We start from the raw sequence: 69,356 nt of genomic DNA, 5'->3' as shown, positions 1-69,356 counted from the left end.
TTACCAGCATGACGCCGCATTTTACTTTCTGAGCAAAGTTCTTCGTTTGCGCTCACCACGTGAAACACGCACATCCTCATCACCGTCTCTGCGTGCTCGCGACTCTCTGCAGCCTGGCTGGTTCACTTTGCCTTGGGTGGCCGGCCGGGTACCCGGCGGGCGCTCCTTGGTTGGCATGGCGACCACGGGAGGAGGCAGAGGCTTTCACGGGTTGACTTCGCCTGCAGTCCGTGAAAGGAGCCTGGTCATCGCCGTTTCTGCCCTGATCCGAGCTGAAGCTCCCAGCTCGGCTATCTGCCATGTCTGTTGAGGTAGGGGGGGGAGGCGGGAAACATTTGGAAGCCTAATGTATCAAACCGAACGTTTCACGTCACGTGAAGTTATGCTATCTCACTTCATGGTTTTTCCCTAACCCTAACTTTAATGTTAGCAAGATATGCAGCAGCCGCATGAGTCATGAACAACAACTTAATGACAGCTACTTAAGAAGTTTATAGTAGGCCTAATCCAGTTGTTACCATGTCGTCGGTGTTGGTGTGAAGGGTTGTAGCTTTGCTCTGCAACGCGGGGAGAAGGGGCCTTCCTGGCCTCCTCGAGCTCCATGGCAGCCTTCAGGGCCGCGCGCTTGTTCTTCTTTTTATTCTCCTCATTTTGCTGGTTAATTGAACGACATACAATTAGACACTTATAAGAAAGCCTAACATGGAACGTTTATTTTTCTAAACATTTTTCATCACCACGTGAGAGAGTGGAACATTACGATGTACTCTGCTACCATCTGGTGGAGGTTAGTTTAGCTGAAGCCATGAAAAGCCATGGTAAATATGCTGATATATTTTATTCATTTACCATTTGAAGCTTCTTCTTTAGCTCCACGTTAGCTTCTTTGTAGCTTTTGGATGTGGATTGTAAATAATAGATGGCCAATCTGGCAACAAACAAAAAAAAGAGATTGGATATGTCAGGACCATGTGAAAGTAAAAACACAAATTGTTAACCTTCTTGGAGTTTTACTCACACCATGAGGAGCATGAAGGGGAGCACAAGGCCAGGGTTGGCGGCGTAGCTGAACACTTTACTGATCCAGGCTGGAAAGTCCGACTCGAGAGTCTCCTGGATCACGTCAAACATGCGAGCCTTCCCACTACGGGAGAAGAGACCGGACCACTGAACGACGGCCGCTGCAGTCTGTCAGGGGATCAGTGCACTGCACACCTGCTGATCCCCTGACAGACTGGGACCAGTGCAAACCATCAACTCCACAACCATCTCGATAAAAAACATAAGTAGTCCAACCTGAAGGGGCCGCAGTCGAAGGACGGCGGTATGGTGACGATGGTGTAGATGGCGGGGAGCGTGGACAGGAAGAGGATGACCAGCAGCATGGCCATGTAGAAGTTGTTGGAGCCTGAGGCCTTGAAGACCCGTTCCTGGGGTACGTTGCAGCACATGACGGCCCAGCACTGGAGGTACATGGACACATGGAGCCGCAGCACGTTGAGGGCCGGGAGGCATGGCGCGTAGAACGCCCCCATCCTGGAGGGCAGGACGGAGAAGGGGGGAGGGGGGGATGTTAGGAGGTATAACGCTAATGTAAGTTAGGAGAGGCACAGGCGGCACTCAATGTGTATTTTCCAAGCTACTAAGGCCTTTTTATGGTCCCACATTCCCGCTACACAATGACCACGCAGACGCTTCGACAAGGCCGTGAACGTTTATGGTTCTGCGTCGGGTTTTAGTCAGAGGACCAATCACAGCCCTTGCTGCTGCGTCGCCTCGACGGAAGGTTATGACTTTTGGGAGGCGCACGTCCGGCCCTTGCGGTGGACGCAAGGAGGGTCCGCAAGGACGTAAGGGGTCCATAACCCCCTTGCGCTGCGTGAACGTGTCACCATAAAGAGCCCTTTTGAGTGCTGGCCTGAATAGTGTTGTCAATGGGTGTGTTAATGGGTGTGGGTATTTAAGACTGGTTACACTAACATTGTACACTGAAGAAGGCACACGCCGAAACGCATCTGTGCAAAAGTAAAAAAATATTTATGCAGTGCGGCCTCCTTCCTATTTATTTAGGAGGTATAACGCACAATGAATTAAAAGGACAATCACATTTTGATACAAATTGTACATTTTGCTGTATGAAACACCAGACCACCACCGACTAAAACGATGTGTAACAGTGTTTCTATCAAAATGTACGATTTGTTTGAAATATGATTTATGATTATCCTACCAAATCATTCCTTGATTGAAGATCAATCCCAGAACGTTTCCGCTGACGTCAAACTCGGAGTAAGATGGCTTTTGAAAAGGATGGAAAAAATAGGATGATGAATTGTTTGAGCTTTCTACATGTAATGTTGGATTTCGGACCTCAATCTTTTGGACGAATCAAAACCGGTGTCTCACAAATCCCGCCTCCAGGTCCCAGCACCAGCAGTAGTTGAGGAAACGAACAAGAACGGCTCTCAGGAAGTCACCGATCAGCAGTGTGATGTACGTGGTCATCGTATCGGATATGATGAGTCTCACAAACTCCTAAAGAGAAGGATCCATAATATGTACGCTTAGACTTGAATCTCTCACCAGAGTATTGCATCCCTTACCACTTGAAATATTTCCATCAATCAGACAAATACTAAATTCTAATTCTAAATTGACGATCGACCAACTAATGCTCTTCCACATGTGAACATCTCACCCAGACTGACAGACACTGACCTGCCCCACCATGGTCTCCCAGCAGGGGCCTCTGGGGACATCGGCAGGGTGGGTGAACAGGGGGGGGGCGGTGCTGTTGTCCGACGCGGTGTTGTTATGAAGACTAGCCTCCCACATGGTCATGTTGAACTGAACCACATCCTCCTCTTTTCTCTGCGAGTCAAACAAAAGGGGCCTCGTGTGAATCGCCGTCTAAAGCCACATTAATGTTGCTTTAAGTGCAGCCAATCCTTTTGCTCACTTTGAGGTTGATCTCGTCCATGAGTGCGATGATGAAGGTGTACAGATTGCCCAGGAATAAAGCAAAGATACGGCCCAGCTGCCACTGCAGGGCGACGCGGGGATGGTAGTTCTCCAGCGCGCTGATGACATCAAACAGCATGGGACAGAACATCCCCAGCAGGGACATGACCATGTTCACCTGAAGAAACACAAGCACCTCAGACTTATAGGAGTGTCCAGCACCTCCCATGTAGGAACTCGCCCTTTGGACTCCAGCCTCCTCTCTCTCTCTATCATGTGTACCTCATTCCTCTCCCACCAGGTGTGGTTTTCAAATCCTTCAAGGGCAAATTTCTGCGAGCGCCGCACTACGAAGTAGATGAGGTAGCCACTGCCGGCCAGGCAGCACAGGACCAGGAAGTTGGCCAGCACCCGCAGGAAACGAGTCAGGTGGATGTTGTCGTCCTTCCTACTCTCTTGCTCCTCCAAGATGGCCTCCTGGAATCAAACAAAATGGACAGTTACAGAATAGGTTGTATATCCAGCTCACGTGCTGCATACCACAGCCAAAAGCATCTTTCACTAGGTTTACATTTACATTTACATTGTGGGCATTCAGCAGACACTTTTGTCCAAAGCGACTTACAATAATTACATTTGAAGGAAGAAGGAGAAACAACAATATATTGCTGTCGGTACAGTAAGGATGTTCATAGAATCAAGTGCCAAGCACTAACTATCGCTAGGTTAACCCATTCCCCGTACACAACAAAGACTGCTAGGATAAGATAATGTTATGTCACAAGTACACAAGTACACAAGTACAAAGACATTTTGTGGGGTTTGGACCTTGAAGCTGGTGGTGATGGAGGCAAACTTGTTGTCGGCCGTCTCAGGATTTCCTATCAGATAGTCCCAGCTGGTGAATGTCTTCCAGCTGAAGTTGAAACTGTTTTCATCCCCTCCCCCAGTTTCATTGGCATTGCGTGCCATTCTGTAAACCAAATGCATTCATCATTGATGCTTGAGCTAGACATATAGAATATATGATTCATTTGTGCTTGTACAGGTGACATATTTACTTTCTGATGACCACCATGTAACTGTAGGCCACCGTACCCACACCGACCAGGAAGTAAGAGAGAGGCATGCGGAACTTGAGCCAGCCAATAGCGCGCTGACTATTGTAGTAGCCATAGAAGAGCACTGAGTATTGGGCATAACCCTGTAACATGGCATTCATTTAAGACTTTGTAGTTATTAAATGGTGATGATTATAGAATGATGTATTCATCAAAATAGACACAAACATTTTTAATAACTAAGATATGTGCTGGAGGAACACGTGCCCTTTATTAAAGCTGTACATAAACACTACTGACCCCAAAGTCCCAGAGGACCGCAAAGTCCATGGCATTGGTCTCCTCAGCCCTGGGCACAGTCTTTCTAGGCATGCTACCGTACGGCCTGCCCATTAATGCCTGTGGAAGAGGGAGGGACAAAAGCAAGAAGCCTGAGTTATGTACCCTGTGGATGAGACAGATAGAAGCTGAGCTGAGTGGAACTAGAGCTCCAATATTGTCTAAATATATCAAACCAAAAGCACTGACCTCAGGTACCATTACTAGACCAAAGGTCAGACCGAACAGGATCATGTTGATGCCATACATCCACCTCAGGAATATGAAATAGGAGGCCACAGATGAGCCAAAGTGGCCTGGAAAACAAAAAAGTTTTGTTAGCTTTTTATTGTACATTTAACTTTCCATTGCATCAATTAAAATACCTTTACAAAGTTGGATTTAGATGTGAAGCAAGAGGCTTCGAGAATATTTCTGTCATTTGCATAGTTACTATAAATGAAAAAGCTTTGACAAAGTTAGAGTAGAATGAGAAGCAAGAGGCTTGAAGAATATATATTTAATTTGCATAATTACTGTAAATTAAAATACCTTTACAAAGTTAGAGTTAGAAGGGAAGCAAGAGGTTGGAATAATATTGATGTTGTTTGCATAATTACTTTCGATCTCCTTGATTTTCATCTCCCATGGAATACAAGCAGTTGTGAAGTTCTCGAAGTCTCTCTTAAACTTCATCCATTTCTGAAAGATATAAGACATCCACATACATGATATTAAAACAGCATGTGGGATTTCATAGTCTACTAATTGGCCTCCAGTCCAGCCGATGTGTCCTGACCTTGTTCATCATGACTTTGTATGCATAGAGCTTCCGGCCTTTTCCTTTCCCCAGAGCTCCCTCATATTTCTCTAAGAACTCCTGGGACTCTCTGCAAGAGGTTATCACTGTATTATATATACTGTGTAGTTCTAACTGAAGAACATAGCACTGCTATAAAAAATACAAAATATTGGACTTTTGAATATCCAGACTAAAAGTAATTTTTTTGAAGGCAACAATTTTTCCAACTGCAGTAAAATGTCTTGCTGAAATCAGCCATGGGCAAAATGTTCGTAGCACTTACTGAGGAATCGATTGCAGCTCAAAAGGAAACTCAATTACAATTAGGGCATTTAGCAGACGCGTTTATCCAAAGCGACTTACATCAGTTATTATACACATTGACACACTGACAGCAGAGTCAACAATGCAAGGCGACAGCCCAGGGACTTGCTCAGGGACACATCAAGACTCAGCTAGGAGGAGCTGGGGATTGACAACTGCTCTACCTCCTGAGCTAAGCTGACACTAACTCAACACACCAAACACTAGCCACTATGATATTGTAACTTGTGGATGAGCTGACCTCAGTGTGGAGTGTTTCTTCTTCATAGGCCAGGGCTTCCCCCTTAACGCTTGGATCAGCTTCTTCTTGTCGTCCACCGCTTCCTTCAGCTTCTCCAGCTCCTCTGGGGTTAGGGTCTCTGGCCTCACCTCCTTCTCCACCTCCTCCTCCTCCTCCTCCTCCACCTCCTCATCTTCCCCCTCTCCTTCCTTGTCTCCATCTTCACTTGATTCTTGCTCTGAGCTGAGACAGGGACACAGGGGTTGTTTGAAATAGTGGCACATATCTAGTAATAGGCATGGATGAATTTGAGGCTGTGAACTATTTGTTGTCCCAAAAACATTACCGGTTGCGTTACCTGGTTTCAACTTTTTTGCGGTGCTTCTTCTTTCCTTTCTTCTTCCCTGCTCTTTCACAGGTGTCCTGTTCATTCTCTTCTGCTTTGGCACATCCCTTCCTCTGTGGCTGCTTGGCTTCTCCCTCTAATTCTCTCTTTGATCTCCCTTTGCTCCTTGTTTTTTCATTCTTTAGATTCTTCTTGTTCTTGGCAGCAAAGTCCCTACTGTTTACTTTGGACTTGTCCAGGCTCTGCACATGTTCAGCTTTCTCCTCCCTGTCTTTCCTTCTCTTCCTCTGTCTCTCTTTCTCTGTTCTCTCCCCAGAGTCAACAGCATGTTGTGTATTTCTAGATCCTCTCCCCTCGTCTTTCTTTCTCTCCTTTTTACTTTCTCTCCGTCTCCTCCTTTTTCTCCCTGAGGTGGGTTTTCCGTTGCGCGTATCACACCCTTCCCCTGTTTTTAAGACAGACGTGTTATACTATTAACATAAGGATCTTCTCTCTATATGCTATGAATTTCAATCTCTCTCTCTCTCTCTCTCTCCCTCTCTCTCTCTCTCTGTGCGTCTCTCAGTCTCTCCCTCTCTCCTGATGTGTTTTCGTGTTCCTAATCCAGCAATAATTGGGGACACAGGTCGTGATGGGTGGACAAAGGGAAGTGCATGGACATGGGATGCGCGTGAGATGAAAAGAGAAGGGATGTGTGGACAGAGCGGGGGGGATCCACAGAGCACCGGCTGAGCTATGGTGCATGGAGGTAGACGAGGGAACAAGAGGACAATGGCAGCCACCTGCCATCACCTCTGTGACTGTCAGGTCCCTTCCGCCCAGCCCCCCCACAAGCCCTCCTCCCCGCCCAGTTATCCCTTTACAATCATGGAGGACAGATTAAGGGTCTCCCAATAAAGAAACACAACACCACCATGTATTTATAGATCTACTCATTCAGGTAGAAAAAATAAATGGGAAGGGTTGATAATATATACAATGACATTCCGAGGACACTTACCCGAATCTTCCAGTTCAATACCAACTGTAAGAGAAACCCAACAAATATTATTGATTTATGAATTATGTTAAAACATATTTTTGTGTTATATATCATTCTTATTATAATGTATATCCAAGATGTAGTTGTGATTCTATTTCCTAGGAAAACCTCACCAATGTATTTGTAATAACTACCGCTATCCCTTCCTGCGTCACCCTGATCCAGCTTTCACTAAGGGTCTACCTGCAGACACCCCACCCCACTACTGGGGTGAGAAGGTTACCAGGAGGAGGGCATAGCAGACCATTAGAGCAGGTAGAATTGAAGAGAAGGTCTGTTTGTTTTTTGAAGTGTCATTTGGATGTAACCGGAGTGGCCGGGGCTCGTGGCTCATTACTGCCATGTGCATTGGGGGGACACAAAGGAAGCCGACAATGGGCTGATACGAGGTGAGACAAGGCCTGGGGGGGAGGGGGAGGCAGCCAAGGGCCAGAGGGCAGCACCCACAGGGCTGCACCCTTCAACCTGAGCGTGTGGCTGGCCCAGGGAACGGAATGCGTGGGAGAGGCCGGGTCGCCCTGTTTGTTGTTCGGCCGCCTAGCTGGTTGAATCAGTCGATTTTTTGGGGGCATTTACAATTGGCTTTTAATTTTTGTCCTTTCAGATTTAGATTTTAGGTAACTGTACAGCTTTGGCACATGTAAAACATTGTGTCTTCTAGATGCAAAACCCATACTTTTAAACTGGAATGATTATTGACGTTTTCTCCATATGCAGTGGGTCTTTGTACTGATGATTAAAACGTGAACCACAAAATGGAATTCCTAAAGGATGAATGTTGATGCATGAAAGAATGTCACTGACATGAAAGAATTCCTATATAAAAAATAACCTCAGTATGAATTGAAAGCTTGGGTGAACTTACTGTCATTCTCTGAAGTGATGAGATGGTCCTTGGGCATCTTCTTTGTATTGTGTGATGGTCCTGTCGCCTCCAACTCCTGCAGAGCCAGGATCCAGCAGGTTGTGTGCAGTTGGCACTGATGAAACTATAGCAGTGCTCTCCCTCCTGCTTGACCTGCTACCTTAAAGCTAGACGGATCAGCCCATCTGAGACCATCTCAGCAAGACGGTCAGGTACCAGTCTCCATTTATATACTGTGTGTGTGTGTGTGTGTGTGAGTGTGTGTGTTTCTTTGATAAGGGCTGTTATAAAGGGGGGGGGGGGGGGGGTTGTTCATGGTGTGTTACTCGCATCTGTGGCATAATACGCTTTTTGTTTTTTTTTAAGCCGACCGTCGACCCGAAACATGCACAATGACGCCATGGAAACCCTAGAGCCATGCGATTTCACTCGCTATGAATATTTCATAGGAGTTATGAGTGCTTTTATGCAGCTATGTGCGTGTGTCTTATTGGTGTGTGTGTGTGTGTGTGTGTGTGTGTGTGTGTGTGTGTGTGTGTGTGTGTGTGTGTGTGTGTGTGTGTGGTGTCTCATGAGCAGATCATTGCTTTCTTTTTCTTCTTGCCTAATGATTTTGGTCTACTCTTAAGTTTGCTTAATAATAACGTATCTATCGATGTACGTGATTATGTATGATTATAGCTATAGACAGCTATAATCATGTTAAAAACAATCTCACAGAAAACAAGGCAACAATTTCAGCATGTCTTTTCGAGCTGAGATATACGTGTTAAGTCTGTATGTGTGAGTGTTTCATCTACCTACAGAAGTATCCATAATATCTCCACCTCTCACTTGACAATGATTGAAAGGTTGGAAAAATCCCCAAAAACGTGGGATGTGACTCAGAAACTATGGGCTTATTTTGTCTGTGGTGCCAGCACAGATGGGCAGACATATGTCTGTCCGGGCCACACGGACTCCACAACCTACCCTTATGGGGCGCCACTAGTCAAGAGATGAAACTTGGAAACTAGTTTCAACCATTTCAATGACGCAGCCATTTAGACAGTGTAGTAAACCAGTGTGCCTCTAGAGAGTGCTATTGAGCTAGCACTCCTGATCTGAAAACATACAGTACAGTACACTACTGTGTGTGTGGTTGTGCCTCTCTGTCTGTCTGTCTGTCTGTCTGTCTGTCTGTCTGTCTGTCTGTCTGTCTGTCTGTCTGTCTGTCTGTCTGTCTGTCTGTCTGTCTGTCTGTTGTGTGTGTGTGTGTGTGTGTGTGTGTGTGTGTGTGTGTGTGTGTGTGTGTGTGTGTGTGTGTGTGTGTGTGTGTGTGTTTGTGTGTGTGTGTTTTTTATTTGTGAATAATTATTGTATGGCATGTTTTGTTTGCATGCACTTCAAACCATTGTTAAAATGGTACAGGCTTGTTTTGGATGCACGCAGTCTGTTGTCTCAGTGGAGAGTGCAAGAGAAAGAGATCAGTTTCCCACGCTAATGTTAGCCCAGATAGCTCGGAATCCATGACTGTTAAGGTGAAGGAGGTCACGCAACCTGAACCAAGTGTTGTATAGGCCTACCCGGAGTAATTACCTCTGTAACTTATCCCCACACTTGGGATAGTATATATGTTTTCGAATGTATGACTTATATAACTGTGTAATGTTATTTTCTGTAGAACTGACTTCTAATAGCAATTTGTATTACCAGTCAACACTAGAAAGGTTATTTCTTGGTTTGTTTATTTGTGTGTGTGTGTGTGTGTGTGTGTGTGTGTGTGTGTGTGTGTGTGTGTGTGTGTGTGTGTGTGTGTGTGTGTGTGTGTGTGTGTGTCTGTGTGTGTGTGTGTGTGTGTGTGTGTGTGTGTGTGTGTGTGTGACGTTTGTGTGTGTGTGTGTTTGTGTGTGTGATAACTGAGCATGATTTGGAGTGATTGTTGACCTGTAAATAAGGGTGCACGGTTGTTGACGTGTAAGTGCACGTTCTTGTGTCTGTCTTTGTAATCGTGCCACTCCAATGTAAACAGACTCTGAGATTGATTCGTTCCTTTGTAAGCTTGGTAAGAGGATGGCCTTAAAGACCCACAGCTTTTACACCCTCAGCCGATGGTTCTCAAATGGTCTAGTCTCAGGACCCTCATGTTTCATAAGCCATGAAGTCACCAACAAAAATTACTAAATATATTTACCAACATTTAGAAACAAAAGGCTGCTACATTTGGGATAAACTAGAAAGCCTTGGAAACATCAATTTACAATGAAGCTATAGTTAATTCATGGGCTTCTTTTTAAAGATCAAGGTTTGGCAGGACGGTGTCCTACTCAAATTGTTAACCTAACCCTAACCCACCATTTGAGAAAAACTGGCCTAAACAACAGATCTGACACTGATTATCTTTCTGGTAAAAGACTCTTTGCATCAGATAACTATAAGATAAATGAGGGTCCTCACAACAGGAAAAACGAGTGAGCGTTTGAGTCCTTGCCTGGGTAATTACCGCACGTGATCCTGAGATGGTTGAGAGTAAATTGATACTTTTGGCATTGACTTTGAAGCTGACTCTCAGCGTGACTCTGAAGAGTGATTTGTGCGCGGATGATTAGAGACCAACAGCACCTGGGGTTCTCGTCGCTGACGAATAGCGCTCAACCTTTCCACTCAATCGAACTGGTTCTATTATTTTCATCAGGATCCCTTGCTAGCGTAATATTCCTGACCTCCTAAAGATTGTCCACAGAGGGGTTAAAGGAAAGTCGTTTTTCTGAAGCATAAAACCCTGTCTTCTTCTCAACTGCACACTCATTTAGGTCTGACAGGGGCTCTCCAGTCTTTGATGATAGCTCGTGCTTGTTGAGCAATATTGTTCCTTTGGGTTGTTGACACTAAACTCAACCCACAGCAGGAAGCCCTCGGGCCAAACCGCTCCAGTGTTTTTGAGTGAGGGAAGAGAGCGGTATGGGGGAGGGAGAGAGAGCCAAAGATGGGGAGAGAGATAAGCACAGGTTTGTTAGCCGAAACTCAGACTCTGAACCCATTTTACTGACAGAGCTTGAATAAACGTTGTCTCATCCAAACCTTCTTTTACCGTTTACCCAGTATAAATGACCATTATTTGGGACGTGGCCTCTGTTGTTTCTTCGGCGTAACCAGTAAGAGAAAACAGACCAACAAAAGAACTGGATATTGTAAAACAACAAACATACATTCTATCACACCCCGTACTATACATTTGGAAGGTTGTTAAAAACAGCCTTTTAATCATTTTAAAGCGAAGATGTAAAAAAGCAAAGTAGGAGAGAGAGAGAGAGAGAGAGAGAGAGAGAGAGAGAGAGAGAGGATGGCTCGAAGTGAAATCAGTTTTCCTGTTTGGTCTGAAGCGCACACACAAACACACACACACACACACACACACACACACACACACACACACACACACACACACACACACACACACACACACACACACACACACACACACACACACACACACACACACACACACACACACACACACACACACACACACACACTCAAGTTCATGTTGCCCCAGTATGGAAGCAGCGCAGGACCCTCAACACAAAACTAAACACATGAGCAGGAAACCCAACACCCCAGCCGGCCACAGCCAGTCCAGTGAGAGACGGAGAGGGAGAGAGAAATACAAACATGAGAAGAGTAAATACGAGGACAAGAAGAAGAAGAAGAGAGGTGAAGAAGTGTGAAGGAGAGCCACGTTGCTGTGGAGCGTTGCAGTTGTGGCCTGGGTGTGGAGAGGAATGAGCTAATTAAGGGGATGTCATGATTGTTTGTGTGTGTGTGTGAGGCAGTTTGTGTGTTTTTGTGTGTAAACCTGCGGTAAGGAATGCACCTCATGCCCCAAATATAGCCCCCTCGTCGTCATGGAGGGGGCGGGGTCCACGTGGCCGAGGGGAGGGGTTTTCTGCGGCGATTGACAGAAACACAGAGACGGAGGCGTGTCTTCCTGTGCAGACAGAGCAGCACGTGGCCATCCCATCTGCACGAGGGAGCAGCAACAAAGACCAGCCAGTCTGGGGGACAGAACCCAGGACATCTGCTCTGCACACGCGTACGCACATAACGGTAAGTGCTCTTCACATGAGCCACACATACACACAACCAGTCATACACACAAACAGACAAGGTAAATCACACTGACATACACTTACCTCACAGTCCATAGTGTATTCATACCAATATACATATAAGCAATTCACACACATACTCGCTCTTGATGAAACGTAAATCATAAACTAAAGGCACGGACTGCCTCAGACTCATGTAAGAGTCATTAATGCATACAAACACACAAACAAATACACTTTAATACTCACATGCAGACCAACACAGTTGTCATGAACCTATCATCTTTCAAAAAGCTTGCCCTACAGTAAGGCGTGTACACAGGTTCAAAAGACCCACGCCATGGTCAAAACAACAGAGCAAAAGCCATCATGAGACAATCCCATTGGTTCACAGGTCATATCAAGAAGGGTTCACCGGGACGCACGCACAGAGACACATTAGAACTCCTCTTATGTTCTTTGTCAATCACTCTTTGTCAAACACAGAGAAAACTACAAACACACAGCCAGCTATCAAGAGTGGCGTGTGTGTGTGTGTGTGTGTGTGTCTGTGTGTGTAAGGAAGGGAGGGGGGATGAATCATAAAGAGAGAGAAGTGTGTCAGGCAGAGACTCCTCCCCTTGCTAGAGATGACGGTCATGAGACAGCAAAACAGCACCAGTCCTTGCATCCTAACGAATGGAAGAAAATATGAATCGGACCAGTGAAAGTAAATTTTACCCATTCCATGTATTTGTATCGGGCTGGCTCTCTGTCGATTTCTTCACTTTTGACTTTTAGTTAAGCAGATACAAGAAGTGAGAGTAAAACTGATACTATGCATGTGATTAAAAGCATACCTCTCTTGCAAATGTATAACTTTCTGGCACACACACACGCGCGCACGCGCACACACACACACACACACACACACACACACACACACACACACACACACACACTACTGCTCTGTGGCTGCACATGCAACTGAGTTTGGAATGAAAGTGGTAAGGATCAAGTTTAAAAGTGGTGTTGCTGGACAGGCTCAGTGCAGAGCTTATCAAGCCTGCACACAGCTTATGTAAATGGCTAAGCTGCAGTTCCAACCAGCCCCTTTATCAACAGTGCCTCCCCACACTGTCACCACACACAGGCCAACTGTGTGTGTGGGCGTGTTTGTGTGTGTGTGTGTGTGTGTGTGTGTGTGCTTGCTGTCTGGACAATATCTGCCTGGTAACTAGGGATAGGCTGTCCCAGATTCAGATGAACTGCACAGAACACAATGTTCACACACACACATGAACACACACAGGTTCATGAATAAGGATTTTAAAATTCCCTCGTTCCCCAGACACATTAACCCCAATACATAGACACGTTTTTAACATGTATTATTACATTTTATCTTCACAAGATATCTTAGTGGTTAATAACAGTTTTGTCTTAACAAAAGTGACTTAACTCATGTTAATCAGTCAACAAGACATCTATCTCCCCTGCCCCTAAACTAGACTACACAACACCACCTAACACAGTCTGAACCCCCATGAGCACATACACACAAGCCAAACCATAACACAAGAAGAGAGTATGGGGGTGGGCAGCGATACGCGACACCTCCCACTCCCACTCTGCCGCCTCCCTCTGCTCAGAGCCATGAACCTTCACATACTAAGAGGAATAACACTTCACGTGCACATGTCCCTGTGTGATCCTCTTTCTTTTGCTCCTTTTTGATTATGGGAAATTACCTTCTTGGAAAAGCTCTAGTTCTCAGTTTCAAAGCACACGACTAGATTATTGTGGGTGTGACATGATGATGAAAGTAGGAATGAAGTCATGGTAGCACTGTCAACATCTATTGAGCATAGTATTGTTTATTCATCTTCGTGTTCAAGGTCCAATGTGTTTCTCGACACACTGTATGCAAATGACATGTAAATTAGACAGGGGACGATGCTCTGCCAAAAAGCAATCAGAGAGAGTAAGCAGGGAACGTCACAACTGCGGATGTAACCCATTTCTATAATATCAATGTTTCCACCGCATATTGTATCAGATGAGTTGTTCCGAGGAAGAAATCTTGTATATGCTGTTCTTTGGTAGATCAATGTACTATTGCTGTTTATTATGAAAACAGATAATCGCAGTGTGTCAATGTTCAGGATAAGAACAACAAACAGAACAACAGATCAGTCAATCATTATCATGTATCTGAGAGCAAGACGCTGGACAGTCTGGGTGACCGATCAAGAACATCTTCACGAACCGGCTGATGTATCAAGGTCATTCACTGTTCATTTCGTTGTCTTGATTGACATTGTGAAAGCCGTCACTCAGTTCGACTGTTGATTGGCATTATCCCCAGTAGTGGGTGCGGGGAATCCAGCAGATGTATTCTAACATCACAGTATGCCAGTTACAGTTTCAAGGGGGCGTTACAAGCCCACATAAGAAATAATGGTTTCACACAGCACATCCTCGACTAAAGCTGCCAGAGACAAATAAACGCCAACCACCACAGCTGAACCCAGAGAATAAAGGAAACCATTTTGAGAATTAAGGGGAACACTCACATTGGAAGACCCATGCAGAGAAACAAAGGCAAACCAACAGGTGAAACAAGCCTGCAATTATGGATTTCCTTGTGTTATGCATCGTGTACACTATAACCTTGTAATGCTAATATACTCTATATAAAAACATTGATAGTTTTATTCTAACCTTGCCCATTGAAAAATGTAAGAAAAATGGTCATGCTGGTTTATTCAAGAATCCAAACATTTTGTGTTGTTTTCGTTCAGAGAAGGAAGGGAGTCGGAAATATCCGTTACCTGGCTGCTGGCATACTAGTACAGTACTTTGCGTGTCTGTACCTCAATGTGTGTTGGAAAGCCAATCCATTGTTCACTCTCAAATCACTCGGCTTCAGCCTTCTCTTGTCTTGACCTCCTTTTGACTCTGTACGCTCTCTCCTAAATACACGAACACCAATTACATTCAGCTTGCTGTTTAGAATATTGGTTCAATTATAATAAATAGTGGAGCCTGCTGAGATTATGTTTGTGCGTGTGTGTACATGTGTTATGGAAGTGTGAGTAGTCAGAATCATATACACATATTGTCCTCTCCCGGATAAGCGTGTGATTGTGATGTAAGGGACCCACTCTCTCTACAATTGGCCATGTATTACACTGGCTTTCCACAATCGTATGATGTCATAGTAACAAGAATATCAAAAAAAAGAAAAAAACACACACACACACACACACTTCAGACTTAGTTCTTACCCATCCCACATACAACCATGTTATGCTCACCTAACGGTAGTGTTTGTTTTGTTTCATGTGCAGTGCCGCATGCCCTAGGGGATGTGTATGGTGTTCCAAGCAAAAGGAATACGTTTGAGCTTGTTAGCCCCACGGTGTCATCAAACAGGGCCAGTACAGGAACATCACTACTGATATCAGTCTATATATCCTAACTATATATGGAAATATCTAATGACTAAAGGTAATGCAATGCAGTTATAAAAAAGAGGGGTGTGATAGTGCTTTCCGGAAATGTTTACAACTTCCATTTCAAGGATTGTGTACCACGAGACAGGTCGTCAATTATCAAATAATTTGTTGTGGATGATGTTTGTGATGGTTTGCTGGCATCCAGAGGCAATCGCCCCCCTTGGCAACACTTCCTTGTCAACACAGACGGAAGGCTTCGGAACCGGATTACTTCTAGGAATGAAATACAAACTTGTTTTGTCTGTTGGACTGGAAACAATGTTGACGTCCAGCTCATCTCAGCCCGCAAGAAGCCTATTGTTACAATAGGCGGCTTCTTATTCTTACTAATACTAATACTATTCTAATTAATCATGAACAACATCAGCCAGGTCGGCGGCAGCCACGACGCGTTTCGGAGGATTACACAATAAAATAGTGTGTCCTTGTGGGAGGATGACGAATAGATAACGCAAACCTGCCCTCTGCGCAAGCCCAACCCACCTCTGCAAATTGTAGGACTGTCGCTCCGGGGCACCGCGGGTAGCCAATGACGACGCGCCGTTTCACCCATGACGTCATCCACCACGCCTCTTACTAAAGAAGGAAACAAACATCGTCGAGGGCTCAGCGGATACAGAACCGGAGAGAGAGAGGGGACACACACAAGATAGGGCAACGTAATTATAGCAAATCTATCTTAGACCCGGAGGATTTACCAAGAAAAAAGACCTGGATTGGCCAAAAATACGCGGAACCCGACTGCGCTACTCCACATCTTCTCATCGCAATCTTTCATCATCATCTTTTTGCAGGTAAACTCCCCGAGACGACCCGTTATTTGTCCGAATAATGGGTATTGGTTCAGACACGGGATTAACAAAAGGTCGTTTGCCCGACAAACCACTGTACTGTTGACAATAACCGTACCCCAGCATCGGACGATTTTTTGGATGAACAAGTCGTTGTTAGTTAAAGTTGTCTCTGGCTTCTCTGGGTGAAATCCCCTCGAAGGAGACTCGTCTGGCTGAAAAACAAGGGAGTGAGCAGCGAGGGGTATCTGTGACTTCCCCAGGCTGGGGGATGGGGACCAGGGTACAGCTGATTTATTCCCCTTCGAGAACATCGAAACCATCACAGCCACACGACAGTAGTACGAAATTACGAACGGGTCGATGTTTAATTTAGTTAAAAGTAACCCTGTTGTGTTGACATTACAATCGTGTTTGTATGGTCTGTTCAGCATCATTAGTCTGGGAGGGACCTTTTGGGATAATCCGATACAACTACGATTATTTGTAGGTTTTTAGGACGGAGATGAACATTGGGGATATGTTCTACGCGGTCTTTCCCGAAAATAAATGCACGATAAACAAGCACTGGTGGTGACTAGCGAGCAAACAGGAAGCCGGGACGACGCAGACAAAGGAATCAACAAAGGGAGAACAGATCCACGTCTGGACTCCGGGATGGATCCCCAATGTCCGCCGTACACTCGGTTCACCGCCCCCAGTTGATGTTTCTATAATTCGTATGGTTTATCACCGATAATATCGTTCGGGGACATGGTGGGAGATGGCTATTCTCTTCCTCGGTGTGACTCAGTCGTTTTTCAGCCCTGTCTTGAAACGTGAGCTCGGCTTGCGGTCGGTACACGAACAATGCCTTTCTTTTCATTCATTGCTCGACGATCTAGATCTAGATGTTCACGTTAAAAATAAACGTGACGTTTAGTTGGCTTTGGTCACGGGTGCTCGTTTGTCGTTTCGATAAGCAATCAGAATAGCCACGTTTATTAGTTTTCGATTTCGTGCCTTCGTGGTCGGTTTAACTGCCTCAAAGTAACAACATCTTATCTGGTTTCAGAGTACGATGGTCCCAGGTAACGAAAGGCCCTGGTAAATGATTAATGGTTGCTAAATGTACTGGAAACCCCCCAATTCACCAGTTTTTTTCGTTCCATGGACACGAAAAGAGCAGTGTCCGAGTGGGTGAGTTCGGATTCGTCGTCGTCCTCACGTATCGGACTATAAAAACCGTTTGCTTTGGTGGTATCTTAAAAGTTATCAACGCACGTGCTGTTTGATTGACAGTTGGGCACGTTCAGCTCGTGACAGCTGTGGTGTCCATTGTGCGCCGACGTGACGCGTTTTTCACCACTACCCAAAGCCGGTGATAGATTTCACCTTTACAGCGACTGTGTTTATCCATATTGGCGGTGTGTTATTTCAAAAACAAAAAAGGCCCTGTAACTTTTTACAACAGTCAGACACGTGATGCAATCCAGGCGAAATGCTTTGTGGGCTTTTCCTAGGAAACCCTTTGTTGACAGACCCGCCAGTGGTAGTCGGAATAGATGGCAGCGGGTGGAGATGTTGTTTGTCTATCAAGGTCAGCAGTGTTGGGAAAGTTCACTTTCTACTAGTGAGCTAGTTAAAAGTTCAATTCGCAAATATTAAAATGAACTAGTTCAGTTAAACGTTCATATTTCAAAAGTTCCATTTCACAGTTCCAAAAAATTAACTAGTTCATAGTTCTTTTTTTCAATATGTTGCTGTGAGCTTTTATTTTTTTCGGTGCTTGGAAAATTGAGCCCCCCCAGGATGAAATACAACACAGCGTTCTGCGCGCGCATCCTCCGTGTTGATAAACAAATAACCCCCCTATTGAACGAACTTAAACCGAGTGAGCGTGCCGTTCACAGACACCAGAATGAAAGAGTTCACAGTCACTTTCATCAGGCAGCAATACAGTAAGTTCGCCCAAAATATGAACGAGTTCATGAACTATCATTCAATGAACGCGTTCAGGCACAACACTGGAGGTCAGGTCACCTTGAATGACCTGACAACAGTGTTCTGTTGGACAGGCTTTCAACTTCATGTATAAATAACACACTTGCCTGCTTTTTGTTTTAACTGGAGTGTTGTTGTCGTGAGCAAGGAGCAGCCCTCAGCCCTGACACAAACAAGGCAGGGAAGCAGCTGTTGTGCCTATAGCATAACGCAGCCCAGGCGGTGCTCCCAAGTGTAATATGAGATCACTGCTGAGTGGGGCCCTGTCTGTTTGTCGTTAGATGCATCAAAAAGACAGTTTGGGAAATAGCTTGGCATCAGGTGTGCATGTGGGTAGTAACTCTGCCATGGAATCTAAATAACACCCACCTCCTTAAACGTGGCCAGTTAGCACAATACGTAAAATAGTGCCTACCTCTTGACAAGACTAGTCAGTTTTCTATTCGGTATCATGAAGCAAACTTCCAAATTTACCCCACTTCCTCTTGTGTTGTGTGGTTGTGTGACGTCACAGCCCTCTCTGTCACGTTTCCTTAACTTACGCCCAGATATGTTCTGGGAAAATGAGTGTGTGGTGGGAGGGAGGGAGGGAGGGCGGAGGTTGAATTACGCTGTTCCTTGTGTACAGCTGGTAAGTCCCGGTAAGTCCTCGCTACACAGCATGCCGTGGTTGAAACCAGCTGGTTCTGTTTTCCCCTCTACTGCTGATGCTTGTCTAGTGTATAATCTGAAAGTAATTCACCGGGGTTATTTTGAGTTGTGATAAGACATAGTCGCGTGACTGTGAGTAAGCTCTTAAAACATATAGTGTCAGCATTGTGGGACAATTGGAGAACCGTGAAGGTATTTGAAAAGTCTTGTGTCCTAAAACTAGTCCTGCTCATGATATTGACGTCCCGGTTTAAGCACACATGAAGATAACGGCGATCGCTGATACTGCTTGTATGCAAACGGCTGTCTTCCATTTCTCTCTCTGTAGCACAGGAAACACAGAGTTCACTGAGACAGTGTGACTGTAAAGGGGCTCGACAAATGCAAAGTGCGGGATTCGACTGTTGCCAAGGTGCTGAACAGAGTATTATGTGTTCTTGAGGGAGTCGCACACAACCGTTTATTGTGTGGCTACCATTTAACGGCTCTGGTTGGGAAAAAAGGTGCTTCCTGTTATGTTTAATATAAATGACTGCTCCTTTCTTGTTATTTGTTACCGTATCAGCCTACCATGAGTTGACCTTGAGCTGAGTCTAAACTTTTGCAAAGACTGCATAATTTCAAGGGTGAATTGCTGATCGCCTAAAAAGGATATGTTGTGTAATAACTGCGATGCGAGCATGTCTACACAGACACGCGTCTTATATGTTTCTTCCCCCTTTGTCTTTCCTTGTGTTGTAGCAATGGCCCAGGAGACGAACCAGAGCCAGGTGCCCATGCTTTGTGCCACTGGCTGTGGTTTCTATGGCAACCCCAGAACCAATGGCATGTGCTCCGTGTGCTACAAAGATCACCTGACACGAGGGCAGAACAGTGACCGCATGAGCCCGCTCACACCTATGGGTGAGAACATGCAATGCCATGCGCACAAACAAACGCACACTCTCACACACTCGCATATATTCACCGTCTTGCACAAACTCGCATATATTCGCTCTCATGCACGCACACTTCGATCTTGTGCGGTGAGTGGTGGACAGTAGTGCTGTGCGGGTACAGAGGGCGAAACACGTGGGAATATAAACATTGTTTTCCCTGCTCCCCTCGGCCCTCCCCTTTTCCACTCGGGGTAACGAGGAGCAGCTGTCGTTCTGCACGGCTTCACGTGCTCGAGGTTGGACGGCCTGCTCTCTGGCCCGCCATCCGGTCGAAACGAGCCAGTGTTGTTCCCCCTATTCCCCGATAAACCTGTTGCAATTTGTCCATTCCCAACCACGAGTACAGTGAATTACATGAGTAGAAGACAAGACTGTTGTTTTAGGCTGCACCTCTCACCCCACTCGTACCATGCACGCTGTTATTATTCGCGTTGTACTTAATAATGTGACAATCCATGTATTGGAATATGTGGTCTTCCACACTGTAGTACATACCGTGGTATAATGTGAGAGGGGGGTCTTATCAAGGGGCTCTCATGTGTGACTGATTGACCTGTTCTCTCCTGACCAGGCTCTCTTGGCAGCCCCAGCTCAGAGGCCGCGGCTATCAAGAGACTAGAAGCTAGCCTCGCCAAGGTGGACGCATCCCCCGTGTCCTCCCCCAACATGTCTAGGTCAGTTCACTGTGTGTGTGTTTTTGTGTGTGCTACGCGCCATTTGATGATCGAGCTCTTCTGTGTTCTATTGATTGGTGTTTTGTTTATCACACGTACGCTGGCCTACATGTGTTTCTATAATGTCCTTGTTGGTCTGTGTTTTCTATTCAGAAGTCTCCACGGGTCGCTACCTGTGACCCAACAAATGACAGAGATGAGCATTTCTAGAGAGGACAAGCCTGAAGCCTTAGACCCCGGTAAGACTGGGGAGAGCACGCCCCCTCTCTGCGACCCACTTAGGCTGGGTGTAAGTTTAGTCTTCGGCGCAGCACCGCAACCCGTTGATCCCACTGCCGGGTTTTACTTAACAGCCTTCAAGACCCAGAGGGTGGCTAAAAATAGGCCTGTTTTAAAAATACCTCCTAGAACCGGAGTACGTTCTTGGAAGTGATATACCAGGGCTCTGTCAGACTACCACATTGTCTTCTGCCAAGCACGAACGGTTTAGGACACACTCACACGCAGGGCTAATTCATGGGATATCAGACACTTATAGGGGAGGACTTAAAATACTGGTCAGTTACTGATAAATGTGAGCAAAGCAAACAGAGCACGACTAACTTGTTTTTTTGCCTGGTCTCCCGCTGGCTACACAGTCGTCAGCCAGCCGACCGCTTCTGGCTCAGGTGGCGGTTCCTCTTCATCCTCCAGCGAGGAGGGCAAGGGAGACCCCCCAAAACCCAAGAAGAATAGATGTTTTATGTGCCGCAAGAAAGTTGGTCTCACAGGTAAGCACGCGGGCGACCAGTGCGGGGGTTGATTCTCTAATCAATCGGCTTTTTCTTACCTTTTTTTTTATACAAAGACCAAAACAGATTTTTCTTTCCAACGGCAAGGGTCTTGCTGTTCATTTCAAACCGTTTTGACACTGCTGTCCACTGTGCCCACCAGGATTCGACTGTCGCTGTGGCAACCTGTTTTGCGGGATCCACCGGTACTCGGACAAGCACAGCTGTCCTTACGATTACAAGGCGGAGGCCGCGGCCAAGATCCGCAAGGAGAACCCGGTTGTGGTGGCGGACAAGATCCAGAGAATATAGGCGCTCCACGGAACGACGGCGACCACCAGGACAACCGCAGCGGCAACGACGGAATCCAGGACAACGACAAAGACTGTAGTGCGAGCACTGGCGCGAGGGCGGAGCGTAAGGAACGGACTCGGTTTTCCAAAACAGCCTCGAGAAAATAAAAGAAAAAAGAGAAGAGGAAAAGGAGAAGACATCCTGTCGGAGGGAGATGCATGAATGATCACTTTTCTTACTTTTGATTTATTAGTGTTAGCCCTTTTTTTTTTTTTTCTGTGGTTTGTCTTTGCCGCCGTTTGAATCCTTTTGTTTAGAATATATATTGTCTTATGAAGCGCAGCCCCGGGTGACTGTCCGGGATGCTCTCTCTCTCTCAACCTAACCCAGGCGCCATTTTGTGCCAAACCATAGGCAGCCATTTTCCCTCTTCCCTTGTCCTGTGTCAGAGGGCGGGTGTCTGTACCCGCGCAGCAAGCAGACACGTCCTCGTTCACCAAAACCTCTGTCCCATCTTTTGTGTATTTTCCTTTTTTTGTTGCATTGGGGGTACGTTGATAACAGTGAACCATACTACCATCCGAGCCCGACAATGCACAAGGGGCTTAGTTTTAGGTTTGTCGGCGTCCTTCCTGGCTTTACCTACCTCACGGCAGCCATGTTGAGCTTTGATATCTTCCCTTCGTTCATTTTTTTCATCTTCTGCTTTTTCCACTGGGACGGATGAGGTGTCATATTGCTACATCTCCCTCCAAGGTCGTCTAGCCCGCCCTGCACGACAACTAAGTGCAGACATTTTAGCGTTTCTTAAAAAAAGTGCTTAGAGGTAGTTCTTTTCTTTTGGTGAAGGAGGTACATGAGAACGTGTGGCCAAAGTGTTTGTTTGCGCCAACCTCGAGGTAAATGACGTGGGTGGGGTGGGGAGGGAGGTACCCGGACTGGTCTGAGCTCAGATTGTAATTCCCACCGAGGCTCGTGTCGGGGGCTGTGTGCTGATCCTGTTGCAGTTTCCAGGATGTATGGAATGTTTTGATGGATGGATAAACAGCACATCATTATTATCGGGCATGAATGGATGGGATAAGCGCATGGGTCGAACTTCACTCTGCAAACGTGTGTAAAGGCTAATAATCGAATGAAATAGCATCACTCATTTAGTGTTTTTTGGTGATTATTAATCGACTGAGAGACTATTTTCTGTTTTATCAAATCGTGTGTCATTTTCCTCTTTTATTGGCATAGTACTGACGTTAGCACCATGTATGCAGTGCGTTTGTGGAATTAGGGTATGTGAGCCAAGCTATGTATTATTATTATTTTGTTCATGCTCTAACAAAAGTTTGTGTGACACAGGTGTTGGGTGCGTGTGTGTGTGTGTGTGTGTGTGTGTGTGTGTAGTTGGGTGTGTAGTCCCCCAATCTATTTGTCTGTGGAACTACCCGGTTTTAACAGCACATGTTTACAGAACTACAGGAGCATGCCAGATCTAGTTTTTCTTTTTTTCATTGAAAACTAATAGATAACAGGATTCAACGTAACTTCCCCGTCATCTCTAACAGCTGTCCCCTGCGTTGGCTATGGAGCCAAGAAGTGTGTGTGTGTGTGTGTAAGTGTGTGCGCGTGTGGTTTGTGTGTGTGTACGTTTATTTGTCATGGCTGCCTGATACATTGAAACATGGGTACGTTTGTGACTTTGTGTTCATCCCATTTTATTCATCGTCAGGATGTGAGGTTTCTTATTTAAAATTTTCATCAAAATACGTTTGTATCCGTTTGAGTTTTCCCTTCATGATTCTTAGTTATATGCAAATTTGTACAAAAAGAAAACAACAAACTGTGTTGATATTTATGTATTACATATAATCTTGCTATCCAGCATTACGACAGAATTGTATCATGTAAATAAAACTATGTACAGAGAGACATTACATGGCCTGGTCATGTTCTAACTTTTATACGTTTACGGCTAACTCATTTCTCAATGGTGTGAACCCTCATTGTATCAGGCGGTTTTCCGAATTAACATCTTTATTTTTTGCTAGTGCTGCGCCTCATATCAGAATAGCCCCCTAGTCAGAATACTTAATCGCCATATTGGTCAACACAGGCTTTTGTGTTGAAAATGTATTCAAGTGACCTTTGATTTCCTAGACGAAGGCAGCCTTAAACCATACTCTGCGTTGTACTCCCGTCTGAGTCTGCTCCTTTGTGACCCACAGTGCTACTACTTCTGCAGGGTGTGTGTGGGGGGTGCCATGTGTACAGAAAGCACCCTTTATGTTTTGGTAGACCTTATGCATGTCCAAAGTCCTGGTGGGCAGATGGCGTCACGTCGATAGCTGTTCCCAACAGCTGAGGTGTGCCGCTGCAGACCTCCGACTGACAAAGTACAGGCCCAGACAACGGCTGAACCATATGTCTCAGAATCCGACTTATTCAAATATTAAGGAAATCTTGTCTACTTTTTTACATCTCTTCTTCGTAACCCGCTAAATTAACGAAGGAGCTAAAAGTCCAGATGTTTTCTGTCTGAGCCCAACCATGTTGACTGTGACTGAATGCCACAGTGGCAGGGCTCTCGGAGAGATGGGGGAGCTATGGTCGGTATAATGGATAGGATCATCCACCATCTTTACTGTTCTTTAGAAACAAGTCTGCCGCTTGATCATTTGTTTGGATTTCCTGTTTGGTGACGGAAAATAATAAGAACTGTCCCTCTGGTTTCCAGATTTTTCTAGAATATTCTGGAGCTTCCCTGAAATATCCTTCCAGATTTAAGAGTACACAAGCTATTGCTGTCCGAGTTTGTGAGAAGAGATGAGGTTCCTGAATGTTTTAGGACAGGCTCATCACACTGAAGGGAAATTCCCAGAAGCACACAACAAATGGTAAACCATAATGACCATTAAACAGAAAATGTGGCCTGGTTAATCAAGTTCAACAAAGTGTTTGTGTGTGCTTTTCCGTCCAGTACAACAAAGAATAAAACAGGTTCACACCAAAGGTGGAGATCTTAAAGAGAAGGCTTAAGAGAGTGAAAAGGCCAGGGTGAGAGTACTGTGTGTGAGAGAGAAGGAGAGCTGAGAACCGGTAGAGGGTGAAAAAAGCGTAGCTCAGCAACAGCCAGAAAGAGACTGAGAACAGGGAGGGGTGACCCTCTGTGTCGTCATTATCCCGGAGTCTAACCAGATCAGACCAGTCTGAGCTGAGGTCTCCACAATGACGACTCACATCGGCTAGCACGCTAACTACCGGGACACACACACTGACGCATACACCGTGTCATACATGACCTAGAAAAAAACAGCCAAGAAAAAGTTATAAGGATTTATATACAATTAATTTACTTTACTAAACTCCATTAGATTGATTCTATTTTTTTTACTTGTCTAGGTGTGATAAAAGTTTCTTGCCTTTAAGCAGAGAGGAAATGTCACACAGGAAGTCACCCATGATGACTAATGGATTAGAGGGGTTGTTACCCTAGTATGGGCATGATTATCACAAGGCAGAAGACAAAGAGTTCATTAAACAATCTTCATGACTGTAGTAGAGTATAAGGGGTGAGGTGAATAGATTTATTGTGAACTCTTTCACAAACAATATTTCTACAATACCACAATACAAGTTCTGGGCGTACATCGTGTGTTGTTGAACGTAGTGATCTGTGAAGTGTTAACCTCTGCCATTTGTTACTGTTATTGACCGCAGTGTAATTAGCAGGAGAATGTTTTTTGTCCTGACCTGGATCAATTGGGCAACGGATTTAAAGTTCAACTGTTTGCAGGACTTACGCATGCCCAACATGATTTAAGTCAACAAACCAGTGAAACTAATCAAAAGAGGACAATTCATACCGGTGCGATTCCTCCCTTAGTGTCTGAATCTGTTGCTGAGTCATCTGTTACAGCCAGTCAAACGTGACGCGGGGGCACTTCAACAAGCTATTCAACACATCCTGGTGGCTGACCCCCCAACAGCAAGAGAGGTCGACCGACTTCATGGTTCTGCATCCCTCCACCAGGCGCATCACCGTCGCCATGGTTACGTCGCTCCGGGCCAGGCCAAGATGTGTGACGCGTCCGAGTGGCGTGGAGGGCGGTGTGGACGCGGCGACCGCCCCAGGCTGGAGGTGCTGGTGGCAGTGCAGGCTCCAGGTCTGGCTGGAGATGATGTGACGGAGCACGGTGTTCAGGTGACATGGCAGCGCGGTGAGAGATAGCCTCTCCAGCAGGGGAGAGCCCCACAGAAGGCTCAGCAGCACCCTCTGCAGGGCCCTCCAGGACATTGCAGGCTTTGTCTGATGCTCGTAGTCAAAACTGAGAAAACCAAAATTATACAAAAATTATACAAAACGTGTATATATATTCTCATACAATCACATTTGCAGTGGGCGGCTGGAATGGTGGGGAATAACTGGACTGGGTACATTAGATCAGATTACAATTGAGACTCATCCACCCTTTCAATTATGTAAATTCATTCCAGGAACACAGTTCCATTGGGTATAGTCTGCTTGCTCTTTTCTATGGCCTCTCTTGGGATTTTCTGAGATAAATCCCCCATCCGTCTACCCTTTCATAAGATAACGTTTTCTTCCTAAAGTTTGCACGTACCTGAGCATGAGGGAGCAGAGGTGAGGCAGCCTCAGCAGATCGCGGGCACCCCCCAACTCCTCCTCCTCCTCCTCCTCTTCGTCCTCGTACGGTGGGCTGGTGGGGGGCTGGGCGGACACCACCAGCGCCTTCAGTCTGGGGCAGGCCTGCAAGACCTCCAGTAGAGGGCAGTGCGGGCTGGTTCTGACCCCTTCCAGGGTGAGAGAAACCAGGGTGAAGCCCATTTCTCGTAGGGGGGTAAGGAGGTCGCCCAGGGGCCCCGTGTGACGAAGGGTCAAGCTACGCAGCTGACCCGACCAGTTCCCCAGCCCGGCGGCCAACGTCCACCCATGGTCCCTCCTACCCCCGGTACCCTCCGCCGAGTCAACGGCCACAGCTAAGGACTGGATGTGTGGACACAGCCGAAATGCAACCTCCAGGGAGGCTGGCGACATCGCTTGGATCTCCCTAAGACGCAGGGTCAGACTGTCATCGCCCGGCCCCACTACCATCGCACCCCTTAGCATGTCCTGCTCCCCGATGCCCCCCGCGCCCACCTCTTCTTCCGCAAGGAGCTCCGGCTCCTCGTCTCCGCCAGAAGCCTCACCTTCATCTCCGTCCGGGCTCTGGGTCCCGTGTGCACCTCCCAGCTCTCTTCTTCTCTTTCTTCTCGGCTCCCCTCTGCCCCGGCCTCCTCATTCCCCTTCCGGTCTGTCCAGTGCTTCTTCTGCCTCTCCCTCCACACCTCCTCGAGCCGTGGCACCCCCTCCCTGCGTGTGAGCCCCTCAGCGGGGTCAAACTCCCGGCGGTGAATGGCCCCGAGGGCCCAGTCCAGCCCCTCCAGGGCCACGCTCTCCAGGAGAGGCAGGCTGAGCAGGAGGTAGGCAGCCGTCGCCGCCGGCTCCCCCTCCTCCTCCCCTAAGCCGATATCCGTCGCCAGCAGGGATCTCAGAGGCAGCGCACAGAAGGAGGAGGAGGAGCAGCACGAGGAGCACGAGGAGGAGGATGGAGAGGAGTGGCGACAACGGGTGACGGCGGAGGACAGAGAATCGCCGCGGTGACGCGTAGACGCGTCGCGACCAGCCAATGAATCGGTACAACGCGCCGCACCGTCGAGGGAAGACCCGCCTCCCAGAGGCAGAATATCAGCGGGAGAAAGGAGGTGACAGTGGGATACATCGAGGTGGCGCAGTGCCCGGCAGTGCCGGGCGATGGTCCGGATGACCCCCCGGTCACAGGGGGTCCCGGCCAGGGAGAGGGAGCGCAGGCTGGGCATGGAGCGGAGCATGTCTCCCTGAGCCTGGGGGGAGGCCTGCTGAGCCCCAGACAGGTCCAGACATGTGCTGAGGAGGAGGGATATAAGATAAATAATCTAAATAGGATAACATTTTATGTTATAGCTGTAATGAAATGAAACCCACACGATACTGATACCCACACGATAGTTAAATACAACCGTTTCTGATGGTAATACAGTATGTATCATAAAATGTGGAAGAAAGGGCCTTCTCATAATTCAACTATTAAGTGCGACCGAACTTTTGTTGGTGCAAACTGACCTCAGTATACAAAAAAACAAAACACAAATAGGGTAAACCGTAGCGTGGCAGGGTTCAGGAACACCCTCCTGTCAGACCTGGCAGCGCGCCGCGATGATGGAGCAGACGCGGGGGGTGACCAGGCCCGGACACGCGGCCAGGGACAGGCCTCGCAGCTGGGGCACCACCAGGAGGTGCAGTGCAGCGCCGCGCGGGACAGCTGCTTCCTGGAGCACAGCAGGGCGGTCAGCTCCTCCACCAGCCCCCCCGCTGGGAGACCGATCACAAGGTCAGCAGTCAATACACAGAACTTTCTGTTTGCATTTACACTGAAGATCATGAGTGCAGAGACTACTCAGTGAGTAAACGCAGTGTATTTTATACCACGCTCTACTAACACGTGGCCACTCAAAGCGCTTTACAATATTGCCTAACGTTCACCCATTCATGCACACATTCACACGCCGACGGCGGAGTCAACCAGGCATGGCGAGGGTGAGGAGTCTTGCTCAGGGACACCTCGACACTCAAGGTGCTAGGAGGAGCCTGGGATCGAACTAGCCACCTTCCGGTTACCAGCCAACCCGCTCTATCTCCTGGGCTGGGCCACGTGCTGCCCTTCAGTCAGTCTATCCACCATCTTAGAATGACATCCTATATGTTAGTTAATGATCTCAGCTGCCCGTTTGAAGAAGCCGACTTAAACACATTATTCACAACCTTGAATTTGTGTCTAAAATGTGACGAAAAAATGTATAAGATTACAGACAGCACTACGGGACCCTTCGCCCCTGACTTACTGGGTTTAGCTTCCTCCTGCAAGGCAACTAAAGACACGTAAAATGAGGGTAATCAGGAGAAAAGCCTGAGCTTGGCTTTATGACTTGTACATTGCAACATGATCACATCGAAAGGACCGCCTCATTTTGTAAGCATAAAACATTTGCTATTTTTTTTGCTAGTAATGATTTTGGGTCGGTGTTACACATGCAAGACGTGTCAGAACTCATTATCCTAGGTTACTGTATACAGATACACACAACAGGAACAACCAATGATGCATTCTTATGTACCAGCCCTTTAGACTAATTGAACGAGAGGTTTGAATGATGAGGATCCCAACCCCTACTCCCCCTACCAAACAAAAGGTCAGCCTTCCTGAAAAAGGGTTTCTAGACATTCTGCAAACGAATGCGTTATTACACCGTGGATCATGAAGACAGGACCACCCGATATATGTATTGTAATGCACAACGTAATCCGGCCGGATCAGAAGGGGTTCTAAATCATAACGGGAATATAACGATACCAGGCTTTTGACAAAGTCAAATCCATGTTTTGATTTTCAACTTGATGTGGGCATCATAGATCTCCGACCCATCCTGCCCGGCACGGCCAACCACGGGGGGGGGGGGGGGTTAACCCTGTCTGCTCTGCTGAACTCACGCAGGCTATCGATGGGGCCCATGATGTACGTGAAGTGGTAGCGGTCTAGATAGTTCTCTTCGTAGTCCTTCACCCACACGGCCTTCATGTTGTCGGCCAGGCTGAGGAGACACAGCCGGCTCAGAGAGTGAACGAAGCCGTCTTCATCCAGCTCCTGCCTCCTCTTCATCTTCTTCACACTCCTGGACCTCTTCTTCTTCTTCTGGAGGCGCTGAGCTGAGGGTGATGTAGCGGAGGCCCGGAAATCTTCCTCTTCTAGCATTGCTGGATGGTTTGGTGGAAGCAAATTTGGATTAATATCTGTAGGTTTTCGTTGGGAAGGGAGTAGTAATTAATAATTAGTCTTGCAATTGAAATGCAAGTGCATACATTTTTTATATCTATAGATATATAGATGCTTGTGAATGAGAGTACCATTTTAACTTTATTTATATTGAATGCGAATAAAAAAAAGCCTGCACTTCGTGACATTAATTCAAGAATCATACCACCATTCATGATCAATCACTGAGTGTTGCCAACTTTCGGTACCTGGCTGGAGTGAGATTATGAAAGTGACAGATCCGGTGTGTCATGTGTGACGCCCTAAGCGTTAGATGCCCCATTATTACTTTGCTGTGGTCTTGATGGGAGAAATCTGTTCTCTGATCAGAGAAAGTAGTGTCTAATTCTCAAAGGAACTGTCAACATTGTCTTGTCATGTCATTATTTCGCTAGAAATACTATAGACACTCGCATAATAAAGTGCAATTAATCCATTGATTGTTTAATAAAGCGGACATACCTGTTGCAACTATCCTTTGTCCGGGTGGTAAACAGCGTAAGCAGCGGAACAAGGTTCCTTCCGACCCTTCCTGGAGTGCAGACGGGTGTACGTTGAAGACTCACCTTTCTGGTCACATTGCTCATTTAAGTTAACATCATTATTTAGAGATTTCGTTTCTCAGTTATGGATACTATCAAGTAAAACGCATAGAACGAACTCATTGTAGTAGCTTCACTTCCTCTACCCACCCACTAATTTATTTAATATGTATAACTTTAAGAATAAAAAGGAGAGTTGTGTTTTTGTTAATTTGACGCCGCCTAGTGGATAACGTGAGCTGATACAAGAACATATATGCTGAGTAGAGTAGACGAAATAGAAGAGAGGTAGAAACCAATAAAGTCGAAGAGTTAAACAAATAGCTAAAGCGATACAGTTTGATTACATTTGAGTTAAAAGACTATCGGCCCATAGATCTGCTGTGCCAGTGCATTGAGCAAGTGAAAGACTGGATGTGCCGAAATTTCCTTCAGCTAAATGAGGATAAAACAGAGATAATTGTATTTGGTGCTAAAACGGAAAGGCTTAAAGTAACCCAACACCTTCACTCTCTGTCCCTGAAAACCTCAATCAAAGCCAGAAATCTAGGGGTTATCATGGATTCTGATTTACATTTCGAAAGTCACATCAAATCAGTTACAAAATCTGCATATTATCACCTTAAAAATGTAGCAAGACTTAGAGGGCTCATGTCCACCGAAGACTTACAACAACTTGTACATGCCTTTATCACTAGTAAGCTTGATTACTGCAATGGTCTCCTTACAGGTCTCCCAAAACAAACTCTAAGAAGCTTCAGCTTGTTCAGAATGCTGCTGCTAGAGTTTTAACAAAGACCAAAAAATTTGAACAAATTACACCAATTCTTAAATCGTTACATTGGCTTCCTGTAGGTCAGAGAATTGATTTTAAAATCATGTTGCTAACCTATAAATCCCTACATGGTTTAGGCCCAAAATATTTAACTGATATGCTTCCACTACATAAGCCTTCTAGAACACTAAGATCTTCTGAGACCAATCTGTTAATTATCCCCAGAGTAAACACGAAACATGGGAAAGCAGGATTTAGTTAGGCCTACTATGCAACAAATAGCTGGAATAAACTCCCTGAGAATTTAAGACTTGCCCCAACTCTGAGCACCTTTAAAACAAGATTGAAGACTTTTATGTTTGCTTTAGCTTTCTGCTAAATCTTAAATACTTTACCTTTATTTTACTAAAATGCCTTTTTAACATTCCCTTTATTTTCTATTTTTTACCAGAAAAATACATGATCTGATACCAGAGAGAAAGGTTGTATAAGGGTTAGAGTCCTGAGTTTGTTTGTCCTTTTGGTCTGGGCTAGAGTCCTAGAAGCTGGGTTAGAGTCCTAGAATTTGTTGAATAAGGCCTTTGGTCTGGGCTAGAGTCCTAGAAGCTGGGTTAGAGTCCTAGAATAAGAATAAGGCCTTTGGTCTGGGCTAGAGTCCGAGAAGCTGGGTTAGAGTCCTAGAATATTGTTAAGGGTTAGAGTCCTGAGTATAAGGGTTAGAGTCCTGAGTTTGTTTGTATAAGGGTTAGAGTCCTGAGTTTGTATAAGGGTTAGAGTCCTGAGTTTGTATAAGGGTTAGAGTCCTGAGTTTGTGTCCAAGTTCTGTCTGGGTTAGAGTCCTAGAATCTGGATTGGAGTTCCAGAGAAAGGACCAAGTTCCTTTAGGTCGGGTTGTAGTCCCGACTTGGGTTCCAGAGAGACTGTTGATCTGATCTTAAATACATTGCACTTTCAATTTTACTTACTAAAAAGCCTTTTTAACTTTCAATTTAATTTTCTCTTAAATACATTGCACTTTCTATTTTACTCATTTCTTGCATATGTTTTCTTTTACTTATCTATTATTTTATTTTATTGTATGACAATGTTTATATGTGAAGCACTTTGAGTCTGCCTTGTGTATGAAAAGTGCTATATAAATAAAGTTGCCTTGCCTTGCCTTGCCTTAAAATCTTGAATAGTTTGGTTATTTCAAACTGAGTCTTCAGTTTCACGACAGTGATTAGGCCTTCTGTCTGGGGCTCCATGTTGGGCCATCTGGCATAGCACTTTCCCGGTGTGACAATACAACTTTATCTTAAATAATTAGTATTTTTTTAACATTTTGTTGTTCGACTACCCATCAACACCATGATTATATTCTTCACATTTGTCAAATAATAGATTGAGAAATGATGGAAAAGGGCAGACGTTTTGGAATCTGTTGACGAACGTAAGCAGACAGAGCGGAGAGCACTGATCTCGGTGTGCTCTCAGTGACACACCAACAGCACCGAGTTCGTTGAAGTCCTCCTAGTTTTCCGATCGGCCCACAGTCAGGGGGCGATTCTTTTCATGGGATTATACACTAATTAAAACCTACTTATGAATCGTATATTTCGTAGCTGCCAGGTCGGTTCAGCTAGATGCCACTAAATTCTACACACTGCGAGCTTTAATATCTATGTGCCACACCTAGTGCCTTCCAATAAACAAATGTCAGATAAATATATTGGTTCAAATAGCCTACCGATTTGAACCAGACTGGACCCTATCGGGATTGGCCCAACGAGTGGGGGGTTACCTAAAACAACAGAATCAGTGGTTTCACGTTCAACAGACAAATAATATATCATATGATAGCCTACAATGTAAAACTACCTAATTGCAGGAATCCATACTTAAAATGTAAACATGTTTAATTTGGGTCTGTTAAGGTCCAGCCTGGGTCTCAAAGTTTCCAGACGCTAATTGACGGTCAATGATCCTTGGAAACTCAAATTGCCTGGGCTGATAGTTTTGTCTCAGTCCAACTTTGCTGGTGCTGATTTCAAATTTCCGCTATGTTAAAAAGGGGAAATAAGCCGTTGCACTTCAACATTTTTGCAACATGTTTTTCCTACCCTGTGCAAAGCAGGGGGAATTCCCTGAAAAAAGAACTGCAAATGTGCAAGCAGTGGAGAAACAGAGAGGTATGTCGAACACAATGTATTTATTGCATTATTTCCGGATACATATGGTTCCTTCATACTTCTTAGTTCCGTAAATTATATATATCATTCCTATGGTGATCTTCCCTTCTTAAAGATTTCCCTTCTCAATAATTATTTTGGAAAAGCTACATAAGCATTTTTTCATTAAGCACAATTCACACCTTAAAGCATGAGGAGAAACATTTGGATCCAGAGAAAGGCACAGGATGTACAGACAGAGTGGAGTCGAATTAAACGTGATAAAATAAAAGACCCATTGGAATTAGTTGAAAAACAGATTACACATTTACAATTAAAATAATTGCAAAGTATATGCTGGAAACTGACAGGTTATGAAAACGTATAAGGATAAAGATATATACGCATAGATATGCAAAATGTAGGATTATATCCGAGCAATAGCATTACATGTTTTTTCTACAATATTCAGCATTAAAATTGCTGAGGTCAGTTGCTGATTAGTTATACAATTTGATACAACCATAAATGCTCGGCACACATTCAGTGTAAGGCTGTAAGTGGACACGTACAACAAATAAACCAATTTTATGATTTCCCGAACATACATAAAATAACAAATGTATCACAATTCCCTTTTGCTGATCCCTTTTACTCAAAGTTAACTTTAGAGCCCTTAGAACATTCACACTAGGCATGTTTGAGACACCAAGAGACACGAGGCACTGTTTCTCTTCTGCTGCCCAGGTTACGAGAGGGGCACCACCTTCCTTCCAGCCACATACACTTCTAGGATGTTACGGTCATCACCTGCGAACCAAAAACAAGCACACGGTCAAACATAGGAGTCAGTATAGGCAGCTACAGCAAACCGACAAGCAAACGTCAGCATCTTCAGTGGAGGAACTGAAAGTAAGACCGTTTGGCACTCACCCAAATTCAGGAACTTCTCTAGCAGAACCTGAAAGGGAAATAATTGATGATTGAGTCGATAAGGTCAAGACTTTAAAGATCAGCTGTTTTACTGTGTGTATCGTGCATCTTGTGTGTATACCGTACATATATAATGTGTATATGCATGTGTGCAAATGCGTTGGCATCGGTATGCATGCGTGTGTGTGTGTGTGTGTGTGTGTGTGTGTGTGTGTGTGTGTGTGTGTGTGTGTGAGTGTATGTGTGTGTGTGTGTGTGTGTGTGTGTGTGTGTGTGTGTGTGTGTGTGTGTGTGTGTGTGTGTGTGTGGTGTGTGTGTGTGTGTGTGTGTGTGTGTGTGTGTGTGTGTGTGTGTGTGTGTGTGTGTGTGTGTGTGTGTGTGTGTGTGTGTGTGTGTGTACCTTTGGTCCGTCATCTTGAACCAGGTCGATAGGGCCATTAGGCGCAGCCACATTCACCCTCAGGGCATCAAAGTATTTTCCCACCACAAAGTTACCGGTCTGGTCGTCCATGGACAGAGCTGTGGAGGTTATGGTCAGAAGGGATCATGTCATTCAATGATATACTTTGCAGCATTCCTGACAGGTAATAAAGCGCTGTCACACACTAACTGACCAATAGATCCGGGTGTGTATCCGGGCAAAACCCTTTGTCCCTCAAACGGCCTCTGCCATTGTGGTTGCTGTCATCATGTCCCTCCCTCGGTTCGTGTTTCTTTGTGTGGCATTGTTTTTTAGTTTGAGTTGTGATTGGGTCAGTTGATTGATGTCTGTGTTGTGATTGGTTGGATATGTGGGCGCGGTCCCTGCAAATTGGCTTGCTTGTGTGTCTTAGTCGTCTTTGCGATATTCTGTTGTTAATACATGCATTTTCGGTCCAATAAATGTTGCTGTGTGCTTTTCCTTTTAAAGTTTCTTGGAGGCTGAGGTGGAAATGAAGACTAGACTAGCTTTGGGGAACTGGCCTCACCAGCGGTTGCAGTGTTTCGTATAATGAAAGTATTTATAGTTGCGGAGCATTTGAAAATATGCAGAACAAATCAAACTGGAGCTTCAGGGGAGTGGTGATTCCTACCCTGTGATTCGGTCACAGGGTGGGAATCACCACCCCACACATAAGTTAACCTTGCACCTTCAGCATGGCTGAGAGTTTTGGGAATACTATTCCCTATGCATACACTTTGCATGCCTTCCACAGTATTGGACGTCAATGTATTTTTTGACCACCACTAGCATTGAGGCCAATGGCCTGGACCAGCACTAACATGGACCATGACTTGTCATCATGTGATGCACATGATGACACGCACTTCATGCTGATACCTAAACCAGATCCAGCCCTATCTCTCAGCTCCACAATGCCCTAAAAGAAGGTTTGGGTTGGGGTGGGATACCTTGGCTTCCCCCCAGCGTGGCCAGTCTGAAGGTCTCCTCCCAGGTCAGGGTCTGGTGGGCGGGGTCCTGGATTTTCAGGGCCTTGGACGTGTCCCGGGTTCGCCTCACCGCGTCCAGCATGGAGGGGGAGTACCCCCCCGCAACGTCTGAACGACGAAACACACGCATCGATGTAACACATGGATGGACACGGTATGATCCGACACATGCATACACTCACACATCTGTCTCATCTGTCAACCCTAACCCTAACCCTGAATGTGCATACGTACAACCAAAAAACATTTACAGGTGGACAATCTTCAAAACATTGTGCGTAGAACATCATGCCATGATAAGGCTGGCTACCTGTTCCAAGGCCCAGTTTAACTTTATGGCTGAGAACTTTACGGACGTCCAACAGCCCACTGCATAACCTGGAGGAGAAACAGAGAGAGAGAGAGAGAGAGAGAGAGAGAGAGAGAGAGAGAGAGAGAGAGAGAGAGAGAGAGAGAGAGAGAGAGAGAGAGAGAAAGTCAGGAGATAGTCTGGCTTTTCTCAGTGTATGGCGCTAGCACATGGAGAGAGAGAATGCATAAAAAGGACAAGCATCTGGATTTCTGTTGGGGAGCAGTTCGATTTCCACATTGCATGTGGTTTCATTGTTTAAGTTTAGACAGACAGAGAGAGACAGACAGACAGAGATAAAAGACAAATCCATATGCCAGTGCAGTAGCAGTGTGTAGCCCAGAGGTTTTGTTAGACATTGTGCGCTTACGAGAGGTTGGAGTTGGGGCAGTGAGCCAGAGAGCTTCCCGTCTGGTGAAAGATCTTCAGCTCTTCATCACTCAGGTAGCAGCCGTGAGCCATTATGGTCTGTAGGACCAGGAACAGCGTTAGGGCGGTCAAACAGAAGAAGCTCAGCAACATAACAGCAGACACCCTGGAGACTCTGAAGTATGTTGGGTGGGTTCCATTGGTCGTTCTGGGTTTGTCCTGAAGATTAGCTCCTTAATTAGTATCTATGCTTTGACCTGCTGCCTGAGTTCCTTTTTGCCTACATTCGGGTCAGAGTTCAGAATCCATAGAGACTGCCTACAGGCCACACTGTGGACTGGGGGGGCGGGGCTTGAAGCACCACTACAGTGCTGTCGCCTCCATGCACCTCACCTTGCTGGTGAGCAGGTTGTGCTTGCGGTAGACGTCCGTGTAGGACTCGGACTCAGAGAACAGTTGCTGCACCAGCTCCACCTCATCCTTGTTTTCACTGATATGGCTCTGAGGAAAGAAAAGACAATGCGTGATGCTGGGTCATTCAGATCAGTTGGCCCAGAGGCGCCTGAATAATAACATTACATTTGGTCATGAACGGTGAATAGGGTTATGCAATGTTTGGGTAAAGGGAAAAAAACGGCACGGCTCTCAATGATTTGTCCGCCCCCCGAAACAGTGGACGTTGCATGGTGAGGTTGGCTTAGGGACCAGTCAGCAAAAATAAACGTGACAAGCTCACCTGAATGTGAAGGTTGTTGTTCCTGGCCACCTCCGCGAGCTTGAGCATCAGCTCCGAGGTGCACGACACCGAGAAGCGGGGAGTGACCACCGGCTTCACCAAGGGGTACTGCCAGACCCACGGAACCAACGAAACGTAGAACATGGAGATTTAAACACAGAAATCCAATCGTAAAATCCTATCGTAAACCTTTCAAATAAATGCTTCTTTTGGACAGCCGACTCTACGCCGCAATATCGAGTGGAACGGGTTGAGCCACCCTTCTTTAAAACACGCACAGCGTGGCTGGTCTGGTGGATAGGGTTATTTTAATTTGGCAGTTTGACATCTAGCAAACATTATTGTATTGCACGCCTACTATGAAAAATAAATATCTTATCTTCTCTTATGCATGGCTGTGTTGGCAATCTCCTGTGTGTGTGTATGTGTGTGTGTGTGTGTGTGTGTGTGTGTGTGTGTGTTTGTGTGTGTGTGTGTGTCAAGAGGGCTTTGTTGTAGTTGTCGAAACAGAAGGCAGAACAAAAGACAAAGAATGTGAGGAAGACGTACCTTCCTCTTTATCAGCTCGCTGATGAAGCTGGAGGACAAACAAACAAAACAAATGTTAACTTTATGCAGGATAGGATGGACAATAATAACCTATTTAAATAGGTTATATATGATATGATGAGTTAATAAATAGTATTGTACGCATTAAGTAAGCATATATAAATATAGAGATTATAAAAATAACTACTAATATATATATATTTATACAACGGGGGGCCTAAATCCAGCGATCTGATTGGTTCCTCACTGTTGTATAATAAGCGTATACATAACTGCTATGACGCCCGATCATTTTGTGAAAGTATCACTCCGCGCCTTGAAGTGGAAACCGTTACAACCGTTCTCTCGGAGGGACGCTAGAGTGTGTTGCATAGCAACCGTCGTGCATTTTGAAGGCAGCCAGGAGGGACTACTTTTTGGTAGTCTTTAATAAAACGGCTACTTTGACTTTCTTGGTTTCTTTTTAAATGTAGTGTGTCTATGACTTTCGTTTCGCCATAACGAAAGTCATAGACTTTCGTAGGGGGTCGCCGGCCCTCCGCTGCGCGTCGGGGCCGGACAACGCCAGTTGTCCACAACAGTGGTATAATGAGCACATACCACAGCCTGGCGTGATCTATTGCTTAAATATATAACACAGAATATATATATTATATGGTCCGCTTCAAAGGCCCTTGAGGATAAATGAGTAATATGTATATTTATAATATAAAAAGTGTTTCCACACCGTGAGGTTTCGTCCAGGGACTCCTGTGTTTCTTCTTTGTAATGTTCATGAAGCCCGTTTCGGTCCATGCACACTTTACCCACCAGGGCACGCTGCCCAAAGTCATCTGGAAAAAGGAACATGAGCTGATCACACCGAGGAAACCAAATCCACATGTATTAAAGAACTGAGCCCATGTTTCAAAGTTAATAGATGAGGGATTATAAAGTAGGTATTCCATCTCTCGCTCTACATTTATGGGTGGATGTACAGGTTCTGCTGTGGATGCATAGGTTCTGCTATGGATGTATAGGTACTGCTGTTGATGTTTAGGTTCTGCTGTTGATGTTTAGGTTCTGCTGTTGATGTTTAGGTTCTGCTGTTGATGTTTAGGTTCTGCTGTGGTTAACTCTTCGGACAATAAGCAAATAAAATCAATTAATGTTGTTTCTTTGGACTTGCTTTTTTCATTGCATGCTGAACTACAGCGAAACGGCCTCAAGTTCAGCCTGAGGTCATGAAGGGATGCCCTGACTCTGTTCACATGTTCCCAAGGCAGAAAGCCGGCCTCTTCCTAATAAACCACGGAATGCATCGTCTCAGCACATCGGCGGCCTTCAACTTTTCACTTCATTTTTTTTCTTTTGTGAAAGTATAACAATATTATTATAAGGGAAGAAAGCCAATAAACAAAGACAATAAACAAAGCCACTTTGAGAAAAGGCAGATATTGTTTCGATGAAAACATCAAAGAAAAGAGATCGACCGGGCCAAAAAAAAACTGGGGTTTGACAGCAAACTCATAACTTGAAGCCTTGGAAGACATATGTCTGCCTGGGCTTCGAGGGAGTATTATATAGTGTAGTAAGTATTCTCATCTTATCGTTATGTTGTGAATCCCCACAAGGTAAGTATTTTTATGCAACTGTTAATCTCTTACACACCCACGCACGCACACAGACCCATAAACACAAACCAATCGAGAGATAAGCAAGCCTATGACTCTATAAACAGGGTGAAGGTTCGAGTTATGTTCTCAATGATATTGTAATACAGGCACAGACACATCTTGTCCTAAACAGCAGATTAAGGTGCTAAGGTTCTTCAGGTTAAGGTTATTTAAGGTTATCTCAGTTACGTGGGTTAAATTGGTTATTCTTTAAATATAGTTGTTGATTGACAAAGCTAGAGTCCCTACTAGTAGACAAACAATGCTGGAAACTAAACTTTGATCCTTGTTGTGGAGCTTCGTCATTCTCCCCATGCAACATGAACCAGACAGCCTCAACAGGTGTAGGGGCAGGTGTGTGTGCACAAGCATGTGTTGAACAATTCCACATCAAAGCAGATGCACCCCAGGAATAGTGGATGGATCCAACTATCATTAGAAGTTCTTGTTTTTCCCATAGATTTATAGCCCTGACATGGTCTGGTATGCAAACAAAAAACATATGCCTAACCTCTTCCTCACTAGGCCTTGGGTTATTGTTGAAGATTAGATAGTCAAAGTGCATAGTGAATTTGCACAACTACAAGGGCTATGTTTTGTCGGCAACAAATGAAAGATAGCACCTATTTGATTTTTATTGCAATTGAAATAATCAATGTGGATGTTACTGGAACAGAGTGGATAAAACAAGACCATAGCATAAATGGCGGATTCAATTTCCGCATGAGATACATTTCATGTTTTGTACAGTTATATAGAAATAATTATTGTTGTTACATTCACGTTATTTTGTAAGGGGACGGATTGTGTTCCATTAAACAATAGTTATTATGATAGACTTTAAGATGAGAATCTCATAGGCCCAGGGGTATGTCGCATGACTTTCTCACATGTTTAAATGCTTTTGGTAGTGATGGCCTCAAACAGGTCCTCTGGGGATGAAGATTCAATTGATAAGTAACCACTTTAGACTGTATACTGTTCTCTTTAGACATTTTATCTTGCATGATCTTTTCTTGTAATTACAAGATATTTGGATAGTTGGTTTAACGTAATGCTTATCTCGTAATTATGAAAAAAAGTATTTGTATTTGTATTACTAATGTATTTCTGTAGTTCAAGCATGAGCAATACCTGCCGCTAACATTAGCATTCTAGAACTCATCTCACTTTTTACGGTTCTGCAGTTTGACATTTTCCTATGCTATCATGAGGCCAAAGAAAGAAAGGGACACACAAAGAATCGCTGCCTAACTAGTTGCCGAGCGCATGTCCAAACCTAGAGGCATGGCATTGGTTGCCCTCAAGAGGTTAACAGTAGAGGTTAACAGTGACTGGCTGATGAGGATTAAAGATGTACACTTACTCGCAATCTCTCCTAGCAGGAGGGAGGCGTCTGTGTGTATGGTGGCGAAGTAGCAGGCGGTTGTAGTACCATTTCTCAAGGTCCGTTTCTGAAATATGGACAAGCAATAAGCATAATATCCAGCTGATACAGGGCAATGATATAAAATAATCTGGATCACGTTCCTTACTTTGAGGCTATTTAGTAGAATAGCCTAGTTACCAAACCAATTGATTCAACGAGCCGACTTGTTTTCTGACTGTTTCCGTTTTGAATAAATTAGGCCCAATCCCATTTCTCCCCCTTCCCCCTTCCCCCTACCCCTACCCCTTCCCCCTTCAAAACATGGGGAAGGGGTAAGGGGTAGAAATGGGATTGGGCCTCAGTGTGTAGCGACCTGGGACAAGACAGAGAAGAGAGAGAGGGGCTGCACTCACCACCACGTGCGTGTAGACCTCGCGGGCGAACTCCAGATCCGAGTACCTGGACTCCACGGGGAAGGTGTAGGTCTGGAGCCAGTCGAGCAGGGGCAGGTCCAGAGCAGTGCCTGCAAAGCTGTACTGGGCTGCATGGATGTGGGTGTCCACCAGGCCGGGCATGAAGAACTCCCTGCCGTGTAGGATGGGGCACAGAGGATGTTAAGGCAGACATTTAGAAATGTAACAGCTAAAGACATGATGCTTTATTTGGGATCATGTTGTACAAAATAAGGCCATATAATTAAGTAATACAATATAAGTAATACATGAGTAGTAGCACAATGCCATTCCATTATATGCAGGTTTAAAATAATTGACTGACCAGGCTATATATATATATATATATATTTATATATTGTATATATATTATATGTATATATCCAGTAATGGTTTAAAAACATCCACTCACTGAGGTGATAGTTGAGTAACAGCACTTGGGTTGAATCCAAACTTTGCAGACACCTTTTCCAGCTCCGGGCCTTTTTCAACAAAGGAAATCTAATAATGAACACAAGACAAGGCATGTTTGCATTATAATCTGAATGTAGTTAGAATGCCAAGCTGCTGGCTAACTCAAATACCCGCATTAGTTCGAACAAAAAATAACATATACGGTCTTTGCAATGTAGCCTACTGTAGGCCTACGTGAGAGTAGGGTCCTTGAAGGAAGGCTGGGAATGGCATTTCTGCTCTCTGCATCTCTGCCTACCTCTATGCTTTCACGCTAATTGACGGGTTGCCTCAACACAGACGCCACTAACTGCTTAAATATATTGTACCGTTGTCAACAACAAAATGTATTTCTCCTGGGGGACTTTGATTGACTAAATATTTTGCATTTCATCGGACTGGATCAGCGCCAGCCTACACACAGAACAGTATGTTTCTTTCACGTCCAGGGACGATTGCCCGCAGGACCGAGAGCGTAGGACCCAAGGTCTTTCCTATCCAATTGAATCACACATGCTCTACCTTTTTGTTGAAAATATGTAATAAATCAAACATTTCTGGACTTTAACGAAATGTTTTTTTATCAGATATATCATAAAAAAGAGATTACAACATAGGCTTACTTGATACAAGTTATTATCCCAACACATCAAAATAATAAATAATATATTCATCCAAGCCTTTGATTAAAAATAACAGAATGAGCTATGTGTATTTTTATTGCTTGTACTGTCATGCACACTCGTAAACGATATTAATAATGATTTGATACTGCAAATAAAACAGCGCTATTGGATCCTGGTAGAAGAATAGTGGTCCCGCTGTTACAAGTTATTACACAGATTGCAAGTTTTCTCCCCTCTTCACAGATATCTCAGAAGACGCCACAGACCTTCCCGGTGGAATCCACCCCCAGCAGCGCATCTTCCAGTATGACCAGGGCTTCCTCCTGGGTCGAGTGGACGATCGTTCCCCTGAACACCTTGAAGTTGGTTGCGGCGGAGGAGGAACACGCTTCAGAAGCTGCCATGATTCGGCCAGGACGAAATGAGCGTTACTACCGAGTGGATGCGCTCATAAATGTGTCAGGTTTCAGGATCGTCGAGCGACTTCCTGCTGCGGACCAGAATACAGTGGATGACGAGTCGACGACGTGCATTAGCCGACCCTCCTTTTCCACCGCGACAGCTGCATAACGCCTCGTTTCTCATGTAAACGCTCAGCTGCATAACGGCTCGTTTCTCATGTAAAAGTCGAACTTGACCCTGGAAGGGGATTAACCTGTTGAGAAGGGGCTTTGTCTGCAAATCACCTTAAATAAATACATTCACACCTCCAAAATGATATGCACTTTCAAAAGCGTTGAATTAGGCCGTGCGATCATTTTGAATTCGCACATGTTCATACTATTGGCCAATAACTGCAGTAACTGAAGAAAAAAAGTAAGATCTTTAGTAGGCCTATCCTTCCGTCTACTTCGGTCTCTGAAACAGAACATCTGCGGCAGTCGAGTGGATCTCCGACTCCGAGAAATGTGTAATTATGATGTGTTCACATTACTCTGATATAACTGCGATCAAGGCATTATTTATATGTCTATTCGTGTTTCCAAACATCATTGGTAATTTCATTGTTGGTGGTATTTTAGGTTTCACTTTCGTCGGAATTCAGAAGCCGTGGGGGGATGGCGCCCTACAGCGTTCAAACGGAGACAGTACAGCTGTGTTATTTTACATCCACCTTGGGGACGACACGTTTACCGTCTGGACAGAATAAAATAAACTGGATAATATTTATGAAATAGCTAACCTTGAAATGGGTCAAATTTGACCGAAACACAATACGAGGGTTAGTGTTTGTTATATTCAAATATTGAACAGGGAATAGAGGATCCTGGGAACATGGATAGACGTTCCTGAACATAGCTTGTGCTACATGCATCTGGCACAGACGGTTGAAACATTTCTAAAAGAACGGTAGAGGGACTCACTACAATAATAGTGAGTTCAGCAGCTGTGTAGAACATAAATCAGAAGCACTATTTACCAACATTAAACATACATGCAGGGCCGGATGAACAAATGTTGAGGCCTTGGGCTATTTACCAGGTCGAGGCCCCTATATCGCTCCGACGCACGTGACAGACAAACCCTCGGCACGTGCACTGACACATCAGCACTTTGAAGTCCATATAACGACTCTAAGAAACTGATCGCACACTTCACAGTTTAAAGCCAAGGAATGAATGTATGTGCCATGACATACAGCTATATGTCTATAATAAATCAGTAATGTAAATGTACAGATTTTAATTTATTCCAAAGCAAAAACTATTTAGCCAGGGAATGGCCATTAATACTCACAGAAAGGCAGTCAGATATGCCTACAGTGCAAGTGCAAAATCTCCAGGGTGGAACACATTTGAATTAGCCTTACATACAAACAAGGTTTATAAAAACTATTTTACAATTAAGAACGCGTTCATTTGACACCTCTCGACATGAGGCCCCCTGCTGGCAAGGCCTGGGGCTGCAGCCCTTAAAGGCCATTTTCTTAATCCGGCCCTCCCTGCATGTATGCCGGTGGCATGAGGTCAGCTTCTCACTCCCCTTCATTCTCTCTCCGCTGCGTTTCCACCACTTTGAATACACACACGCTATAGGTTTTTAATATGAATCATTCAAAGCCAACATTAAGAACAACTAGTTAACTTTGAGTCAGTTTAATGAGTCTGGGGTAACGACTACAGATTATGCCTCTTTTACACCGACAATAGCAACTCAACTCGGAACAGGAAGTAATGTTGCCCCAGTCCAGAGCCCTAGCATGACTCGGCCTCAAAGGCCATGAAGGTGGACTCCGAGCTTGCAACATCGTCATGGGTGCTTTCCACACACACAACACTTCCTGAGCGATGTCAAGATGACAGAGCCAAGACTGGCCTGGACTGCTCTACAGACCAATGGTGAGAAACGTATCGCGCTTCAACAGACCTAAGCTCTTTATTCAAAAGTCAGTTCAGCACGTCGACAACTTCTCTGACAGCGGATCAATAACACATAACAAAAAAGAACGCTTGGTAAATACAAACCAATATTATGATCCGGGAGCATATCAAGGATAATGTAATGGGCAATGAAATGAAACCCAATCGTGAATTCAGTCTTTTATGGTGGCCCCAGAGATATCAGGGAGCACAGGCAGTTTGTTGAGCGTCTTCCTTGGTCTGGAGTCACTGTCTTCGTCTTCATCATCACCATCATCATCATCGTCGTCACTCCCAAAGTCACTTAGATCATCATCATCATCCTCCAAATCCTTCCTCTTTCTCAGTCTCTTCTTCTTGTCACCCTCTTCTCCTTGCTCACCCTCCTCCTCCACTTCAGGATTTATTCTATGTTTTTTTGGAGAGGAAGGGGGGAGAAAGGACAAGGATGTTAATAACAATAATTGATGCATTTATAATGTGCTATCCTAGGTACCCGAAGCCCTTTACATAGTAAGAATGTGCGTGTGTACTCGTGTATGTGTGCTTGTGTTGGATATGAGGTAAACCTCATCCATGACTTGCTGTCACAGTTGGGAGGTGCATAAAGACCAGGGGGGGGGGGGGGGGGGGATTAGGGAACCATGTTGGTACAATAACTGGTTTGGGAATTTTTCCGAGACACAGAGGTCAGCACCCCTACTCTTGTGACAAGTGCCATGGGGTCTTTAGTGGCCTCAGGGAGTCCAGAGTCCCCGGTTCGATTCTGGGGCATTATGGTTGGTTCATAGGCCAGAGGGATGAGCCCCCCTACTCGCCCTCCATCACCATCTGTTCTCCCATCCACGGATGGACCAGCACCAGCCCTGCTTAGCTTCCAGAGAAGCCAGTAGTGCTCTACAAGTAGCCATGTGGCTGCCTAAAAAGATGATAAAAAGATCCCCTTGTCCCCGAAAGAAGCCATAGAACAGACATTTCCTGGTGTGATGCAGTTGTCCCAATGTTTACCCATAGCCTGGTGAGACTAGCCTGGCTCTGCCCGCCTAAGTACTTGCGCTAAATTTTCATTTCCCTTCAGTACTACGTCTGCGTTATGTTCTTGGGTTTACTCTGTCCAAATTGTGTGCGTACAATCAGCGGACAGAGGGAGTGGCTGAGAACAATGACGTTAAGGTCAGCTCTTGTTCACGGACATCTCGTCGCACAGTGTTTGGTTTGTTTACAGCCTGCGCGCCACGTGATTCCCGGCCAAACGTTAGCGATTGGTTACGGCAGATCCAGAGTGGCCCTGGGCAGTTCCAATAGTTTAAACTTCAACAGACACCCGCCTTCAAGTGAGTTAACGTTTGTCAATTGAGTGGGTCCAGACTCCCTGTGCAAATGAAATGAAGTAGGAGAGACTGGTAGGACCAGGCTATCGTGAGACCATCTTGATCTCAACAGATCACATTCTGTTTCTCTATGCAATACAAAGAAGTTGCCAGGAAGGATAATATGTTTGTTGCTTTGTTTACGAAAGGGATTGGCACTAAGTTATTTAATCTGATGCGGAATCTATTGCTGTTCCATTAAAGGCAAGAATGATATCCATTTCAAATATAAACTTGAATGTCTGGTTGGTTTCATGGGGATGTTATACCTACCGTCATTCCTTGATTTTTTAAAGCCAGAGAGTTATAAAGTGTTCAGTGTGCAAACCCCCAATAAGAATAATTGATTATGTAAATATCTCTATATGGCAGTCGCACACAAATGAAGCGGTTTTGCATTCGCTCTGTGATGTAAGGGGATGCATTTCTGCTTGTGTTTGGGGACTCGTAGCAGCATTTTGCTTTTAATATGGATAACATAATACATTTGATGTACTAACATGTGGTGAATATAGATGCAAATGCAAAATGTTGAATAATTGTTGCCAACGGTTTACAACTGCCTAGCATTGTTTGTGCTGATCAAAACACCGACGTGAAAATTAAAATGAGCTCTTATCATGACATGAGGATATTGCATAATCAGGTCACGATAACATCTCCATTCATTGGTCCTCTAATTAAAAGTGTATTTAATGTCCACAAGATGGCACAAGTGTGAAACAAAATTAAGCTTTGTATTGAGACCACACACACACACACACACACACACACACACACACACACACACACACACACACACACACTTTGGGAAACTTACGGAATAACTATCTCCTCCTTGTTCCCACACTTGGCACAGAGCTCAAGCTGGATCGAGCAGGCTTTACACATGATGTGATATGCATCTTTCACGTTCTTCTGGAAACACTTCACACTGGAATAAGATATGCGAGAAATTATGAGTGGGCAAGTGTGTGAGATTGTCAAGAGAGATCACAAAATCGCATTGATCGCGATTATAAAACATGTGCACGAATTCATGTTGTAAAAGTTCAGATTCTCACCATTTCTTTGCCTGTGTCAACGATTTATATTTGTTGTACTTCACTTTCCATTCCAACACATCTTTGCATCTTTGACAGAGCCCATTATGGATTTTCGAGTTTGCTATCTACAATCAAAAACGAAACACCACAGACCTTGGATTTACAACACAAGATTATTTTCGAACAGTCGAAAGGTACCAACGTAGAAGGGAAAACGCCAGCGTTGGTTTTAAATGAGCACTCACAATTAAATTGGCATGTAACTGATCCTATTGCAGTTAACGATCATAATACATGATTATGTTTCTTGAGTTGATGACAACCTCAAGGCATTCAATAACTGTTGATCGTCGTACCCACACTCCACGGAGACAGAATTCACGTTAAATCACCATACCTTCACTTGTATGGTGGCTCCGTATTTGTCGTTTCTGAAGGCCACACTGTTTTTATGCTTCTGTGGCCGCGAACGAGAAGAGTTGCCTTTTTGGCTGCTCATGTTGACGATCTATTAACCAGAAGTCAGAGTTTAGATTTTCGTTTTAAAATCCAAAACGCTACAAACACATGCTGCCCCTGAAGCAACCCGGAAGCAGACGGGCCAGGCGCGGCGCGTCACACGCTACGTCACTCGAAGGCACGTGACCCCAGCTCTGCCGAGATATAAATAAATAAATACATGTAAGCGACGATTTCCTTAACACGATAGAATAATTAAATTACAAATTATTAATGTTATGGTTTAAATTTGTGCGTTAATGAATTTGCATGCATCATCCGGTCACGCCCTGATAAACGTCTTGTTGTTTTTTCTCCTTTTAACCGTGACAGTCATATTTTGTTTGCCATTGAACGAGTCTATCAATCCATATGGATTCCCACTGAGATGTAGGGCTGATTTACCTCAAATGATTTGTACCTGCCTTGGTATTTCAGCACATTTGATTAACCAATAAACCATTCCACCATAAAGCTATCAATCATTGCCCCTCCCTTCCTCCATTCGACCATATAGCTGTCAATCACCGCCCCTCTCTTCCGAACGCTCAGAGCGTCGATCCGAGGAGCAGAACCAACACTGAAGGAGGCAACCCTGTGTGGATCCAGTCTGGCGCACCGACCATCATACCAGGCAAGAAATGTGTGTATTTCAGACCTTTTCAAACCGCACCAATGCCATTCGTTGTATGTATCCTTGTCGTTGCTCTGGGTTGTTTAATCTCAGGACGGTGTGATGACATGTCGTAGCTTTTTGAAGCGAAGGGAAGCGAAACAAAAGGGTTCATGCGCTCAGGACTGAAATACTTACTGGGGAGGAAAAACAGAGCTGCTGTGCTGATCGCGGTCACACTGTTAGCGTTATTAGCTTCCGACCCCACGAAAGGAGCCAGGGATAATCTAGGCGAGGATATACTTGTTGTCAATCATCTGGTCCGAGAAGATAAATTGGCTCGGAAGGGAAAGCAAAACCGGAGGGGTCCATGTAGACGCGCGGTCTCCTTTATTATAGGACGCACCAGGTAACGTGGATGCAATGGATGCATCGTTCCTCTTCTAATTGATTCCGTCGACCAAAAGCGAAGCAGAAATGTAAGTAGTAGTAGTACATCATGTCGATGTTCATTATGGGCCAACAATAACCCGAATGCCTTTGCGTGAGGGGAAGGCTTCATATAGGATCATCTTTAACTGTTAGGTTTGGAGCCTCTATATAGCACAATACAGTCATTTGCGTCTCCATTCTGACATCTTGCGAATTAGTCCGGGATTGTAGTGTATTTCTGTATCACGTGGTGAAGCCATTATTCAATTCCAAAGCTGTACCCGAGAGAAATATCATCTCTCAGTATTTGGGCATAAAGAAAATAGTCTTCTTATTGCCTAACCGTTTTTGTGGATACTACAAATTCCAATCATTCTCAAATAAAACACCTTATAAAGAAAGGCATCAGGGAGGACTGGGGTTGGCAGTTGAGAAGAGGAGGGCAGAGAGTCGATAGTGTCTGAGTGGCCGCCCTGCCTTCAGGCGGAGAAGGAGCCAGTGCTCATGAGGGCCCCAGCTCTCTAATGATTGTGGCGGTACTGGGGCCATGTGGAAATCAATAGTTAGTCTATACCAAACAGGGTTTGCAGAGGCTGTTTTGACCAGGTAAATGTACGCAACGTACATTACTATTTCTGATTGGTCCCTTGAGAGGGCTGCTTCTTTATCATATGCCTCCTTAACCTGATGTTTGTATTCAAACAGCAGATAGCGTAGGTGAGGTATTCCTCACTATCATACGAACAATGTTGAGAGGCAGCATGAAATAATTTGGGCATAAAGGTTGTAGTAAGCTTGTTACTACAGGTGTAACAGCATATCTGTATCCACTGTGGTCTTTTCATAATATGCTACAATAACTCCGTCATTGTAGAAGTCTTGCAGATTATGTCTCACACCAGCCTTATCTATTCTCAATTTGAAATAAAAATCGTGACAGCCAAGTTTCCAGTGACGTATACCATTTCTCTCTTCCTAGCTTCCTTCTCCACGTCTCCACTCTGTCGGCTTACTGCAACTGTCTCTGAGTCAGTCACTGGCCCTGCTCTGAAGTCCTGATGAGCAACGGCAGTATTTAATCTACTACCTCCCCTGGTTGTCGCAGTTGAAGTGAACTTCAGTAACTCTCTCTCTCTCTCTCTCTCTCTCTCTCTCTCTCTCTCTCTCTCTCTCTCTCTCTCTCTCCCTCCGCCGTGCAGAGCTCCCAGTATGAACAACCTATCGCTGAGCGAACTCTGCTGCCTGTTCTGCTGTCCGCCGTGCCCCAGCAAGATCGCCTCCAAGCTGGCCTTCCTGCCCCCGGAGCCCACCTACAGCCTGTTGTGTGACGAGAGCGGCAGCCGCTGGAGCCTGCAGCTGTCGGAGCGCGCCGACTGGCAGTACTCGTCGCGCGAGAAGGACGCCATCGAGTGCTTCATGACGCGCACCTCCCGCGGCAACCGCATCGCCTGCATGTTTGTGCGCTGCTCGCCCAACGCGCGCTACACGCTGCTCTTCTCCCACGGCAACGCGGTGGACCTGGGCCAGATGAGCAGCTTCTACATCGGCCTGGGCTCGCGGATCAACTGCAACGTCTTCTCCTACGACTATTCGGGCTACGGCGCCAGCTCGGGGAAGCCCTCGGAGAAGAACCTGTACGCCGACGTGGACGCCGCGTGGCACGCCCTCAGGACGCGGTAAGGTGGGGGGGAGGGGAGACCGTGGCCCAAGCCAAGACCGGTACTAAGGCCCCAAACAAGGGTGGGACCCATGGTGGTCCTTGGTTGGTGGTAAGGTGGAAGGGATGGGAGACCATGGCTGAAACCAAGGCAGCTGCCAAGGCTCCAACCAAGGGTAGGACACTTGGTTGGAGCCTTGGTAGCTCTCTTGGTTTAAGCCATGGCTGTGTTGGTTTGAAGGACAAGAGCGCAGACTTCTGAGCACTTCTTGTGGGTAGCTCTCTGTTTGGAAGAGGTGTGCACATGTGTGCACAGTTATAACACCATACTCAATCCAAGGTAAACTAACCATGCGTGTATTTATGTGACAAGTATGATGTTTACCGGCACAACACTCTGCGTAAAAGGTGCAGGGTCTAGAATTGAGTGGCACTAGTTGTGGCAGCTAGTTGTGGCCACAGTGGCAACGGATATGGCAGAAATTGAATATAATATTCATAAATATCTCCCATCAATATACTTTTTTAATTGGTGTATAATCCCATGAACATCGTAATGTGTTTGTTACCTTAGAATGATCCCTTTATATCTGCATAGAGAGCTGGTCCTCCTCCATGTAGGCTGCCATCTTGTTCCACCATGTTTATGCAGTAGTCCAGGACGGACAAACAGCTCCAGACAGAACATGTTCAATAAAAAAAGAGAGTTGTAGGAAGGGGGGGCGTGTTATCCCCATGGCTACGACCCTTTTGTGGTTCTTTCTTTAGTACCGCAGTTGTGAAGAAGTGCTGTAATGAGCGATGTTGTATCAGAATCAGTAATAGATTTGTGAAATGCGCCACACACAAGCTTGCGTTACGCTATTTATCTGAGGAGCTTAACCCTCTCTTCGACGCTGGAGATGAGCTCCTCACGTCTTCAGCTGTTTGATCTAAAACTGATCTAAATTGTTCAGGTCAAAAACAATTGAGTAGTCCTGTCTAAACCGATAATTCCTACATGCTTGTGTAAAATGCCTATGGATCTTTCTTACACTGTCTCTCTGACACCCTGAATTCACTCCTTGACAGCAATGTTAATCTCAACGGGTGTCAAGATAGACGAATACAGGTTCAATTACAAAAGAAACGCACTAAAGTAGGCCGCGCGATAAAAGGAAATAGGAAAAGGAGCCGAATGAATGAAAATGGGTTGGATAGGGAATGGGAGTGATCTGTGTGCACTCTCCCACAACAAAAGCCAGCACAGGACACCCACGACTGAGGAATAGAGCAATACAATCTTTTGTGGATGGATATGAGGGTACTAATAATACATGACATGATAGAGTGGAAGAGCAGGGAAGTGAATTGAAGGTGGCTGGTGGGGGAGGAGGAGGAGGAGGAGGAGGAGGAGGAGGAGGAGGAGGAGGAGGAGGAGGAGGAGGAGGAGGAGGATAGTGTGATTCACAATAGATTTCTAATTATGGCCGGAGCCAAGATGCATGTGCCTTTTAACAGGGATGATGTCATGTTCTTGAAACCGGACGATGACATAAGCATGGTGTCTCTAATGGCATCGGTCAGGAAACCCCCCCCAAACAAACACTCACACACACACACTCGCACTCACACACCAATAAGACCTTGGCCCTCGCATGCAGTGTTCGTTCCTTCCATCTGCCCCATATTCCTTTGGTTCACTTGATCTGCGTTACCGTTATCTGTCACCTCTCACCCTCAAGTCTCCTCTTTGTTTTTTCCTTTCCCTTTGGCCTCCTGCCCCCCCCCCCCCCCCCACCATTACCCCCCCCCCCCTCCCCCTCTTCTTTTGGGTGAATAGTTGTTGTTGCCATCATGCAGGCAGGCTCTCTGCCCAATGGGAGGTCCCATTGGACACACACACACACACACACACACACACACACACACACACACACACACACACACACACACACACACACACACACACACACACACACACACACACACACAGGGTGTGAATGTGAGGCTCTATATTGCCGCAGAGTCAGACATACAAATATAGAACGACTGATCTAGATTCTAGATACCTGTTCGGCTGTGAGTCAGAGTTGCGGGTAGATAACCCTTTTTTACAAGATAAGAAAAACAATAATCTTAACCTAGACGATCAAAGCAAATAATTTTTCCCATACCACAAATCAGTCAATCTGACCTCCCCCTCCCCCATTCACCCTGTCGTCTGTATAAGGAAGTTTGCTGGATGAACAGGAAGGACATTATGATGGTAACACAACGTACAGGCCCACTGTGGTATAGGAGAGCCTCCCGAGCTATGCTTGGTGTCTTGCTGTTGATCTCGCTGAGAACGTAAGCACTGGGCAGAAGGGTTGACCTCCGACGTGGAACGCTTGGTGCATCCCTCCCCTCATAACACATGCTCTCCCTCTGCTTCTGTCTGAGTGTCTACAGAGGATCCTGTACTCGGTGTTCAGTTCTGTTCTGTAGTCATTCGCTTCATGTTCCAATGCCCAGTGGTGACCAAAAACAGAAGTTATTTGATACGAACATAACACATTTGCTGAAATCTTTTTTTTTGTGAGGCCTTTAATGTAGAACACCCTCATTTGCAAGAAAAACAAACAAACGATTTGGAAAAGAAATGGCCGCCACCAAGGTCAAAAGGAATCGACTGTGGATTATATCCGATTTAGTGGAGAAAAAAACAATGTTGAATAACCAGCATCTCTACATTGTATCTACAGTGATGTAAACTGGCACACTCGAGGGACCATGAAGAGGCTAGTGCTCGGAGAAACAATGATGGGGGAGGGGGTGAGGGAGGGAGGGAGGGAGGGAGGGAGGGAGATGGAATGAAATTGATTTCAGCATCTTGTTACTTGTGTGATTGCATTCCGGAGCGTCGTGTCTCCTGGCTGTTTCATTCCCGGGTTATTCCGAGCCCCGCAGGCTGTAATGTGCAGAGGGTATTTGGGGGAGACCCCGCCCCCGCCCCCGCTGTCAGTTTTAGCCTGGGATGAATCGTAATACCCAACGATTCCGTCGTGTCAAGCCACAAATCATTTGCTGCTGTTCGGAATAACGTTTCTGATGGAGGTGGGTGAGCCGGTCTTTCCACTATCCCTTCCAATCAACCATGTGATGAGGCAAGGACAAGTAGAGAGTCATACAGGTTTCACTCGCTATTATCACACCTTATTTTTTTATACCTGAAGGCTATGAGTGCTTATTACTCATATTAAGCTTCTCTTTGATTGCACACGCGACGATAGGTTTCTCAAACCATGTGTATAGCAGAACCACACTATAAATTATATCGACCAGTACCTTTTGGCTGGTAGTCTTATAGTATGTCACTTTGAATAAAAGCGTCTGCTAAATGGCCTAAATGTAAAGGTTAACGTACTTTGGCCATTCATCCATTTCACATGTCTAGACTCCCAGTGGTCTGGATGTTGTTTCCGGTTTAAAGCACTGATTCAGAATTAATCTGGAAGGTAACCATTAAGTGTAACTTCCTTTCCACAAGCATTATAAACAGTGTGGTTATTGCCAAAAATGTGCATGAAGGCTGGGATTGAGTGGACTCACAAGTCTTTAACTTAGTCACATGTTGATGTTATCCCATGCATCGTGATCAACCATCTTTCAGAATTGTTCCGTTAGTACACAAGCTTGTTGGCTTTTCCATAGGGCTTATTCATCACAATGCATAATGGAAGTCTTTGTTGTTGACACTTAAGAGGGCTCAAGAGAATTGTAGTAAAACCCTGAATCAACGTTAACCTAAATCATACCTTAACTTAGGTAAATTAAATTGATTGCAACAACAATGCTTCCTTGCAACATCACTTCCTGATGAACAAGCCTATAATGACCAATGGGGATAGGGGTGGGTCACATTGCAAAGATTAGTTCCAATCAGAATATAATTTATTATTGGCTACTCAAGGTCTGTAAATCTGTCAAAACAATCGCTGCACACGTGATAACCTGGCAGAAAGGACTAATTAGGCCTGGTTGTTTATTTTATGGTCAGGTTTAATTGCTCGAAGGATCTTATCAAACATGTGAAAGGCCACGGCACGTCTTGCGATAATGTTCTAAACAGATGTTGCTATTCCTGGTTTATTTTAAATAACAAAGACCAAGTGGTCCATCTATGGTCGATTTGTACCCGGCCTTTCAGTTTATTTATATTCTGGTAACTTTAGTTCCGTATGGCTATCTAAATAAGCGCTATAGTGCGTCAAACTGAACCTCATGGCCTATTTGCATTCCTGGGCAGGATGATGTAGTGTGACTGGCTGTATCATGGCAGAGTTCAGAGGATGGAAAGCCGGATGGAGGACGCATTGATCTCAGGCATGGCTGTCTCCAGACAGTTGCCCTAGAGCCAGCCTGAAATGGTTTCTTTATTCTCATGCCAAGTTATTTGTCTGGAGAAAAATAACTCCTGACTGTGGCTTAACTGTAAACTGTTGCCTGCCATCGCTGCTGTCAGATTTTCTCTTTGTGGTCGACTGCTGAATTGAGTGTGTTTGATAGAAAATGGAGGGCATAGCCTCCTGATGTTCAAATTTGTAAACACTAATTTGTGTGTTTATCGCGTCAGACGGCTTGTCTGCCTGGCCAACTCCAGCAGATTGTGGAGGACTTTGATGTATATCAGAGCGCCTGACAAGAGGAGCTGCTTTTCTTCGCTCTATCCTTCTTTAAACTGCGTTGTTATTCTGTAGTAGTCCTTCATCGTTCACTGTCTCGGCTGCACGGTAACGAGCGAGTAGCTCCGGGGTAGAGCAATGCCAACAGGAACGCCTGTGGTATTCACTCGCTGTTGGCAATGGCTACACACACACAAACACACTAGCGCACACACACACACGCACACACACACACACACACACACAGCCCTCTGTTTATACAGGGAGAACCAACACTGGGCACTCCCTTTTACCTGTATAGTCGTCAACCAGGTCAGCTCGTTATGAGTCAGCAGCAGATCTCACACCAGGGCGCCATGATAACGCTGACTAAGACGCGCGCTGGCATTAGTCTTTGCGTGTGTATGAACGTGTGTATTTGTGTGTCTGTGTGTCTGTGTCATGCCATCTGCTCTTCCTACAGCCACATGAAGAGGCAGTTTGGAAGAACAGAAGGAGCCTCTGTTATCATTATTTTATATATACACTGTGTGTGTGTGTGTGTGTGTGTGTGTGTGTGTGTGTGTGTGTGTGTGTGTGTGTGTGTGTGTGTGTGTGTGTGTGTGTGTGTGTGTGTGTGTGTGTGTGTGTGTGTGTGTGCATTCCCCCTCCCTGCTACAGAGCAGCACTATCATTTACCCTGGATGGGCCCAACAGTCAACCCACCCAGTCCAATAATGCCTTGTAGCCTAGCAACCAATAGCCAATCAGCTTCCAGATAGAGACTTTTCCGTACCCTACATACCTCTATGTTTTTTATTGCTTTGACACCACACGTCGATGATCTCATCGGTCAAGATGTTAAATAGGACGTAGGTAGGTAAGACCTGCGTCAAGACACTGAGAGCAAATTCACCACGCCTAGATAAACTGGTTCCATTGCTTACGAAAGCACTCTCTGTCTGGAGGCTTTGCATACGGGCTCTTTACCTGGGCAGCACTAAAGAGATGAGGGGGGGGAGGAGTCTATGGCTGGGGCAGGTATGACTCCCTTCAGAAAGGATAAAGAAGCTGGCGTATCTAGTCATCCTCGGTCCCTCTACTTCCTCCTGAGAACAGGTGCTGGTTTATAGTTGGCGGCTGGATGCACATGATGGGACGCCACAAGGGACCTTTGATGTGATGTGAATAATGCTTCCTTGTGTAATAACAGCTCTCACTCTATGTGCATCAATATGCACTCGGTGTCAAAGGGGTCCATTATACTGGCCTGCCTTTAATGAATAGGTCTCAATACTTGGACGTGAAGGGTTGGACGTATATACGCTCTAGCGAGTGAGCCCAAGGACGCATTGTGAATGCGGTTCTCCTTTCTTAGCGTCCTGACGGTCAATGTGCCTTTTCATGGGAACGCAGACGGGGCAGTCCCCAGCCCACGGAGACGGGGAGGATGTGATGCATAATGGATCGCATTTGTGTCGGGGGGAGTAAATTGCCGTTGGCTGGGGAAGGGTGTGGGGTGTGGGGTGTGGGGTGTGGGGTGTGGGGTGAGGGGTGTGGGGTGTGGGGTGTGGGGTGTGGGGTGTGGGGTGAGGGGTGAGGGGTGTGGGGTGTGGGGTGTGGGGTGAGGGGTGTGGGGTGTGGGGTGTGGGGTGTGGGGTGAGGGGTGAGGGGTGAGGGGTGAGGGGTGTGGGGTGAGGGGTGTGGGGTGAGGGGTGTGGGGTGTGGGGTGTGGGGTGTGGGGTGGGATGGGGGGGCAGGGGGGGTGTCGAAGTTGGCCGAAGCTGAATACCAGTAAAGCGACGGGCTACTCAACATTACATCCAGTGTCCGTTTGGGATGCGGGGCGGAGGGTAAGCTGAGGCCTGTCACAATGGGCTCTTGAACACGTGGTTCAAGTGGCGAAGAGGAACCCCTGCTCAGCCCCAGAGAGCCGTTGCACCATGCTTACTTTCTCTAAGTTCAGCGGCCCGAGTCAAGAGGAGGACTGGGGTGTAAACAGTTGGAGCGCGATGGTTGGGGCTGTGTACTCTGGATTTCCAGGGTACACAGTTCCAACCATCGCACGGGGGGAGGAGCTAGAGGCTGACCAGCTCCGAGATCTGTGCGAGAGCAAAGTTTGAAATTGCTCAGCGAGTTACTCTGGGAACTGGCAAAATACTCAATAGGTGGGCAAAAAGCGTTGCTGTTTTACCGACTGGCTCCGCTGGTCTGGATACGTCACCCCTTGTATTCTTCTGATTGGTCGTAGCGTTACCCAATTGCGTGCAGTGATATTTTGAAATGCGTGCTTGGTGCCGCCCCTCGAGTTGAGCCACTTTCATTACTCGTTGACAGACCCTACAGCTTTCTAGATGTGGGTCTGGATTTCCAGGCTAGGAACTGTGTGTAAAAGGCTATTGATTGCTAAACCTTCTGCAGTTGAACCACTGTCACTGAGTCAGAGTGGTGTGATCGCAGGGATAAGGATCTTAAGGTGTCCATACTTGTCTGTGTATCTCACACAGCCTACATGTTCCCCAAGACATTCCCATGACTAAGCCATTGGATGTTTGCAATTCACCGTTGCCATGTCAATGGCAACGGTGAATTGGCTTGACGTCGTTGCACCATCCCAGATTAGGATGTGGGCAAGGCTCATGTTTTATAGAGTAGATTAAGATCAGTACTAGTATACTCTTGGTGATAGCGGCCATTGAGGAATTACCTTAAAGGGGTAGGTCCTATTGAGTCACACACTTTTGTTTCTGTGGTGTGTGTGTGCACGTGTGCGCGTGGGCCAGTATTTTCAAAGGAAATGATGTTGCAAAGTGAACGTATGGGTCTCTGTATAAAAAGACGCACTGGCCTGCGGCCGTCCGTCTTCAAAGGTTACAAAAGGGCAGAGAGAACACTGCGGGATTTATAAGCTGAGGAGCGGAGGACCAGGAGGCGGGTGCGCCCCACCACCTCCTCGTTCAGATCTCCTCCCCCTCTGCTTGAGGTCGACTCGGTGCGTCCCACGGTTGATTATTAAACCTCTCCCGAGGTAGAACCGCTGGCTACCGTCGTGGTCGGCCCGCAGTCGGCCTTCAGTCTGTCGGTCTGTCGTGCCACCTGTGTCATCGCCCGTATGTTGTCAAAGCCCGACACATAACAGCACCGTGCCGGGTGCTGATTGGTTGTTGTTGATGTTTTTTCTAAGTAGCCCATTTGATCTCAAACTGATGACAGATAGGGAAAATTTAAATTGCTGAACGTTGAATGTTTACCTCATGGACTATTTGCATGCCCCTGGTGTATTAATCTTAGATTGATGGTGTTCTTTAGATAGATGGATACTTTATTCATCCCCTTGGGGAAATTCAGGAGCCAAAGTTGGAACAAAGCAGTGCTAATTTCTTCTAAAAACGGACCCCGTCTGCAGTAGCCCTACTTCCAATGCTAGTGGAGGGAAGAACATGTGGTCATGTGGTGTTGTTTGTGTGACCCAATCCTGCATAGCCATCTTGGTTTCAATTCCGTAGCCTTTGTATTACCAAACTAATACGCAATTTCATTGTTTCTGTATTTGTTTGATTACGCATTGCCTCGTCATTCTGTTATGATGTTAATGGGTGTAGGGTTTGGGTTAGCCTGAGGGTTAGGGTCAGGGTTAGGTTAACCCTAACCCTAGGCTATAGAGCAGAGGAGGACTGGTATGTGGGTGTTGCGGGGCCGGTCACCTGACTGCTCTCGCAAGAGACGGAAGCGAGGTCAAGTTCTCCTTAATCAGCTGTGGAATGCCTCTTCCTTATTTTCTCTCTCTATCCCTCTGTCTCTCTCTCTCTCTTTCTTTGTTCATTGCCACCAGTTACAGTGTCGAGGATATCTATAGCTGTATCCATTTATGTCCCCGTCGCTGTTCCTCCCGCCCTTCTGAGTCACATGACTGCCTCTACCCTGTGTTCAGAATCGTTTAACAACAACACACAAAAATGTCCACAGCGGTGTCCACACATATGTTGCTCTCAGCCCCACGTGACGACTCAGTGTAGACTCCTGGCCCAACGCTGGGTATCTGCTTATGGAGCGGCGCTTGAGAATCAGGGATTCTTCCAGAAGCCAACAGGTGTGAGTGTGATCAGCGGTACAGAAAATCTGCATTTTTCGGTGTTTTAGTGACATCACAAGTGGGCATGTCCACCTAGATGTAAGGTGGATAGACGAGCAACATTTGCTACAGTCCACTGGGTAGACTGATCCATCCAGCGCACATCTAGGTGGACACGCCCGCTTGTGATGTCACTGAAACACAGGAAGAGGCAGATTTTCAAATGGCTTGTAACGGCTTATCACACTCACAGCGTGGGGTGTGAGGGGGGGTGGCATGATATCACCCCTTTAAATCCAAATACTCTTCAATCCAAAAATATAAGTGTGTTTCGATACTTTATACTTAATAGTACAGAGACACAATTCTCCTCAGCTGGCCGCTCAGACTGAGGCGTTCCACAATCTGTTCTGTAACACAAAACGACTCAATAACACGGTTCACGTGCCCCCCCCCCCCTCAGGTACGGGATCCGGCCGGAGAGCGTGATCGTGTACGGCCAGAGCATCGGCACGGTGCCGTCCGTGGACCTCGCCGCGCGCTACGAGAGCGCCGCCGTGGTGCTCCACTCGCCCCTGACCTCCGGCATGAGGGTGGCCTTCCCCGACACCAAGAAGACCTACTGCTTCGACGCCTTCCCCAAGTGAGTAGGACCGCCCCCCTGCCGGCGCCTGGTTGGTCGGCAGCAGGCTCCCAACTTCTGTTGTTTAAACTCTGGTGTGGTAGCTGATGATGCACACATGGTGTGTGGGTTGCAACCGTGACATTGTAACCCTGACGGATTCGAACCCGGGTTCTTAAATAAACTGAAGCCACGAATGTGTGCTCTCACCCTGACTATTGTGCTCACATGCGCCCCCTGGCTGTCAGTTTGTCACTCTCCACCACTCTCACTCTTGATTCTATCTGGATACATATTGATATTTATTGTCTTGTGTCTGCATATACACGCAAATACACAAGCATACATAAAATATACACACAAACACCCCCCCACCACACACACACGTGTGCGTGAAAAAGAGAGAATCGTAGATTCCCGCCGTTTCTCACCTGTCCTCTTCCTCCCGCCGTTTGACCCCCTGCGGCAGCATCGACAAGATCTCCAAGGTGACGTCGCCGGTGCTGGTGATCCACGGCACGGAGGACGAGGTCATTGACTTCTCCCATGGCCTTGCGCTGTACGAGCGCTGCCAGCGGCCCGTGGAACCGCTGTGGGTGGAGGGGGCGGGCCACAACGACGTGGAGCTCTACGGCCAGTACCTGGAGCGCCTCAAACAGTTTGTGGCCCATGAGCTGGTCAACCTCTAGCTCCTCCCCCCCGGAGCTGGTCAACCTCTGGCTCCTCCCCCTGGAGCTGGTTAACCTATAGCTCCTCCCCCCGGAGCTGGTTAGCCTCTAGCTCCTCCCCCCGGAGCTGGACAACCTCTGGCTCCTCCCACTGGAGTTGGTCAACCTCTGGCTCCTCTCCCCGGAGCTGGACAACCTCTGGCTCCTCCCACTGGAGTTGGTCAACCTCTGGCTCCTCCCCCCGGAGCTGGACAACCTCTGGCTCCTCCCACTGGAGTTGGTCAACCTCTGGCTCCTCTCCCCGGAGCTGGACAACCTCTGGCTCCTCCCCCTGGAGCTGGTCAGCCTCTAGCTCCTCCCCCCGGACCTGGTCAACCTCTGGCTCCTCCCCCCGGAGCTGGTTAACCTCTAGCTCCTCCCCCCGGAGCTGGTTAACCTCTAGCTCCTCCCCTCGGAGCTGGTCAACCTCTGGCTCCTCCCCCTTGGAGGTCCGTCCGAGGGGAGGGGGGAGAGGGGTCGTCAATGGGTGTAGGAGGAGGAGGAGGAGGAGGAGGAGTTGGAAAAGGAGGAGGAGGAGGAGAGCGGAGGAGATGTGTTTGGAGATGATGTTTATGTCTAGAGAGAGAAGAAGCTTTTGTCCGTGTTGTTTTTGCGGTGAGAAGACCGTGGAAGGTGGGGGCTACGTCGCCATGTTCCTGCCGATGTGCTTCTCCTCATCAGACCTCCACCTCCACCCCCACCCTCACCCCCAGCCCCCTCTAGGTCCCACTAGAGGCCCCCGCAAACGCTGTGCTCTCCACCTGCTGCAACTGTGAAACTTTACAAAACCACCAACTGAGTAACTTAGTGGTTTAAATCAAGTTCCTTTTTTTATTTTATTTTATTCCGTGACTGCACTCAAAAGTAATGACACAAAGGTTCAGAACATTACGAGAACCTCGCTGGTTTATACGCCTGAGTGTGGAGGAGTCATACTGCAGTCCCATTTGTTTTTGTTTTTTTGCTGCCTTCAAGAACGGACCCCCCCTCTCTCTCCCATAGGTTGGGCCTCAGCCAAGTCGCTGTCGATCCTGGCGTTTTCCAAGGCGGTTTAGTCTGTCTTGTCGGACTAGATCACCATAGAACCTCAACAACCTCCAACTGCTTTTCTAGTTCGCCCGGATCCAATCTGAGGTACTGCAGTCGTAATGTTTTTTTTTTATTGTTTAGAATAAGTATTTTGAATATTTGCACGTTTCAAATAGGAGTGACAACCATACATAAGAGACGTTTTGAATCTAGTCGCGCCAGTGTTGCCAAATGTTTAGAAAATTGCCGAGACTTTTTTGCGCAGAGCCACAGACATGTATGGTTGCACGAACTGAGCTGTAGAAAACATCTTCAGTGGTCCGTTAACTATGAGAATTTCTTATTTTAATATTGTTTTTGCTCTTTATAAAGTACGAGGATAAACTAGTAGTGTGTGAACGGACGCACTGCTCTCATAGCAGCTAGCCAAACTCACCGTTGTTTTTATTGAAGTTTTGTTTGGCTATCTGAAAGTGGAAGCTAACTAGCCACACTTTAATTCTTCCACAAGTCAAACAAAGCACTATGTTTTGAACTGATTGTTTGGTTATGTTTTTATTTATACGTCAGGTAAAGGCAAGACTTTTTGTTTCAAATCAAACTAACTGTTTAAACTCTTATGTGCAATTTTCAATCACGTGGTTTGGAAATATCAACACACGTTTTTATAATTATGTTACGTAAATAAAACACACACGACTCAAACTGGAAACCTCGTCAATCTAGTCTCAAACCACTGATGCTGTTCAGGTCTGTCCTGGTCGGCATCAGTGCTCATCCATCACGCTGCCATGACATCTTCGGTTAGTTTCCTTATCAAAGACCACTGGCAGAAATGGCTGTTTTTCAATCAACACGTCTATTTTTTACAATTTTCTTTCTTTGTGTTTTTCACAAATCCCTAAAACCATTGGAACGTATTAGAAAGTTCTGTGTTACATCACTTCTAGATTAGGTCCAATGGGCGCTCAAATGCAGTCTACGTCGTTATTGTTTCTTTTGCACAAACATTCCTGTCTTAAGCGTCTGGTGTCTGCATGGTAATTATGGGAGCCATCGTCAAATGCTCTTTTAACGCTGACTCGAAGCCAAGGATAACTGGAGCCAAGGCCGTTGGTGTTCTGCTCATCTAACCTGTTGAGGTGCTGTCCCTCGGCCCTGAATCGCGTATGAACGGTGTGTCTGCATGCCACGTAAGAGCCAACGCCGTTCCCCTGTGCTTCACTGGGCCACGACAGAACGCAGACCAACAAACTGTTATTTTATTTATGTTTTATTTCAGAAGTTTTAGCACCGAAGGGCCAGGTCTGTTGGTGTGTTCACAGGTTGGGGAGCTTCTGTTTAAGTAGTGAATAGCCAATAAGTTCATGGGTGCTATGATAAACGTTCAGGTCTTATATTATAGGTTTAGAGGACCGCACAATGACATGAATAGAATTTCTCGTGCCTACTAGGCTTACAAAACTCTATTTAGGATTGGCTATAGTATGTGAGGTAATAACATGTTAAAAACGATCTATATAGAACTTCTAATATATACCTATGTATAACCTTGTAGGGGACGCAAAGTCGCTTTGTTTCATAGGCTTTTTTCAATGTTCAAATTGTAAATAATATTTGTACTGGACATGTTTATTTCACATCTTTTCAAGCCTTTAACCCACTATAGTTGTTGTTGCTAATCAAAGACCTAATCCCTGATTACGGCTCATCAGATATCTCTGTAAAGAATTGACTCCCCTATGTCTTTTGGATGTTTATTTTTTATGATACCTTTTCAGTTGAAGAAATTACTTGTATGTAATGAGAAAATTCTTAATAACAATTCTAATATGACTATGGAAATTAAATATGGTATTTGAGATGTAAATGTCCTGAGTTTGTATTGATTGTCACCAGGGGCGGAGGGGATTGGGGAGAGGAATGTGGGATTCCACAACCTCTCTATAACATGTTTATGAGGTAATGCAACATTAATCAATAAGTCATTAATTAAACAGGTTTTTTTAGTAAGTAAAGTAAGAAAAAAACACTATTCTACATCCTTACAGAAACAATCCATCGTTCAAACAAATCTTCTCCTGGCTGTTTGTCTGAGTTTGGTAGGACTATGATGACCGTGTTGATAGAGCATTGGGCGGTGCCATTACCACAGTAATGCTATGCTCTCGTGTTGAGACAATTAAACAGTACAATAGTACCTCTTGTACGGCGAGAACTCGCACTCTAGAAGAAACGGTCTCGTCGTCTCATGCTGAGGAGAGTCATACAACGTTGAGTGTACTATTGTTCGCCCAACTTGCATAGAATAGAGTAGACCGATATGGATACCTATAGAACATTTATTTCCAGCGCATTTCTTTGTTCCCATGCCCAGACCATTAAGGAATCGTTAGTTTTGCCATGGCATATAAACTAGAGTATTAGCTCTAATATAAAACAGGCAATAAATAATAAAGGTTAATTAACTTTTGTTTTCCCTTTACGTGAGGGAGAAATCGATGGTATGGATATTGTAGCCTAATCAGTAAATGTGTTTGTGCATTGGCTCTAAAAAGACAACGTGATTATTGCTGTATTATCAGGACTTGAACATTCATCTTGGATAGAAGATTTCTCTAGTGTCAGCCGCTGTTGTTCCAGAAAGACAACACCTGGGAGGACTGCGTGACTTCAGATACTACAATTTTTCTATACCAAATGTAATGCTTTTTGTTTACACTGCTTCTCTTGAAAAACTCTCTTTCAGGTCTGACTATAATGCTTCACATTATCTGAAGAGCTTGACACCGATGCATCAAAAATGTAGTGTTGCTGCATGATAGAATATTTAGTTATAGTATGTGACTATATCATACCTCATCATAGAGTGGTTCTCACAAACAAGTAGCCTACTCTTACTTTTTCTTGTGATTCCCACGTTGCATCGCGTGGTATTATGTATAGTTTATGGTACATACCTTGCGGGGTGCCCGGTCTCATCTGGTATGAGGTAGCTTCCCCTTTTGTCCATTGGATGGAGGTGGGCGTGTGGAAAATGTATGAATTAATACACTGGGCTACCCCAAGGTCAGGGTAAATGATATCCTAACGGAGCATATATTCCAGTATTTTCGTCTCTGTTCATTTGCAAAAACATATTATAACTAATGAATCATAGAATGCAAAATAAATATACCTTTTTCGTAGGACATACACAGGTTTTACTTAATATGTGTCTACTACTTTGATGTAGGCCTATCAGGTCACATGGTGCATGGTCAATATGTGATATCATCGCTAGTTTAGTGTGCTACCCGTGCCCTGGTAGTGCAAATAGCAGACCCACTCGTTTTGAGGGACATCTGTGTTTATCCTACGATGATGCCTCCGTGAAAGGGGGTTTAATTATATTTCGTTGCAGGGCCGCAGCAGAGCCTTCCCTCTCAGCACCAGCAGGGGGCAGTGTGTCGCACCCTTAAGCCCCTCCCCGTATTCAAACACTCCTCCAGTCCCAGGCTCCGATCGGCTCACTTCCTCTCCCTTAGCCACGCCTTCTTCCATTTACTCGTGTGTGTGTTTGTGTGTATGTGTGTGTGTGGGACTGGGGGGCTGACCTGACCAGCAGCAATCTCAGAGACAGAAAAGAAAAACACAATGTGAGGATAAAGGGAGCACTTAGAAAAACCCAGTAGACCAGGACGGCTCGGCGTTGGACCGTCCGCCTCAGCAGCTCACGGACACGGGTGACTCTAGGCTGAGGCTGCGGAGCCTCAACAGCAGACTCGGTCCCAGGGAGCGGATGGACAGGAGCAGAGACCCCGAACAGTCCCGTGGAAGGTAGGCTGCCTTGTTTTCCGCCTCAGGTTAGCCAACGATGAAGCATGATATAGTGTCTGTATTTAACTGTTTTCTCTCCAAGCTGTAACTCCTTTAAGCGTGAGTGTTACCAATTCGTGCTGGTTTGCTGTCGCGGAGTGGGGACTACTGTTGCAACGTGTCCTGGACGGGCTCCGCTGACAGGTTAAGAGGAGCTATTCTTCCTCATAAATAGCAGCGTGCGGATTTATTTCTGGGATGGTAATACTATACCATGCCAGCAATGCCTGGGTCACACAAGGAATCGTTTCTAAGATACTCAGCCTACTGTCTTCATTTGTATTCAACCGATTTTGAAATTGTATATTTTGCACTTGTCACAAGGCTGATTTGTGATTTTAATACCTGTATTGGCGTTTGCAATGTTAAAACTTTGGAGCAGTTAAATTCGAATTATCCTTCATCCTCCTATGAGTTATTGACAAGTGTAACACTTGTTACATAAATCCATTGATACATTTATTTTAATTTAAACTTTAATGAACACTTTTACAATATCTACCTTCCAAAATGTATTAAATATCCAATAACTTTCAGGACATAGCAAGACTGTTGTCTGATTAGTATAGATCACCGTAGTTGTATATGCATTGATTTCATTCTTATTTTTGATTTGGCATGCAGCTGGCTTTAGGGGGGTCGCACACACATTGTAGTTAGGTGAGTTAGACCACAGCTGAAACCAGTCATGGCATGGACATTTTTATTGCCTGGAATCTGGATAGTTTATGAGATGCTGTCAGATGCTGATAGATTAAAGCGTTTGTATTACATTACAATGAATACAATTGATGTCTTATTTATAATAACTGGGGGGTTTCGATTCTTATTGTCATTCGATGGTCAACCATTTATCTTTTTGGAAAATATATTTATTGTGCTTAATTAAGCCTTTACAAAGGCAATAATGAGGTGCATTACTCTGAGAAATGAGAAAGGGTTAAATCTGTAAAAGTGTAGATATGACATATGTAGCAATAAGTCAACTTTACTGCCAATTCCAATGAAGCAATGTCAGTGGGGCTTGATTCAGTGGAATCAAGCCCCCTGGAGTCATTTCTCATCCTTTTATTACGTCCTGCTGCTCATGAGATAAAGAGACTGTTGACCCTCGGACCGATGGGATGAGATCTAACTACTTGCCATGGCTGGATAATTGTGTCTGTGTGTGTGTGAGAGAGATGTGCGCTTTATACAAGAGTGTGCTCACATTTGCTTTTTTTTTAATGATTGTGCTTGTATGACTCCATCAGACCGTGAACGTCTAAGTCCCGAAAAATGTGGATTATATCGACCATAGTCACAAAAGCGATATTGCATGCTTCTCCACTCTGTTCAGATAGTGCAACACCATATGTTAACATGCATGCAGACTTGCAATTTGACAAGCTGGGGACACGACACACATAACTTATTGGGATGGATCTGGCCAGGCTGTAGGATGTACTTAAAGTGTGATTCACATTGCAGGTGGCTCACGGTCAAGTGTGTCGGCACGAAGATTTAGTATGGAAGTAAATCTCCGGCTCTCTGCCATAATTCACAAAATAACACTTATTGAAAATTGGTTTAGTGTTTGGGTGGAGTATTGGAGTGAGACACAAAGTGTGTTTGTGTGTGTGTATGTGTGCGTGTTTGTGTGTGTGTGTGTCTGTATGTGCACGTGTGTACATGTGTGTGAGCACTCTCGCGTGCATGCGTCGATTATATTTTTCACAATGTGACAGTTGTCCAGATTGACAAGAAGCGGTATAAACCAGGTGACGTATCACTGTACAGGTCCGTCCCCTAATCGAAAAGCGCTGACAGGGGGGATGTGCGAGGGGGGGGGGGGGGGGGGGGCAGACTGGAGCCCTGGAATCTCCCGCCTGCTTCCTCCTCTCCTACTGTAATTGGGGCCATCTGTTACGGGGGTGTTAACCGTCGGGCCCCGGAATGTTCTGACAATTATTCACTTCTGCCCTCGTTACTCCGGACTGGAACAGCCGAGGTCGTATCGCCTCAGAGAGTCGGCCAGAGAAGGAGACGTTTGAGAGGTCTTTTATCCGTCAATCACAGGCAGGGGTCCGTCTTTACCCCCCCCCTGCCTCCCGCTGCGGCGTCGCTGCGTCGGTGTGTCTTCGTTTGACGCCTGTCTTGTTCTCCTTGACCCCAGGTCCTTCACACTTCCTGCCTCAGGCCTTTGATGCTGCGGCGTTAACGGACTTCTCCTCCTTGTAACTTTTTTACGGCCCCTTTTGAAAACACGACCTCTCACGCTGTGTTTAATGATTGTATCGTCGTCCGTAGCGTCACTTTGGACGGCGGCACGTGCTTCTGAATGGAACTGTTAACCTGCTAACCCCCCCGCTCTCACCCCCCCCCCCCCCCCCTGTCCCCCCTGTCCCCAGGTAGCAGACGGAGTTACCATGCCGATCGATGACAGCGCGGGCCGTTTTCCCGCCTTCACGACCCCGCCCAACGGCCGCCACCAGCGGTCGCCGGGCTACGTTCCGGGCCGGGTGGCGCCCATTCGCTCCCCCCCTCCCACCAAGGCCCCCCCGCCGCCGCCGCCGCCGCCCTCCAAGCCCCGCGGCCCCCCCCCGGAGCGACACACAGCGACCTTTAACCTCTCGGAGGACCGCCGCCGCCGCGAGCACGCCCTGAACCTCCTGCGGCGGAGGAACACCTTCATCTGCTTCGGCGTGTCCTTCGGCGTGCTCTTCCTCACGCTCATCCTCGTCCTCAGCCTGACGGACGGCGAGGTGCTGGACGGTAGGGCCTGTTGTTTTTGGTGGAGTTGGAGGTGGTGATGGTGGTGGTGTTGGGGTTGGCGGAGGTGGTGGTGGTGGTGGTGGTGGTGGTAGGAGTGGTGGTGCTGGGGTTGGTGGTGATGGGGGTGGTGGGGGTTGTGAGGGGTGGTGGTGGTGGTGGCGGTGGTGGTGGTGGTGGTGGTAGTGGTGATGTTGGAGGAGGTGGAGGGGGTGGAGGTGGTGGTTTGCTGGTGGTGGTTTGTTGGTGGTGGTGGTGGTAGTGGAGGATGTGGTGGTGTTGTTGTTGGAGGTGGTGGTGTTGATGGTGGTGGTAGTGGAGGATGTGGTGGTGTTGTTGTTGGAGGTGGTGGTGTCGGTGGTTGTTTGCTTAAGCAAACCACTGGAAATGACTTGGAAATGGCTTTATAATTGCAGTCTTTTTTTTCATGGTTGTTCATTTGGTGTGGAGCGTTATTCAGGCTCTCTGGTATTCGTCCGATGTGGTTCTCTGAGGTCTCTGGTTCTGGATCGTCTTTGTTTATAGAGAGCGACTTCTGGAATAAATAGGACAGGTGGAAGTGGTCACAATAAAGTGTTCTGAACTTATCTTATCTCATCTTAACTTATCTTATCAGGCTTTAATATAACGTGTAAAACAGTTTATCGATATGTACTGCTGCCAAAACCTGCAATAAAGATTTACTAAAAACGATGTGTAGTACACTCAGTACATGCTGTAGGTTTAAAGCCTTTTCTGGTCATTAAATGTTGGGTGAACATTCCTAGTCTGTTATCAGTGGATGGTCACACGCAGATGTTCTGATATCTTCACAGAGAACTGTCCCGACCACAGCCCGTCGCTGAGCAGTTGGAAGCCCGGCCACCAACCAGAGAAGGCCTTTGTCATCAGAAGTGGAAGCCAGCTGCGATTGGAAGAATCCGCCACTTTCCATTCCATAACCATCCAATCAGGGGGTAAGGATTTGAACGGCTTAAGTCTAGTTAATTTAACAAACAAAATCATTCAAAACAGCTAGGACTCGCAAAATCTGTAAAAAGGGTTTATTTAATATATACAATATTGTAGCGGTATCGTAATTCACTGTGTATGTTGTATGGTGCGTGGCCCCTTTAAGGGAAGGGGGCGTGGGACCCACCTGGGTGGCATGACGCAATGATATTACACATAAACACATTTTATTTGTATATATTTACTAAAACGATAGTAGTACACTCAGTACATGCTGTACATTTAAAGCCTTTTCTGGTCATTAAATATCTATATCTATATATATATATATATATATATATATATATATATATATATATATAAATATATATTTATAATTGCAGTCTTTTTTCATTTGGTGTAGTGTGTAGGTTTTATATATATAGGTTTATAAAACCTGATTTCCTACAATGTGTTTTAAGAACACCTGATCCGATCATTGATCCGGTGCCGTTGAAGCGCTCGGCCGTAGTGATGTCCCCAGGGACCTTTCCCTGTACCTGACCCAACATGCTCCTCCCCCTCCCCCCCCCCCCCCTCAGGTGCGCTGGTGTTCGCGGACGACGCCGCGGGCTCCCGGAACATCACCCTGCGGACGCGCCACATCCTGATCCAGGACGGCGGGGCGCTGCACGTCGGCGCGCCCAAGTGCCCGTACCGGTCCCGGGCGGCGGTGGCCCTCCTGGGCCGCTCCGACGACCCCGCCTCCGTCGCCGGGGCCGAGGTGCCCGCCATGGGCCGCAAGTTCATCGGCGTGGCGGCCGGCGGCACGCTGGAGCTCCACGGGCGCCGGCGGGTGTCGTGGTCG

General features: G+C 45.9%; 7 protein-coding genes across 10 annotated transcripts in view; 3 read left to right on the top strand and 4 right to left on the bottom strand.

The window, feature by feature from the left end:
• tmc1 (transmembrane channel-like 1) overlaps positions 1-6,901 on the bottom strand; it is a 7,055-nt gene extending 154 nt beyond the window's left edge. Inside the window, exons 1-19 of the mRNA XM_060053482.1 lie at positions 6,896-6,901; positions 6,045-6,502; positions 5,708-5,929; positions 5,140-5,230; positions 4,961-5,042; positions 4,551-4,657; positions 4,323-4,421; positions 4,023-4,165; positions 3,790-3,934; positions 3,244-3,438; positions 2,960-3,139; positions 2,719-2,871; positions 2,407-2,535; positions 2,231-2,298; positions 1,297-1,536; positions 1,019-1,144; positions 850-928; positions 519-654; positions 1-303 (exon numbers count right to left, since the gene is read on the bottom strand). The exon at positions 1-303 is cut by the window's left edge and continues 154 nt beyond it. Coding sequence (XP_059909465.1) covers positions 80-303; positions 519-654; positions 850-928; positions 1,019-1,144; positions 1,297-1,536; positions 2,231-2,298; positions 2,407-2,535; positions 2,719-2,871; positions 2,960-3,139; positions 3,244-3,438; positions 3,790-3,934; positions 4,023-4,165; positions 4,323-4,421; positions 4,551-4,657; positions 4,961-5,042; positions 5,140-5,230; positions 5,708-5,929; positions 6,045-6,502; positions 6,896-6,901 — 2,883 coding nt within the window. The 3' untranslated portion in view covers positions 1-79. The remainder of the gene's footprint in view (positions 304-518; positions 655-849; positions 929-1,018; positions 1,145-1,296; positions 1,537-2,230; positions 2,299-2,406; positions 2,536-2,718; positions 2,872-2,959; positions 3,140-3,243; positions 3,439-3,789; positions 3,935-4,022; positions 4,166-4,322; positions 4,422-4,550; positions 4,658-4,960; positions 5,043-5,139; positions 5,231-5,707; positions 5,930-6,044; positions 6,503-6,895) is intronic.
• A 5,100-nt stretch (positions 6,902-12,001) lies between these two features.
• Positions 12,002-23,583, top strand: zfand5a (zinc finger, AN1-type domain 5a). Of its 2 annotated transcripts, none has more exons than XM_060054378.1 (6): positions 12,002-12,025; positions 19,694-19,855; positions 20,462-20,564; positions 20,718-20,803; positions 21,203-21,334; positions 21,498-23,583. In XM_060054378.1, exons 2-6 carry the CDS (start codon positions 19,696-19,698, stop codon positions 21,644-21,646), a joined length of 630 nt encoding a protein of 209 aa, XP_059910361.1. In that variant the 5' UTR covers positions 12,002-12,025; positions 19,694-19,695; the 3' UTR covers positions 21,647-23,583. The 2 variants fall into 2 exon arrangements, with proteins under 2 accessions (XP_059910361.1, XP_059910360.1); XM_060054377.1 differs by lacking the exon at positions 12,002-12,025 and adding an exon at positions 16,116-16,321.
• Positions 21,868-30,737, bottom strand: si:ch211-214j8.12 (uncharacterized protein LOC100000539 homolog). Its single transcript, XM_060053481.1, is given in 7 exon segments — positions 21,868-25,947; positions 26,245-26,750; positions 26,753-27,595; positions 27,860-27,970; positions 27,973-28,031; positions 29,208-29,471; positions 29,992-30,737. Coding segments are annotated over 6 exon segments (2,196 nt in total). The 5' UTR covers positions 29,470-29,471; positions 29,992-30,737; the 3' UTR covers positions 21,868-25,532.
• Positions 30,738-33,022: 2,285 nt separating this feature from the next.
• Positions 33,023-42,443, bottom strand: gda (guanine deaminase). The gene is made up of 14 exons (XM_060054375.1): positions 42,185-42,443; positions 41,252-41,340; positions 40,801-40,972; positions 40,385-40,472; positions 38,091-38,196; positions 37,364-37,391; positions 36,815-36,922; positions 36,472-36,579; positions 36,080-36,177; positions 35,671-35,738; positions 35,322-35,468; positions 34,330-34,448; positions 33,930-33,957; positions 33,023-33,806 (listed from the first exon to the last, which is right to left on the bottom strand). The coding sequence occupies exons 1-14, from the start codon at positions 42,320-42,322 to the stop codon at positions 33,745-33,747; spliced, it is 1,359 nt and encodes a 452-aa protein (XP_059910358.1). The 5' UTR covers positions 42,323-42,443; the 3' UTR covers positions 33,023-33,744.
• A 1,555-nt stretch (positions 42,444-43,998) lies between these two features.
• Positions 43,999-47,328, bottom strand: c6h9orf85 (chromosome 6 C9orf85 homolog). Its single transcript, XM_060054374.1, has 4 exons — positions 47,092-47,328; positions 46,713-46,819; positions 46,469-46,582; positions 43,999-44,686 (listed from the first exon to the last, which is right to left on the bottom strand). The coding sequence occupies exons 1-4, from the start codon at positions 47,191-47,193 to the stop codon at positions 44,452-44,454; spliced, it is 558 nt and encodes a 185-aa protein (XP_059910357.1). The 5' UTR covers positions 47,194-47,328; the 3' UTR covers positions 43,999-44,451.
• Positions 47,329-47,744: 416 nt separating this feature from the next.
• Positions 47,745-62,819, top strand: abhd17b (abhydrolase domain containing 17B, depalmitoylase). 3 transcript variants are annotated; one of them, XM_060054372.1, is made up of 4 exons: positions 47,745-47,826; positions 49,437-49,913; positions 59,055-59,234; positions 59,683-62,819. In XM_060054372.1, the coding sequence occupies exons 2-4, from the start codon at positions 49,447-49,449 to the stop codon at positions 59,900-59,902; spliced, it is 867 nt and encodes a 288-aa protein (XP_059910355.1). In that variant the 5' UTR covers positions 47,745-47,826; positions 49,437-49,446; the 3' UTR covers positions 59,903-62,819. The 3 variants fall into 3 exon arrangements, with proteins under 3 accessions (XP_059910355.1, XP_059910354.1, XP_059910356.1); XM_060054371.1 differs by having other exon boundaries at positions 47,745-47,835; XM_060054373.1 differs by lacking the exon at positions 47,745-47,826 and adding an exon at positions 47,842-48,284.
• A 1,662-nt stretch (positions 62,820-64,481) lies between these two features.
• Positions 64,482-69,356, top strand: part of cemip2 (cell migration inducing hyaluronidase 2) — a 51,833-nt gene continuing 46,958 nt past the window's right edge. Inside the window, 4 exon segments of the mRNA XM_060054370.1 lie at positions 64,482-64,768; positions 67,198-67,561; positions 68,374-68,514; positions 69,091-69,356. The exon segment at positions 69,091-69,356 is cut by the window's right edge and continues 311 nt beyond it. Coding sequence (XP_059910353.1) covers positions 67,216-67,561; positions 68,374-68,514; positions 69,091-69,356 — 753 coding nt within the window. The 5' untranslated portion in view covers positions 64,482-64,768; positions 67,198-67,215.

The sequence above is a fragment of the Gadus macrocephalus genome, chromosome 6 (genome assembly GCF_031168955.1).
Source record: "Gadus macrocephalus chromosome 6, ASM3116895v1".
Classification (NCBI taxonomy): Eukaryota; Metazoa; Chordata; class Actinopteri; order Gadiformes; family Gadidae; genus Gadus; species Gadus macrocephalus.
This window is presented reverse-complemented; position numbering and strand designations above follow the sequence as displayed.

Coding starts and splice junctions, on each gene's coding strand:
- zfand5a (XM_060054378.1), top strand. CDS start 19,696: ATGGCCCAGGAGACGAACCAGAGCCAGGTGCCCATGCTTTGTGCCACT. Junction 20,565..20,717: donor TCCTCCCCCAACATGTCTAG/GTCAGTTCACTG, acceptor TTTTCTATTCAG/AAGTCTCCACGGGTCGCTAC. Junction 20,804..21,202: donor GCCTGAAGCCTTAGACCCCG/GTAAGACTGGGG, acceptor CTGGCTACACAG/TCGTCAGCCAGCCGACCGCT.
- gda (XM_060054375.1), bottom strand. CDS start 42,322: ATGGCAGCTTCTGAAGCGTGTTCCTCCTCCGCCGCAACCAACTTCAAG. Junction 35,739..36,079: donor TGCCCCAACTCCAACCTCTC/GTAAGCGCACAA, acceptor TTTCTCCTCCAG/GTTATGCAGTGGGCTGTTGG. Junction 35,469..35,670: donor TAAACTGGGCCTTGGAACAG/GTAGCCAGCCTT, acceptor TTCGTCGTTCAG/ACGTTGCGGGGGGGTACTCC.
- c6h9orf85 (XM_060054374.1), bottom strand. CDS start 47,193: ATGAGCAGCCAAAAAGGCAACTCTTCTCGTTCGCGGCCACAGAAGCAT. Junction 46,583..46,712: donor TTGACACAGGCAAAGAAATG/GTGAGAATCTGA, acceptor ATCTTATTCCAG/TGTGAAGTGTTTCCAGAAGA. Junction 44,687..46,468: donor AAGGAGGAGATAGTTATTCC/GTAAGTTTCCCA, acceptor AAAAAAACATAG/AATAAATCCTGAAGTGGAGG.
- abhd17b (XM_060054372.1), top strand. CDS start 49,447: ATGAACAACCTATCGCTGAGCGAACTCTGCTGCCTGTTCTGCTGTCCG. Junction 49,914..59,054: donor TGGCACGCCCTCAGGACGCG/GTAAGGTGGGGG, acceptor CCCCCCCCTCAG/GTACGGGATCCGGCCGGAGA. Junction 59,235..59,682: donor TGCTTCGACGCCTTCCCCAA/GTGAGTAGGACC, acceptor CCCCTGCGGCAG/CATCGACAAGATCTCCAAGG.